Raw genomic sequence first — 72,089 nt, 5'->3', positions numbered from 1 at the left:
AATTCGGATTTTGCAACACATTTAGCTGCTTGTCTAAATGTACCACTTGATCTGTTCTCCTGTACTTATTGCTGGTGTATTCCCGTGGAGAAGTCTTTCCAGAGCCACATGTAAATTCCTCACTCCAGGATTCCCTTGTTCGCTTTGAGATCTCAGGCACCTTGTATTCTTCATGAGCATCACTCTGATTGCCCGCTTCATCCGCATCAGGACCCATCAGAATGGTCTCTAGTTCCTGCAGCTTATGCCTCATGCCCGAGCTGCAACCTACATCAGCGGCACGTGAAAGAAAATTTCCTCCAAAATGACCCTGTAACGTCTCTTGAACGCTTGTTGGTGGCCTCTGAAAGCTGTCTATCTCTAATGATGAATTATAGGAAGGGCTAATGACTGAGAAGTTTTCAGTAGAGCTGTACTGCTCTTGGCTGTTGCTCAAACCATCAAATGGAGCTGAGAGAGTTGAGTCAGGTGAGTTCCCAAAGTTGAGTTTCAGGGACCCAAACGCCCAGTTTGAGAGAGGGCAGGAGATGGGAGAGCTAAATGCATGTCTTATGCCACAAACAGGCACATCATATCTGAAAAGATTATCTGAATCCATGCTAATTGGAAGAGAGATAGATCAGGTATGGGCAACTTAGAATGATCACTTGGGAAAAGAAATCCCTGCAAGCCAATGATTGCAATTTATATTCTAGCGAGACTTTAGATCCGTAGGCAGCCAAAAGAGGATGATTCTGATGGCTATGATATTAGTCACTGCAAATAAAATGGCCATCTAGTTCATTGATAAGGATACTAAAAATCAAATGCCACATTAACACAAAGTTGTCAATCAGATAAAGTTAACTTAGAACAGAGGCAGAACAATATAAGCATGCTGGCTCCGCGAATTACTCGGGCGAAACATCAAAGATCACACGTCATTTTTAAGCAATTGCAATTGACATGTAACGAAACATAAACTAAAAATTTAAGTGTTTCCAACAGAAGTTTCCACAAAGTCAAAGCATAAGACTACTTATATAAAGATGCTTGGATCATGTATTTTTTCCCTACCCATCTTTCTCCATACGGAAGTGTTGTGGGCACATAGGGATGCGGATAAGAGTCTTATCTCCCATAGGGTTCGAACCTGAGACTACTCAGTTATGATAGTGCGACCTAACCATATCAAGCTACCTCAACTCAACTCCAATCAAGACTTAATTTTTGGATAGGCAAGCTGTGGATAAGAGCCAAAGTGGAAGTTGAACCACACAATTGTTTCACAATTAAAGAGACATTAATTTGCGCTTAAGAATGAGCATCAAAACCTCAGATATATAACGTCGCAAGCACAAGTAATCAAATAGCAAGTCTAACACACACATTTAAATAATTTAAAAACAAAAATTATAACAATAATTATGAAAAATTTTCTCCTGATTGATTCCATAAGCATCTAACATCATCTATTCAAAGATTATAAAAAGTACACAGTGACAACAACAATAATTATAACAAAACAACTATTAGTACTGATCATTTCAAAACAGCCACAAAGTTTTAGTCCTAATAAATACATCCACCAAAGATTTCTCATGTTTCAAATGTCTTGTCCCATGGGGTTTGGTGACCTAGTCCCATAGACAGGCAGTAGAGGCTCCAATCCCACGATCGTCACTATCTCGCATTATAGCCAAAAGCAAGGCGGCTCTTCGGGGGCGAGGGTTGCACCACCGTTTTATGCTGCCGGAGAAGTTACCGTAGGTTGGCTGGCAGTCTTTGACCAGTGCGACCAGATCCCTTACTCAAACTGTTTTTTCGTGAAAAAAAAACCAAACTCTCCAAAAAAAAAAAAACTTTTTTTTTTAAATGACGAGGAACCCTCACCAAAGATGAGAAAAACCCTGAGTCAGGCCCCACAACCACCTTGCCTTAATTACTTGGCCACCCATGTGCTATCCGAATTTGAGAGCAATATTTACACATGAAATTCTAAAGGTGGCGAAAGGTTGGGTTCTTTTGAAAAGTGTGAAAATTATGTCAGGTGTCAGTTTTGTGGGCAATTGGAAAAACACCCTCCTAATAATAATAATAATAATAATAGAAGAGTCGGATTTTCTCTGCAAGGGAAAATGCTGCGACTAATTAAGGAATTTTTTTTCTCCGTAAAACCACAGGAAAATATCGGTATATTTATATTTTAAAATACAAAAAAATATAAAAAGTATAAGAGAAACATTAAAAGTATAAGAGAAACATAAAAAAAATAAATATACGTTAATAACGCGATGATATCAGGATAAAACACGATATTTTTAAAATATCTTTTGGAGATATCACGTTTCCCTGAGGATTATAGGGTGTCATAAAATCTCGCGATAAAATCGCGAGCTTTCAAAAAAAATGGCCGATTTTTGTGACTAGATTTCTCGCCTCAAGAGAGCAAAAACAGGGTTCGGCGAATACTCCAAGTCTGCAACCATACAAAATACAAAAACCAAAAAGAAGGGCAGAAAAAAAAACAGAAAACTCACTAAAAATCAGCACAGAAACCACCCAAGTATAAACCCCAACACAGACCCAGGGGCTCCGCTTGTCTGGTAGGAACAGCTAGTGCACGTCACCTTGTGTTGGGACGTTGCAGCTTCAAAACCCAATGGTATAGTGTAACTGGTAGGGGTCTGCCTAACCCCAGCTTGCCTTTTAAAAAAAAAAAAACCAACACAGAAAGGAGAGAAAGCCTAAAATGAAAAATAAAAAACGCAAACAAAAATAATGCAAAAAGAAAAAAACGAAGCTTCCATAGAAAATCAGGAAATTGGATGCAGAACACAACCGAACAAGCGAGAACCGAAAATCGAGAACTTATAAAACACTGACCAGAAATTGGGAGATCTTCTTCTTCTACTACTATTTCTTCTTTTGCAACTTCCTGTTTCCTTTCGCTCTTCTTCTTCTTCGGGGAACCGAAGACGAAGAAACGAAGAGCTCCTGTGCTCCGCTTGCTTATATAGAAAACCGACATCGACGGTCAACTGATGACATCGATAAGTGGGGAAAGACGCCGCCCGCCGATTAAAACCGTATCGGATTTATCACGATCCGGTTCAAAGCACGGGCGGGAGAACCGGGTGGTCCTGTTTGGATCCCGGCCACAATCAGCCAAACTCCGTTTCATACTTTTCTTTTACTTAAAGACTTTACGCTTACTTATATGGTTTCCACGCAGGGCCTGTATGAAATCTCGGCGCTGTGATGGCTATTTTATGCATTTGGTGTTCTCAAGGTAAAATCTTGGTCAAACGCCATGATGATTCAATTTGGAATCTAATCCTTAGGATGGGCATTTATCCAATTGGAATGGAAAATGAGGCTCTTTCTCCTTTGTATTTTATACTAAATCATGGATTTTTGGCAGCTGTCAATTCATCAAAATGCATAAACGCCCATCCCAGCTACCCATCCCAAATAAGACATCTAATACCTGAATTTATTGTTAGATTCAGTACTCGGATTCCGTTTGACTTATGGGTTTCACGTGTGAGACTCAATGATCACTAGATTTATATCAAGATTAAACACCTCTTACTTGGTCATACAAGGCAAACACCGATATTATATCACAATCGGTGCATCATCATGTATCATATACAGTGCTTCATGATAAAACTTGCACCCAATAATAAGTCATGCACTATTCTAAGGATTATATCAATATGTAGGTATGATGTATTTTCACATGTTATGGGTTATTTTTCACATAATCATGTAAGATTTTTATCATTCACATTCAAGTACGAGGTTTTCACGTATATGCTATGAGTTGTTTTTTGCATAGTTATATGAATATTTTTTTTATTTTCAAGTATGATATTTTTTGCATATATATACTATGAGTTATTTCTCACATAGTCATGTGAATTTTTCATCATTATATGAACCATAATACTTTCTATATATAGTATGAGTTTAGTCATTAAAACATCCATTGATGCACTCCTTTCACATAAGTATATGAGTTTCTTATCATGCCAAAATTTTTATCATAATCTTTAACGCGTAATACCACATTCAAATAAATAATCATATTGGGGGTCACACCTAGTAAGTCATTAAGTTCTTATGACTCCTCTATAATCATACCATAAGATATTATGATGTCCACATGCACACTAGCAAAGTAATATGAATTTTATCAACTCATGAATTCATGGTTTGCTAAACATAGCAAATACTCTCATTTTTTAAACTTTCACCATAATTTATACTCTCACTATTCATGTGCATTATCACATGCAAAAAGCTTAAATTCTCATAAGGTTGATTACCACTTCATCATCTTGGATCAGTATATCCAGATTCAAATAGTTATAGATGTGATTTACTAACACAAAGCTGCATTTCAAGCACAAGCTTCTTTATTATGATTATTTATCATCATATATAAATAAATATCTACGCATGCATGTGTAAAATTATAATTCAACTTTCATTATTTTAATGCATTATTTTTAAGTAATATTTGCATTAAATCATGACATCATGAGGCTTTACATACACTAGTTGAATTTTTCCTTCATGATATATTACCATCATGAGGATATTCATATACTAGGTTGATTTTTCACTATAAAATAAAGCATAAATTCTCATATCCAAATTTAATTTTGATATATACGAGATCCATATCCAATGAAAGTTTTCCCATTACCATTTAGATACTCCAAGCATGATAAGCCAATTCTAAGGCTTTAATCACACAATAAAGATAGTTAAACAATAAACATGTTATATATAAATTCAGATCCATTATCAAATATATTAAAAAATATATATTTAAATTCATTGGATTTGTATGAGTTCATATTCAAATCTGACTTGAGATGTTATCCATCAAGTCCAACACGATCCATATTAAAATTCAAATGAATCCACACCATACATCCAATATTATATTTATCTTGATCTATCTATATCAAACTAGAACACATACAAAATATATTATTATTATGTCCAAATATTTACTTTGTCACTATCAAGATCCATTATAAACTCTAGATCAAATCTGGATTCATATCTCATATCTAGTCATTATATTTTTTTGGATCTATCACAAAACCTGGATTAAATCTAGATCCATATAACATATATGCCAATATAATTTCATATTTGTATTTGGATCCATACACCATATATGGGCATTATACTATCCAAATCTAATATAAACTTCGAATCAAATCTAAATACATATCCTATATCAGGGCATTATGCTATCAAGATCCAACATTAGATATGTTTAATAAGATGACCCAATTAAGGAACTAGGATCTATACAAAATTATACATGCATCAAACCATAACTGGGTACATAACCTACTGTGAGCTTTGAGTCCAAACCAATTTTAAATTGGATCTCAATAATTGATCCATGTTGAGTTATTTGCTCAACATCCAAATAACCTAAAAGAACCCATAAAATGACCCATTCAAGTATAATAATAGTTCAAGTATATTTAATTATATTTCTTGGATCCAAACTAATACAACTAAATCTATTCAGATCCAAAATATTTTATCGGATCAAACCAAAGGTCTATATCACCTTACTTGATCCAAACATCTAATCAAATACTGATAAGATCCAATCTTGATCCAAACATTATATCTAATGAAACCCAGTTTAATTAAACTTTATCCATATAAAAAAGCGGAATCAATACTACATCATACCAGATTTAAATTCATATATAATAGGTTTTGAACATGAACAAAATATATAGTATATAAAAAATACTATGCAATTACATACAGTATTTCAGAATCCAAAAAATATATTCATGCTAAACATTCCTCTCCCATTCCAGGGTAATGATCCAAAACATATCATAACTAGGTCCAAAAAAAATATATCAAATCCAACCAAGTTTATAAGAAACTATTTGTACTAACTTGATCTAATACAGATCCAAACCGGCCTGGATAAAGTTTTGTAAGGTATTCCGCAAACCAAAAGCATTTTTTGCAAAATAAAAAAAGTTAAAAGATAGTTTTGGGTAAAATTAAAAATAAAATTTTAAAACTTTCTAAGTTAAACAAAAAATTGTAGGTACTTTTTAATAATTTCAAAAAAGTTTGACAGACTGTTTTGGAAAAAACTAGATCACAAAACCCTTTCTCAAATATTTTCTAAAGAGCATGTTTGTTTCTAGAATTTGTCAGAAATAGAGCCTCCATTCTAAAAATAACATAGGCATTAAAACATAATATTAAAGAAAAAGAAATACTGAATCTAAAAAATTTAAATAAGATATAAAAGATAGGGGTTCTTGATTTTTGGAGAAATCCTAACTTTCTCTTACCTTTTCATTTCATTTTTTTTATGCATTCTCTTCTTTTGTCGTTCCTCTGCAATCACTATCGCAGTTTTCAGCAACCACCGCCTGGTGGGCTGCAACTTTTGCCAGTCTGGTAAAAGGACCTCTGACAGCCTCATTGCCTCTCACGAGGAGTGCCAATAACTCGGAGTCAGCTGCTAGAATTCTCATATCTAAAAAATCCTCAAACAGAGGGGATCGAATGAATCCCTATTTTGTTTGATTCTTTTGCGATAGCGTTGATCTTGTGCCGAGAGTTTTTTTTTTATTCTTCTTCACCATCATAGGTTTAGGCTTAACCTTCTGACCAGTTGAGGGGGTCTCCACCACAGCCACGTAATCCGACAACAAGGGTCTGGTGGAGGAGCGTCCTCCTCAGCCACTGCCTTTCATGACAACATCGTTGCCACTAATGATGAGCACTAATGGAGGTGTTCTTCACCACTTTCTGCAGCTTCTTGTGGTTCCACCGCTTTTCGGCATACTCTTGTGGAATCCCTTGCCTTGTCCTATATGTTTGCCTTCACGTTGTCGATTGTATCCGAGCTGTCCACATCCAGGGTGATTATCTTCCTCACTAACGTCTTGACAAATATTTGCATACCACCTCTAAGACGAAGGATGAGGTGGAGGGTCAATTCCTTTAAACATCTATGCATTCACCTACAAGGACATTGATATCGACATTGACATCAGTGCCAAGCTCATCTGACAGATCACCAAGATGAGCCCTGGAATCGGTGGCTTCGACAGTCTCTTTCCCTAGGGTGATTCCTACATTATGGCTAGTACTAATGGTGTTCCAGTTCGGCAATCGAGGGTGGACCTGTCGCTTCCAACAAGCAACTACCGAATTCTGACGAACACCGCTGGGCTCTTCTACTTCGCCTTTGTCGGCACTATCAGCGATCTCCCAACACGTTGGCAGTGCCACTGCCCTACTAAAGGGCCTCCATCCTCTTCGAGATGTTGACCAACGAGCTTGATTCCCACTTCAGAAACCAAAAATCTCTCTGCTACCACCAGTAACACCGTCACCAACACCGGGAATCTGCCTCCCCACAGCATGACTATCTAGGAGAAGCACCTCCTGATACAGGAGAAGGTGAGTGAGATACTGAGCAACTCGAGCCCCTGTTGTCAGCAACTAGACGACCTTGGACTCACCAATGAGGCTCGCATCCAGCAGTGCATCCTCACAAGCATGCTGAGACGCCCTTGCTTTGAGAGGGACGATGAAAACAACATGGTTCATGTCGACCAAGCTACTGTGGAACGCCTTCGCCACTCCTTCTAGATCTCTAACCAAAGAATCATCTAGAAGCTTGGGTGATCTCCATGAGAACTCGTCACCTGCATAAAGAAACTGGTTGCCCTACCTCACAATTTTTTTCTTCATTTTTATCTGCTTTTTTTTTAATCCTTTGCAAACCCTTTGCCGACAACAGTAGGTCCGCTTGTCTCACATGATTGTCGGGACTCATCCAACGAGACAATCTACTGATGAGGACTCTATCCACCCTGAGTTGTTGTCTAGCCGGATCAAATCTAGTCGCTACCTCTCATTGAAGGCATTGGGTTCCGTCGATCGATGGGATTAACTCTATACAACCGCTACCCTTAGACAACACTGTTGGTTCTTAGATTTTTTAGCGTATGCATCTCCATTGCCCCGCTCAGTACTAAAATATCGGCTTCGCTTCTATCGCAGTCAGGGCAGAAATGACTCCTCATCCTACTTGCATTGGTATACTTGGCTCTGATACTACTGTTGGATTTCAGACCGTGGTGTGCATAGTGAGGGCAAGCTCTAGGTGATAGAGAAGAAGAGAATTGGGTTGTGATTAGCAGTCTACTACATGAGAGATTTTCTTGATGCAATTATCAAATTCTCTTTTTGCAGAGGCAGTGACTAAGTTTACTTATCCTCCCCTGGGTAGTCGTTACCCTGCCAGATCCAACGTGATGTGAACCCCACAATTATTTTAGTCATTCATAACTAGATCCAATACCTGAATCTACTTTGACTTATGGGTTTCCTATGTGAAACCCAATGGCCAGACTGAATCTGTACCAAGATCCAACAAGCAATGTGTAAAATGGCAAAAAATAGTTAAAAACTGGATACATTATTTGAAAGATCTCATATTTAAAAAGATAACTGCTAATCACAAAGAAATTGACAAACCATACGTACGGGTTTAATTGGGTTTTAGTTTTATAAAATGGAGTAAAAAAATGGACATATATATATGAGAAACAAGTTAAGATATAGGAGCAATGATATTCAGATTTAGGAATCCATTATGATATGAATTCAAGATTTGATCCAATTGGATGTGTAATTGAGTTTTGTCAAAAAATATTTTGTTTAAATATAAATTTTCATGTTCTAGACACTTCTATCAAAAGAACACATTTTTTGCCAATTTTTTGATAAAGACAGTTTCAATTTTTTTCCATTTTCAAAGTTTTTATTGAAAGAAACATGTTTTAAACGGAGTTTTGGTAACTATGGGCAAAATCATTGTTGTCACAAATTCCGATTCTCAACTGAATGAGTTGAATCGGCCAATTTTTAACCAGCAGATGGCATGTGTCAAAAATAAAAAAAATAATATTAAAATATTAAAAAAATAATTTTTTAAGAGTTTATTTAAGAAACAAACTTCGTATCAATCTTTTGCCGATACTATACGACACGAATTGACCAATTCAAGTTGATTCACAGCGATATTAACAACAATGGGGCAAAATGGTTGTGTGACATGGGTCCACCAAGGGCATTGTATTGACCGACCCATGCATGGTGAGAAAGACATAAAACATAGGTTTCCCAAACTCAGGTTTTGCCCCGTCATGCAGGCCTTAGAGGGTGTTTGTTTCATGCTCTTTCCTACCCAACAAACTCTCTTTTATATAGGAAGAAAAGCTTATTTCCTACTAAGGGTCAAACAAATTCTCTTTTTATAGGAAGAAAAGCTTATTTCCTACTAAGGGTCAAACAAACTCTCGTTTTATAGGAAGAAAAGCTTATTTCCTACTAAGGGTCAAACAAACATGTCTACGGAACTTTATAATAAATGCCAAAAACAACTTTCTTGAGAAGCACTTTTCTTCCAAAGTGGCTGTTTGAAAAGAAAAAAAAAACTGGACAAAGTAAGAGTGTAATAAATGCCTTAAGGGGCCAAGTTACGACCTGAAGTGCATTTTACCATGAAAGCACCAGAATGAAGGGAAAGTGGTTTTGGAGGATGGTAGGGGTGGGCAACGGATCGAGTAGCCAGTGGGCCAAGCCGATCTGACCCACCATGGGCTGGGTTTGAGTCAAGGTTTTAGGTTCTGACCCGTTTGCTATCGTTACATACATGGGCCGAGCTCATAGGCTACCGAGCCGACTTGATTGTCACAAGTTAGGTAATTAATTTCTTAGTAATATGAAAAATAAAGAAATTAGCTAACTGAATAGTAACTTGGTAACTATTATCTTTTACTCAATTAGTTATATTAATTTTATGAAAATTAGAAACATAATTAGTTGGGTATATAAAAAATTGTTATTTATTACTATTTGCTTCATTAGTTGCATTAATTTCATGAAATATAGAAAGATGATTAACTGGGTGCATGAGACTATTGGTTTATTTAAAAATTATGATTGCTGATATTTGCAAATAACTTACAAATGAATTTGGGTAGGGCTGGTAAACATTGGGCCATTGAAAAGCCGGGTCAAATCCAAGTTCATTAAGAACGAGGCCCAAACCCATCTCCGGTAGGTGTCACATTTAAAACCCAATCGGCAGAGCTCTAAATGAGGAAGGGTTGAGACTAGAATTTTGTATGGCGTTGCGGCCTTCTGCCATTTAATGTGGGGGCTCCAATAGTGTTTGCCGCGGTTTCACACCAAAAGCCACAAACGGACCCACTTTCACCTATAAAAGTGCCTCGTCCCACCATTTTTGGACAAAACAAAATATTTGTTAAAGAAAAATTTAAAAAAAAACTGTCTAACTTTTAAATTATTTACAAAAACTGCGTAATCAACTTTTGAGAATTGCTTTGTTTAAGCGTGTATTCATAATATCTTAAAAGTTAAGCTTGTATTTGTAAATAAGCCAAAAGTTAGGCATGTTTTTGTAAATTTTCTTTAATAGATGAAAGTCTTTTTCAAAATGTTGAAAAAGAAAAAAGCTCATGCTTTTTAGAGAAACTTCTAAGAAATTTTATATTTGTAAAAAACAGCTTTTACAAGACATAGATTTGTATCCTAAATTTATCGAATTTTAGGTTTAACCAATTTCGACCTTTTTAATGACACTGTTAGAAGAAAGAATATATATATATATATATATATATTGGCAATTATTTTTTTAACTTATTTAATTAATTTTCTAATTCATCAAAAAATCTTTTTAATCACGTTTTTTTTATTATATATTTTTAAATAAATAAATAAATATTAATAAAAAATGTCACCCATGGTTATAATACAAAAGGTAGCAGAGGGCAAAAAAAGATAATAAAAAAAAACAAAAACAGCTTGAAGGTGTCATCAATCTTTAAAATTTCTCGCATTCCTAACCTTACTAGCCAAGCTGAGGGAACAATGCCTCGCATTACAAGACCCGAGAGGTAAATGGAATTGGGTCTGGTTTGATTTTTTATTTTTTTTGGATAATAAGAGAAAAATCGCCTCGTTTACAAGAGTTCATTGGCATAAAACCAAGTCCTCTTGGACCATCATGCAAAGAATTTTCCAAATAAAAATTATACTGGACTTCATATTCTCTGTTCAAACCAAGACCTGGATCTGGGATCCCACCTAATCAAGTCTGGCTGAAGTTGGATCCAGAATCACCACCAACAGTCCAACACCTCCGATTGAGAACTTGTTTTGGGACAACCCTACAATTCTATTAAACTTATCTAAAAGGTTGGGACAAGTTGGGATATTGAATTGCAAATCCCATGCAATATCCTAACTCTTCCTACTTTTCTAGATAAGGTCACTACCAAAGCTTAATAAGCAAGAACCGGATAAAATAAGATCTAGCCCGTTCCATATATGAGTTTGGGACGGGGGCCAAGAGATTACGTGGCACCCCACGTCACACAATTCTGGCCAACCAAAAGTCATTTAGTTAGTTCTAGAAATGTTTAGATTTTGACACGGAAGCGTTTTAACTCACGTGGCACAACCAGTGTTGTCACGTATCAGGCCTTGAATCGATTTTCAAACGATTCTGGCGAATCGGGCGATACAGGTGCTGAATCGATCTGTATCACCCAACTTTAAAAAAAATATTTAAATAATATTAAAAAAATATCTTATATTATTTTTCTATTTATTTGAAAATTCGCCAATTCAGGCCTGTCCTTTATCGATTTTCCGATTCAGGCACCGTAGGCATGGCAAGCTGAGCCAGTACAACCGGATCTTCGTGTGCCGGATGCAGTTTCTCTAGGTTATAAACGGAAAAAAGAGGTGATGATTTGTCGTCCATGGATCGGACTTGATCTGATTGAATTGGTGGTTCTGTCTCCAGGTTTGGCTTCAGATGCTAAGAAACCAATGCCAATAAAATCTGGATTATGAAAAACTTTTACATTCAAAAATTTCAAAAGTCAATTGGAGTTTTGCATCAAATTCGGATGTGGTTTATAGCTTCTAAACCATAGTTAGTAGGAAGCAAAATGGATACAACAAGCTATGCGTGAAACCATATATTTTTTTTTAGCAAATGTGAGACTCGTTATGGTGCCTTGCGGGCTGATCAATGTTGCCGGTATCTATATCATTTGGCCAAAGATTCAGGTAAATCAGCAGATACCGATACTAAAGTGAATCATTCTGAATCGGCCAAAAAATATTACATGTCAATCAGAACTGTTAAAAATATTCTAAAATAATTTTAAGTATTTTTTTTACATGTATAGTGAAGCTTGGTGAGCACAAAATACCGGTTTTAAGTTGAGTAAGAGTAAGACAGAATACATAGAATATCAATTTAGTAAGCAACAAAGTAGTGATGGAAGTGTAGTGAAGCTTGGTGAGCACGAACTACCGGTGGATGATTCTTTCAAATATTTGAGATCTATCATTCAAAAGTATATAGAAATTGATGGAGATGTAAATCATAGGATAAAGGTTGGGTGGATAAAATGGAAGAGTGCAACTGAAGTGTTGTGCGATCGTAGAATGCCATTGCGGTTGAAAGAAAAGTTTTATAGGACGACTATTAGGCCCACTTTACTATATAGTACGGAATATTGAGTTGCCAAGAGACATCATATTCAAAAAATGAGTGTAGCTGAGATGCGTATGCTGAGATGAATGTGTGGAAATACAATAAAAAATAAGATTCGGAACGAGGAGATACATAAGAAGGTAGGCGTTGCACCCATTGAAAATAAGATGAGAGAGAATCATTTACGGTGGTTTGGACATATTCGACGAAGGCCTAATGATGCTCTAGTTAGAAGGATGGAGAAATGGGAAAATATATTAGTTAAAAGAGGTCGGGGTAGGCCTAGGAAGACATGGATGGAGGTGATAAGAAAGGATATGAATGCTTTGAACCTCACCGAGGACATGGCATTGGATAGAAATGAATGGAGGAAAAGGATTTATGTGGAAGACCCATAATGATTTTTTTTGTTGGTTCATATCGCCGACCCCAATTGTTTTGGGATGAAGGCGTAGTTGTAGTTGTAGTTGTAGTTGTTGTTGTTGTTTTTTACATGTATTAAAAAAGCATATTTAAGGGTGAAACGTATCTATTTTCTGTGGATATGATAAGTATCGATACTGACAACAACATTGGGGCTGATCACTTTACTGCAGGACCTTTTTGCAGCAAAAACTGTCCCTGTTAATCAAGGCACACCGGCTTTCCCATAAAATAAAGTAGCGTAGTGAAAATGGGTCTATGGGAATTGGATCCTTGATGGTTCTGGTAGTAAGACGGAGGACGTGGATGCCATAAGTGGGGAGGCTGCTCTTTTATTCTGAGACGTGAGTAAAAAGAGAAATGAGAAAAAGCTCACAAGTTACCGTTACTTTAGATCAAGAGACTGAGGTTGGCAAAGTTTCATCATGTAAAAATCATTAATTTGGCCCACACGACAAAACATGGACAAGATAATGTTAAGGCCTCATTTTAAATGACACACAAACCTAGTTTGAAAACTTGGTTTTGAGTGTCAAACAAGATTGTTTTGATGGTTGTTTGGATGCCACCATACGAGTTCAAAACTGAAGGTTTTGAAAAAATCACCCCCACCATCATACAAAACTTGGTTTATCGGGTCGGGTCGTGATGGGTCTGGGGCTCATAATTACAAAGTGCAGCCCCACATGAAATGCTGTCATGTGATTGGTTATGGCACTTAGCCTCTCTTTGGATCCCTGCTCCCAACCGAGAGCGGGATGGCAGTGGATGCCCCGTTTTAAAATCTGAACCTTCATCCCTGCCTCCATCCCTGCACAGGGATGGATTTTAACCTCCAGCCCTATTTCATGTCCTCCATCCCCGGTCCAAACGGAGGTGAGGCGGGGTAGGGCCCGTTTCCCCTTGGTCTATAGTCAATCATTAAAGGATTAGGAATGCGGCGGGGCGGGGAAAGGCGAGGATTAAGACGGGATGGGGCGGGGGGGGGAAAGCGTAAGTCCATCCCTGCACGGGAATAGATTTTAACCTCCATCCCCATTTCATGCCATTCATCCCCGGTCCAAACGGGGCGAGGCGGGGCATGTTGTTCCCAAGTCCACTGCCATCCCTACCTACCATTGATTTGATATGGGAGGGAACCTGATAGCCACAGAATTCAACGGAGAAGTCAATTGTTAGGTCAGATTGAGGAAACCCAAATGACACGTTTACGGGAAGACCAATTATTTGTCATTTTCAGATGACATGTACAGGAAATTACCCATTACAAAATAAATCCCAAAATATGGACTCAATTCCCTTTTATTTGTGGCAGGCAGGTGTTTGTGCTGAATTAATTGATCATGAAGCATAAAATAAAAGTTACTAAAACAGATCGTGGGCGAATGATGCCTTGATTAATTTTAACCATCTAAAAAAAAAAATGAGAGAGATAGAGAGAGATTTGTTTTGCCAAGTATCTTGGATTGTTTTCGCTAGGTATCTTTGAAGATCCCCATGTATTTGCTTCTCTTGGGTGTGTTTGGTTGGGGAGACTTTTCACACAACTTTGTTTCTCGCCTATGGGTCGCAAAAATGACAAACAATTTATTTGTTTGATGTCGCAGTACATGAAACAAACAGGTTCACCAACACGGTATGTTGTGTAACTGGTGCCCACACAAGTCTCATGAAATTCTGTCATGTGAGCTGGTATACAAGCCTAGGGTTCCCATTTGCTCTATGCTTATACCATTTACCACAAAAGTAAGGTACGTTGGCAACTTGCATTGCATTATAAACAAATTCTTAACTTATCCTACTTTGTCTAGATAAATGGCTCCATCCAAACACCTCCTAAATGTGAGTTTGGTAACAAATAAAACTCTATTATAAGAGTGATTTGATCAAGTAGGTCTCAACCCGGTTGATTGGGCTGGTCAACGATCCAAACTAACAGAACAGAGCACATTCGAGCTCAGATTGTTTACCAGTGGACCGAGCTGGATCATGACTCAGCTTATGTTTGTATTTAGCCGAGCCGAGCTCAGCTCATCTCTGAATGCGATCAGCCAAACACGAGCTGGTTCATGTAAAAAAATTATTTGTTACTTATACATGGAATATATATATTTTCTATATATTACATCTAATATAAATATTTTATACATTAAACTTATTAGTTTACATTTTTAAGAATCCTTAATATATATATATATATATATATATATATATATATATATATTATTTTATCTATATGAGCTCACCCGAAATAAGCTGAGATGAACACCCTGTGTTCGGTCTCGACTTGCTTAAGCTAAACGGGCTGCTCGTGAGTCAGATTGCCAGCAATAGGAGCCGATCAAGAATGAGCTTGTGACCAGCCAAACTGAGCTGAGCCACGAGCTGTTCAGTTTATTTACGAGTCCTACTGGTTGACAATGAGTTGAATAATCAAAACTAGATGAATAAGTCTCTATTTTTAACTTACCAACGGGGCCTCTGCTTGTCTGGTAGGAGCAAATAGTGCATGTCACCTTGTCTTGGGAGGTTGCAGGCTCAAAATCCAATGGTATAGTTGTATAACTGGTAAGGGGTCTGCCTAAGCCCAGCTTTCCTTTTAAAAGAAAAAGAAAAAAAGTCTACTTTGAACTTGGTTTTTTTAGGTCACGTTTGGAACATAGAAAATTATACAAGACATGTGAGTGAAAAAAAAAAACATTTGTGGTTCTCCCAGTTCCAAACGAAGAAAAATTTCACGTGATTTTTCTTTTAAAAGTAAGTTTTTCTTCTCGAGGTGCAGAAAAATTTCATATGACAATCTCTCTCTCTCTCCCAAACAAAAGCAATTTTTGATACCAATACATAAATTTCTTTTCATATGAGATTTTTTGTCACATGGAAATTAGTGTCCAAGGCCATGTGCATTTGCATTTATGAGCTTAGAGTGCTGGCAAATTCTCAGTAAGGCTCGTGGGTTGATTGGGAATCATAATGAATGGTGGGGGGCACCATTTTTCAGCCTTTGGAGGATCTGCCAATGCATGGTTCATGAACGTTATCTGACCTTTCGGGCCAGTGAAAAAACCAAAGTGCATGGTTGAAGGCACATCCCTCCAAAAAAAATTATGTTCCTTTACTTCCATGCACGGCCTCCATTTTGTAGACAAGCAATGTGTTTAAATCCTTTGCAAGTTTTACTCGTCCCACTTGAGTGTAAATATGGAGAGGGTGGTGTATGTTCGCCCCCGATGATTCACTGAATCCCACGTCTGTGTTCAGGGCTTTGAATGAGCACCACGTATACAAGCACATGGGGCTCGTATTCCCGTGTATGTTGACATAACTTTGCATCGGACTCTAGTGTTGTTGCAAAGACTTAAGTACCCTTTCTTGCTATTTTTCTCATAAAGTGATGGTTTGAGAAAATGACAAAAATGCCCTTCATTCAAAAAAGAAAAAACAAACAGTTCAAAAAAAGGACAAACATGTCCTCCATCCAGAAAGTCGAGGATGATGTTGATTCTTCAAAGTCTTCTTCTTCTTCTTCTTTCTCCGTTCAAAAAAAGGACAAACATGTCCTCCATCTAGAAAGTCGAGGATGATGTTGACTCTTCAAAGTCTTTTTCTTCTTTCTCCGTAAAACACTGTAAAACCCTCTCTCTCTCTCTAGAGAAGAAATCAAGGGAGGCAAAGAGTTCTCCCTGAAGAAGGCCATGAACATCAACCCTCTCACTCTCTCTCCCTTCTCTCTCTACTTTTGTGCACATCCAACAGACGATCCTACATTGCTCCATCGTCATCTTCTTCTTCTTCTTTCTCCGTAAAACACTGTAAAACCCTCTCTTTCTCTCTAGAGAAGAAATCAGGGGAGGCAAAGAGTTCTCCCTGGAGAAGGCCATGAACATCAACCCTTTCACTCTCTCTCCCTTCTCGCTCTACTTTTGTGCCTGATTTAGAGTTTTTGCCCTTACAGGAGGGGGGTCCGGGGGCTCCCCCCCGGCGCGGATCCCGGGGGGCTCGGGGGACAGGGGGATCCAGGGGGGCCGCCCATGGCGGGGGGCAGCGCCCTCCAGACCAAATTTTTTTTGGGCCTTCCAACAACGATTTGTAGTATTATCGGGCTTTCCTACAGCAATTTGTAGTATTTTCGGGTGATTTGCGGAAGACACTATAAATCGCTATAGCGATTTGCGGAAGACACTACAAATCGCAAATCGCTATAGCGATTTTTAGTGTCTTCCGTAAATCGCTATAGCGATTAGTAGTGTCTTCCGCAAATCGCTATAGCGATTTGTAGATTCTTCCGATTTGTAGTGTCTTCTGCAAATCGCTATAGCGATTTGTAGATTCTTTCGCAAATCGCTATAGCGATTTGTAGTCTCTTCCGCAAATCACTATAGCGATTTGTAGTGTTATTCAGTAAGCAAATCGCTGTAAATCGCTACCCGAATTAGGACAAATTTGTCATGGCTATATCTCCCTAACCGGAGGTCATATTCCAAATCCGTAAAAAGTGGTGTCTTCGTTATTGAGTCTAGTTTATTTTTGTAGATTTTTAGTGATTTCTATTGTCATTTTATTCCTCATTTTAACTAAAAACCAGACCCCTATTATTTTGTGTTATTTAAGTTGTACAACACCATTCTCGCTTGACATCCACATCTTGATTCTGGCATGCTCCTTGTTGGATTTTCCATTGATTTCTTCCAACCTTGCTTGGAACAAAAATATGTCTTTCTCACCAAGACACTCGGGACCCATGCAGGGGGGAGCCCTCGGACCCCCTCCTGTAAGGGCAAAAACTCTAAATCAAGCTCCACAATGAATCAAGTTGAACGATGCTACCCACGCTGGGAGGAGCCCCCAAACCCTCCTCCTATAAGGGCAAAAACTCTAAATCAAGCTCCACAATGAATCAAGTTGAACGATGCTATCCAGGCTGGGAGGAGCCCCCAAACCCTCCTCCTATAAGGGCAAAAACTCTGAATCAAACTCTACAACTCATCAAAATTGAATGATGCTACCCACGTTGGGAGGAGCCCTCAGGCCCCCCTTTCTGTAAGGGTAAAAACTCTGAATCAGACTCCACAACTCTTCAAGTTGAATAATGCTACCCACGTTGGGAGAAGCCCCCAGACCCCTCTCCTGTAAGGGCAAAAACTCTGAATCAGGCTCCACAACGAATCAAGTTGAATGATGCGCCACATTGGTGCTCATTCGGCTTTCATGTACAGAGGAATATCTTGAGATCCGTAATATTCCCCCGTACACACCCGAAGAGCCGAATTAACGCCAACATGGCGCTCATTCTGACCCCAAACACACGGCCCCGTGTTCCAGGGGGAACACACAACCTGCCTAACCCTTCACTTCCCAAATTATAAAAGATATCCTTTAAGATCAAACCATTCCACTGAATTGAGTAGGATTGTATATGTAATAGCATCTATTATGCCAGTTTCTTTCAAAAAATCAAATCAAAATTTAAGAAAAACACCACCCACCCACACAGATACACATTCTTGAGAGTTGAGACCATATAAAGATAATCTCGTGATATTATCTTGATTTCATGGCAAAACTAAGTAAATTTAAGTCTACTAGATTCCAAAACACCGAGAACATTTGTCTATATTAATGCTTTGGCAGTTCTATTCGAAATATATAATGATACTTTTGAAATATTGGTGATATATATATATATATATATATATATATATATATATATATATATATATATATATATATATATATATATATATATATATTCACTGGAATATGAGAACTAATGTGTGAACCATATTTTTTATGATTTTTTTATTCTTTTCTCTTGAATCTGGACGTACAGATGTGATATACATGCTTGGTTTCATAAGAACACACTATTGAATCATCCGATTTTGATGTATAAATTTGATTTTTTTTAAGACTTTAAAATCAATGGCTCATATTCTTTATAAATATTCAAGCATTCAAAAATCATATTTTTTATTGAAAATACACAATCCAATGGTTGATTTCTAGCAAATTCATTATGCCAAGCATATCCACATGGTTGGATTTGCATAAAAAGTGTTGAAAATGCTTATATTTCAAGTTCTAATATTTTGGTTCTCATATTCTCTCTCTCTCTCTCTCTCTCTCTCTCTCTCTCTCTCTCTCTCTCTCTATATATATATATATATATATATATATATATATATATATATATATGAGTGATTGGTAGTTGCTCACACGTTAGATGCTAAATGAGAGCGTGCTAAATGGGTTTTCAGTTTTTTTCATTTAATTTATAAATTTTGACCATACAGATGTGATCTATGTACGTGATTTTATAGGAATCAGCTCTTGAAGCGTTTGATTCCGACACATGAGTGGATTTTTATAAGGCTTCAAAAATCAATGGTCCAAAATCTTTATAAAATTTCAAGGCTCCAAATATCATTTTTTTCATAAAAAACACATGATTCAGGTGTGGATTTCTCTTAAATCAACCATGTCCAACACATTTATGGAGTCTGACCTGCAAAAAAATTACTGAAAGGGCAGGAAAACCCATTTCACATGTATCATTTAGCACCTAACTTGTGAGCACCTAACTTGTGTGTCCCTTGGAGGCAGGCACCTCTCTGTTTTCAGCAATAAAGATAGGATTGCTCTGGGTCCCGTTGAAGATATCTGGTGTCGTCTGTTTGTCCCGTAAGGCAGGTCGTTTGCCGGAGTTCTACTGCTCATATCCTAGAGCGGCCATCAAGAAGCATCCTTCTCAGTCGTCAAGCTGTCACATTCACCCTGACGAGTTAACGCGTATGATTGTTCTCGAGATGGAGTGTGGGTCCACTTGCATTGAGAATTCATCAGGCTCTGTACGTTTATCTGGTTTGCCTCTTCGACTCTTGGGCCACCAGCACGATCTTGCTTTTGGGAGTTGTGTTGTATTTATTGCCCATGATGGATCCTGGGCCAGTTTATTTTTTGACGATCGTGGGATCTTTTATTTTGTCGATTCTACCCTTCATATTCTGACGATATTCCTACCGTGCGAAGGTGTCCTCATATGCATGGGGTTTACCCCAACGTGTTTTTTTGGTTTTACCTGCATGGTCTTGTTTTCACCTTGCATGCAACAACAAACCCAATTTCTCTGTTCGGCGGACTGCTTGCCAGGTCAAAACGGGGGATGTCCCATGGAGGTTCTCGGAGCGTATGTTCAAGAAGCCTCGGAGGTCTCCTACTTGCAACCCATGCATCCACAACCTTGCCCAGATTCATTAGGTTTGGGAGGTGGGTCGCAGGGGGTCGATGACATGTTCGACATATGGAGTATGTCCTTCGTCGAGGCTGCACCAGCACTAGGAGTGCAGATTTCACCTGAGCAACTTTCTTCGATCTAGCAACAGATTATTCCTCAGGCACGATCAACGACCAAGGTTGTAAATAGTATTCGTAGAGCTAAATCATTGGCCCGTTCACAAGCCCAACTTCAAGAAGATGGCTCCAACTCAGTTTGACGCTCAGCCAGGCAAAGGCGTCCTAGGGCGTTGCCTGATTATTTATCATGAAGATGTGTATTTAGAATATTAGGGGCATGAATTACTCCTGTAAGCGCTTATTTTTAGCTAATTAGATTAGATATGAAAGTCCAGACATCGTTGCAATTTGTGAAACCAAAATGAAGGATATTCCGTTATCAGTGGTGTCTTACTTATGAAGAGGTGCGACATATGCTTTTAAACTAGCCGTTGAGTTTGCTGGGGTCATCCTGGTTCTTTGAAAAACTTCTCTTAAGGTGGCGATAGTGGATATTGGTCATTATTTCATCTCTCTTTTTGCAAACTTGTTGTCGTCGCTACAAGATGTCGTCTTCACCTTTGTGTATGGCTCTGTCGTGTTTGCCTTGCAACCAACTTTTTGGGCTGACTTGGACCAATTTTTTGATACATTTGGAGATCTTCAGTGTTTAGGAGGAGATTTCAATTGCATGTTGTCCACGCAAGATTCTAGTCTACCGGTTCTTCTCAACCCCTCCATTAGGGGGTTTCAGGAGTTTGTTCGGCGGAACCAACTTTACTCGGTGCCTCTTAGGGGGAACAATTCTCGTGGTCAAATATGAGGTCTCGCCCTTGCTTGCGGATACTTGATCATGTATTTCTCTCTCTAGAACTATTTCACGTAGTCCCAGATGTCACTGCATGTCTGTTGCTGCGGAACTTGTCCAATCATGGACAACTCATTGTTTCTTGGGGTGCAGGCTTCAAAGTGTGTCGAAGGTTCTTCTTTGATGAGTGGTGACTTCGTGTGCTAGACTTTCATCAGTTGGTTGAACAATCATAGGCTCAACCTGCTACGGGATCTTGGGCGGCCTTCCGCATCCATGCAAAGCTTCTTCATCTTCGGCAACGTATTAAGGAATGACTCAGCTTTAATAACCTGAACAAGTTTAGGTTCATCGGTCAATGCGAAGCTGAGCTCTCCTCTCTGGCCCAATGTCAGGTCGATCTTGATGGTATGCTGGAGGGTCAAGTGCTTCAAATGTAGGAGTGTATCATCGTCCTCTCTACTCTCATTGCAGAATGGAGAGCATAAGATAAACTTAGATGGAAGTTGAAGGCCAGAGTTGCATGGTTGGCTAATAGTGATGATAATACATGATTTTTTCATATGAACACATCAAATAAATACAGTAACTGGTTCCTTTCGATCGAGATCGATGGATGCCAGTTTGGTCAGCAAAATTGTCTGCCAGCTATTACTTCTTATTTGTCCAATATGTATTCGACCGACTTAAGCGTTGGGGGGGTCAAAGACGATATGGGTTATAAGCAGTTGGCGGCAAACCAATCTATTCCTCTGCAGGCTCGATTCACCGAAGTTGAGATCTCTAATGCTATTAGCAGATTCTCGGGATGGAAGGCCTCAGGCCTTGATGGTTTCCATGTCGACATCTTCAAAGCCTTTTGGTCAATTATTAAAAGTGACCAGCTCCACTTGTTCGATGAATTCTATCGTAATGCAAGGCTGCCTAAACCATACCATGTGACAGTCATCTCTTTGATTTTTAAGAGGCAAAGGGCATCAAATATATCCAACTTTAGACCGATTTCGGTGATGGGTGCTCTGTATCGCATTTTATCTAAGGTGTTGGCTAATCAGTTGTGCACTGTCATTGATCAACTTGTCTCTCCAAACCAGGGGCTTTTATTCCAGGTCGAAGTTTGTAAGGGTCTTTTATTTGTGCAATTGAGCTTCTTCACTCTTTACAGTCGACTAAAGCATCGTACTTCTTGCTGAAATTGGATTTTCACAAGGCTTATGATAGTCTGGCATGAAATTTTCTGATTGAATTTCTAACAAATATGGGGTTGGGTAGCCAGTTTATAACATGGGTTAAGGAGTTGGTCATGAAATCTGTGTCATCGGTTTGCATCAACGGACTAAGAGGGAAAGAATTCAAGTTGGCTAGAGGTGTGTGACAGGGTTGTCTCCTAGCCCCTATCCTTTTTAATATCACGGCAGATGGTTTACCTATTCTCATGAAAAGGGCAGAACAAACAGGCTTCTTGGATTCCTTGGTCATTCCTGGTTTTGTTGGTCACACCATTCAATATGCAGACGATACTATAATATTTGGTCATGCGAATGTTAATCAAATGTCCAGGTTGTGCTTCATTATTAAAGTATTTGCTGTAATTTCAGGCATTCGCCTGAACGAGAGTAAGTGCACTTTGGTCTTACTCAATGCTGACACTCTTCTCCAATCGGCTGCTGTAAGGATCTTCAACTGCCTGATATCTGACATTCTAGTCAATTTTTTGGGTCTATAGTTTCACTCACTGCAGCCATCAGGAATTTCGTCTGGGATGTCTACTATAGAGCAGGTGCAAGAGAGATTACACTCTTGGAAGGCCCGATATTTATCTTTTGCGGGCCAATTGATGCTAATACACCATGTTTTGGCCCGATTATCAAAATTTTGCATGAGCATGTCCATTATACCAATGACAGCAGAACAGACGATTAACTATTTGCTCTCGCACTTCCTTTGGTCTGGGAATGCATCTCACGAAAAGACCTCACTTGTTTCTTGGCAACAGATCGTTCTCTCGAAGCAGCGAGGCGGCTTGGGGATTTGTTATCATCGCAAAATTTTTACTTTTGCAAATCAAACTGACCTTTGAAATAGTTTTTGAAAATAACTCGCCTCCGTTTTAAAATGCGGGAAAATTCCGTAGAATGGGACTCGCCTGTCGGTACGAGGTTCGACCATTCCTGCCACCTTTAACAGGGGTAATCGAACCAAGGATCAATCTACTGCTCTGCTCTATTCAACTTATCTAAATCATATTCTAATTTCTAAATGCACATAGAATCAAGCATGTGCTATGAATTTTCTAAAAATGCATATTTGAAAACATGATGTTTGCTATGAATAACTGAAACACTTAGAATAGATATCACATGGAAAATCATGAATTGGGATTTGAAATGTACTTCTGAGAAAAGTAAAAATCGATTTCTGAAGAAATGTAAGGATTTTGTGAAAATCGATTTTGAGAAATGTGAAATAACTTTGGAAAACTTGATTTCTTTGAATTCAAACTTTGAAATTGAATATATAACTTGGAAAATCAAATTTGGAACTTGGGAAATACTTGAAATGTCATTGCCAAATCCATATTTTGAGAAAATCAATTTTTGAATAGGACTTAGAAAATTTTGAGAAAATGAACTTCTTTGAATTGAGATTCGAATTGGAATTGGCAAATGCATGAAATGAATGAATATGGATTTGAGGAATTGAGAAATACTTTTTGTATTTTTGAGAAATGCAGTGCATTTTGGAAGTTAGCCTAAGAGTGTAGGCTGAATGTGGCTAATGTGAAGATCATAAATCTGGATATCATTCATATTCTGACTATGGCCATAAATACAAATTCCACCAAGTTTATAAACTTCATAAAAGCTAGTGTATGTGCCATTAGTCTAGACCATGGTGAATTTATAAAAACATGCATGAATCATCATCCATCACACATTAACATTATTTAAAAAAATAAACTATATGCAATGTTGCCTATGCTAAGCAAGAAATGTAAATTCTTATTCCAAAGTTTAATTTAGTTTACATCACTATTGAAATTTAAATACATGAAAAATAAAGTCTTTAATGTACCTGCAAAACTAAAAAACTTTGTTAGTGATGATATGTTGGCTTTTCTAGATTTATCCAGCAATATCAGAAAATTGCTAAATTTTGCTAGATATAAGCCTTTTTGCCATGATTCCCTTAAATCAAAATGATAAAGTATGAAATAAAATTGAATAAATAAAGAAGATAAGATATGAAATTTCGAAATTGGGGTCAAAATGACCAAAATACCCCTAATAACAAGACTATGGCCTTGAAATTAGGGTTTTCAGAAAGATATTTGGTAAAATGCAAGTTTTGAAGTTCAAATAAAAATAAAACTAAATCAAACTAAATATGCTATGACATGATTAAAAATATGAAAATTAGGGTTAGGAATTTCGAAATTTAGGTCAAATGACCAAATTGCCCCCGATAGCAAGACTATGGCCTTGAAATTTAGGTTTTTAGAAAATATTTTGGTAAAACTTAGGTTTTATGCACTAAATAAAATCAAATGAACATCAAATTTAACCTAAAGTATCCTAATATGATTATGAACATAATTAAACCCTAAAAATATATGCTTATACACGAAAATCCAAGAATATCACAAATTTTGTGATTTTTGCAGTGTTTTAGAATTCTTCGGGTGCCCTGTTTTGCAATTCAAGTCATTCAAGCATCAAATGGATTTTAAAAATCCTCAAAATTGGTACCTGAACTTTTTATAACCCTAATATCAAATTAGAATTATAAAAATATTTTTTTTGGCATTAAATTAATCCGAAATTTTCATTAAACCCTAAAAATATGCTATTTTTGACCTAGCTCACCAACCAGTCTCAGTCCAAGACCCGAACCAGGAGTAAAACCTCTATAAAAATTTCTGATTTTTGACAGAGACCAAATAGACATAAAAACAGAACTTTTTTTTTACAGATCTGAAAAAGCACTTAGGATCAAGGAGATCCACTACCGGCAATCCGGGCCTAAATATATTGATTTTAACTTTGGTCTTAACTGATACTTTCAATTGAAAATTCCGAGATAAATAGCAGCACTCATTCAAAATATCTGATATTTTAACAGTGAACATTTGACAAAAAAATAACAATACTCATTTTTTACGGATCATGAATCAGATTTGTATTTTGGGATTTATAAACAACACAAGTCTGATTAGGGTTTTGGTAAACCCTAACGAGTTTTAAATTGAAAATCAGATTCTCTGAAAGAGGACAAATACTAATCAGTGATCAAAAAATACGAAAATTTCACAGCAGACAGATCTACTCAATGTGAATCCATAGCACTTTACAGATCTAAAATCAGATATAAGATGAGAGAAATATCATAACAGCAAGTTACCTTCTTGATTTTAACCACGATTTTAAAGCTTTAAAAACCCGATTTGATGTCTGATTTTTCTGACAGGGTTCCCGAGATCCAAAACCTCTAATTTTTCTACAGTAACTCAATAACTCATTCATGCATCACATATAAAAAAATCAGAAATAAACAATGAGTACTTCAATCCAAAATAACATTATCTTTACTGTTCTAAACCTAAAACACACAGAAATTTAAGAAACTTGGAAAACCATGCATTAACTAATGTAAATCAATAAAATAAACCATAAAACAGTAAATAAAAATTATTTCTATGCTATAGAACGTAAAACAAACATGAATAAACCATGGAAAAAAAATAAAAACAGGGAATCAATGGCTGGAATTTGATATCACCTTTAAAACATAGATTTAACCCATTAAAAGGGTAAATCATATATTTTATTGGTTAATAATGTAAAGAATCATATTAAAATCAATTCTAATGGATTAAAATCCCTGTAAATCACCCAAAAAAGGGTTAGATCACCTTCTTGGATCGTTCTTGCTGATTCTTGATGGTTCTTGAGGTGAAACCATGGTTGAATCCATGAAATAGGAGGTATTAATGGCTAAAATTGATTTAAAACTATTAAAAACATGAAATAAAAGCTAAAAATTAAACAAAATAATTACCTTGAGGTGGCTGCAATAGAGGAAGGGCTGGAGAGGAGAGAGAAACTCCAAGAATCCCAAGGAGAGCAAGTTGGAAAAATCGACCCCCCTATGGAGACTATTTATAGATTTTTTTTTAGGTTTAAAAATTGGGAATTTTGAATTTTTTGGACTCTAACAAGGGGGGGGGGGATTTTTGGGTGGAAAGACCTAACTACCCCTAGCCTAAATTATCTAAACTAGTGCCTAATTAACCCTTAGACTTTCCTAAAAAATCCCCAAATATAATGCCACTTGGCATTTTCTACATTTGGCTTTTTAAAACACCTTTAAAAACCTTTAAAAACACTAGTTTTAAAAACTAACTTTCAAAAATGAGTTTTTCAAAATGGTTTTGACTCTTCTAAACCTCTAACACTAACCAAGACATCAACTAACCTTAGTCTAGCCCTGACTGACTCGAATATGGCACCACCCCGAGTGGGCCCTACTTGAGTTTTTCAAAAAGCGATTTTAAAACTTGAAATTGAAGGAGTTTTCAAAAGGATTTTCAAAGACAAACTTCAAAGTTATAATTTTTGAAATGGCATAGGGTCCTAACTAGGTTAGAACTCCTCTGGATATGGTGCCAACTGAGTGGGCCCACATCGAATTTTGAAATTTTTTGAAATAAACACTGAAAATGGCTTTGAAAAAGGGTTAAAATCGACATTTGAAATTCAAGATCTTTGAAAATAGGGTCTCAAGCGAACTGGAACTCCGAGTTAGAGTCCTGAACTCTTAGGACTCTGAGATTTTAACTTTTAGAATTCAAATGTAAAAATTTTTGAAAGATTTTACCAAGAAATGATGAAATAAGTCAGAAAACACAGTCACGGTTAGACTCCTAACTCGACCGAACTCTAAAATAGGGTTTTGAACTAACTAGACTCTGTAAAATGACCTAAATTTTGACAATAATCGAAAAAGATTGAAAATGGAATTAAAACAGACTTCAAAACAGACTCCTGACCGGATTAGGACTCTGGGACAGAGTCCTGATCGGACTGAAACTTTCAAAACTTTGAGAAATTTGATGAATAGAGGAATTCAGAAGCGACACCACCTCAATGGGTCTCTTCTGTGAATTGAAATCGATTAAAATTTGAATTTGAAATGAATCCGGATTTGTTTCCTTGAGAAAATATTTCGAAATATAAAGTTCTGGGGTTGGAAAATAACAGAGTATTGAATAAAAACTCAGGTTTTAAAATTGATTTTGAAATAAAAGCTTTAAAATTCAAATCTGGATTGAATGTTTTGAAAACAGGAGTGTTGGATCTCGAAGATGAGATGTAATGACATGCAATGCTATGTTGTGCAATAAAAATGGTATGCCGAATGCATGCAATGATATGCAATGACACATGAAATTCAAGTACTGGATAAGGGTGAAAATTTGGGGTGTTTACAGATGCCCCTCTTTGCTGCTAAGCCGGTTAGAAGTCGAGCTTAGTGGCAAAGAAAACATACCAAATTTGGATTATAAAATGCCCCAGTTAGATGAATCTGACTGGGTATGAAAGAATTAATTCAAAGGATGATGGTAGATATGAAATGAAGAATAAGGAGAAAATTTTACTTCAAAAAGAAATGAGATTCAGGTTTTGCCCTTAACCTGGATGGGACGGGAAATACCTCGTATGGAACGAAGCTCAGGCTTAACCTTTAACTTGATTGGGAAATGAAATACCTCATCACGTGAGGCTCAGGTTTGTACCCTTGACCTGATTGGGCAATGAAAATGGACGGAATCCTCGAAAGAAGAGACCGTGATGGAACCTTCGGATTTCCGCACAATGAATCCGATAGGGGTTTTGCAAAAGAAAGGAAATTGGGGTCCCTAAAGTTTGAAAAGGGATTGATTTTGGGTGTCTCATTGCTGAGACTAATTAACTTTTGAAATTGCCTTTTGCTGGAATTGGTGGCTTAACCTCAAGCCGAAATTGGACTGTCTATGGTGGGACAGTGGGGACACATGGAAGTGTGCGAATCTGAGAACCCGTGCGCTCAGATTATACCAATGAAGGGAAGGAATCTTGAAAACTCCTGTAATCAAGTCCTAAAAGGGATAGTGTCAGGATGCGCCAAAGATGAACCTCAAGCTTTCGCTTCATGCCAGGATAACTAGAAAATATTGTCAAAATGTTGAAAATTGTTGTTGATTCAAAATAATTGAAAATGATGCATTTTGTTTTGAAAGTATTCCCTCTTTTCTACCTGAAGTATTACCTCCGACTGGGCTTAACCTCGTAGAATCAAGATTCGAATTCAAATTGCTTGCGATTGACTTTCTTTCAAGGAAGCTATCAATTCCCTTACTTGAGTTTTTCAAAAAGCGATTTTAAAACTTGAAATTGAAGGAGTTTTCAAAAGGATTTTCAAAGACAAACTTCAAAGTTATAATTTTTGAAATGGCATAGGGTCCTAACTAGGTTAGAACTCCTCTGGATATGGTGCCAACTGAGTGGGCCCACATCGAATTTTGAAATTTTTTGAAATAAACACTGAAAATGGCTTTGAAAAAGGGTTAAAATCGACATTTGAAATTCAAGATATTTGAAAATAGGGTCTCAAGCGAACTGGAACTCCGAGTTAGAGTCCTGAACTCTTAGGACTTTGAGATTTTAACTTTTAGAATTCAAATGTAAAATTTTTTGAAAGATTTTACCAAGAAATGATGAAATAAGTCAGAAAACACAGTCATGGTTAGACTCCTAACTCGATCGAACTCTAAAATAGGGTTTTGAACTAACTAGACTCTGTAAAATGACCTAAATTTTGACAATAATCGAAAAAGATTGAAAATGAAAGTAAAACAGACTTCAAAACATACTCCTGACCGGATTAGGACTCTGGGACAGAGTCCTGATCGGACTGAAACTTTCAAAACTTTGAGAAATTTGATGAATAGAGGAATTTAGAAGCGACACCACCTCAATGGGTCTCATATGTGAATTGAAATCGATTAAAATTTGAATTTGAAATGAATCCAGATTTGTTTCTTTGAGAAAATATTTCGAAATATAAAGTCCTGGGGTTGGAAAATAACAGAGTATTGAATAAAAACCCAGGTTTTAAAATTGATTTTGAAATAAAAGCTTTAAAATTCAAATCTGGATTGAATGTTTTGAAAACAGGAGTGTTGGATCTCGAAGATGAGATGTAATGACATGCAATGCTATGTTGTGCAATGAAATGGTATGCTGAATGCATGCAATGATATGCAATGACACATGAAATTCAAGTACTGGATGAGGGTGAAAATTTGGGGTGTTTACAAGATTCCAACTCTAAGAAAAAGGAATATCGTTTTAGTCTTAAAGTGAGTCTGGGTCGCTTCCATATCTCCATTTCCTTGGGCTACGTTTGTTAGGCAAAAATATGGTAGTCTACCTAACTCCCTTCTTTCGACGCCCAGTTCAGTGTGCTATTTGTCCCTCTGGCTGGAGTGGCAGAACACACTTCGCTCCTTCAGTGGCAGGGATCTTAGGCCTGTCCATGGTCGCTCGTGGCTTCACTAGGCCATTGCGAGCAAAGATAGATTCTCCATTAAGCAAGTTTTCTATTCCTTGTTGCCTTTCGAGATGGACTGGTTTCCCACTGATTATATGTGGGGTAAGGGGCCTGCTCCAAGGGCCAAAGCTTTGGCGTGGCTAGTGGCTTTGGATCGTGTTCAAACCCAAACTAATGTTAGGAAACGGGGGCTTCAATTTCTCAGCATGTGTGTTCTTTGCGAGAAGAGGGCACGACTCACCTATTTTGGTTTTGCTTGGTCGTTCTAGACCTATTTTTTCAAACTTGGGGTGCACCGTCTGTTCAAATTCGTCCGAGTTCCGTTATTCGAGACCTTTTGCTCGGTCCCATGATTTTACGACACAAAAATAAAGGGAGATTATTGTGGCGGGTATGGTTGTTTTCAGCATGGTGGGTGATCTGGACTGAAAGAAACAACATCTTCTTCAGGGGCATCAAATTCGATTTTGGAAGTCTTCGCCAGCAAATTATATAGTAGAGACTTGATCAGCTTGTACTCTGAACTGTGCACAGTCACCATCTAGATTGTGGCTGTCTTACTCCTATGTTCTTCTCTCATCTAATATTTTGTTGGATGTATTTTGGTAATGTTGAATGTTCTCTCTCTCTCTCTCTCTCTCTCTCTCTCTCTCTCTATATATATATATATATATATATATATATATAGTGGTATATGCAAAATTCTTAGGTACTAAATCGGTGGTGAATCGCACTGGCCATCCATCACGTGCGTTGATTGACGATCATGCACAAAAAAAAATTTAGTGTTAAAATAATGAGTTTTTTTTCGCAAAAGGGGAATTAGCAAGAAAAAATTGTCACTGCTAATGCTCAGACGAGCATTAGCGGTAATAAAAATTGCTGCTAAAGGTCATTAGCAGCGATTTTTGTCACTGCTAATGCTCATTTTTCTTTCCAGAGCATTAGCAGTCACTATAAGAAAAATGCTACTTAGCGAAAAAAAAATTGCGACGGATTTTTTCTGTCATAAATTTGCGACGGATTTGCGAGAGAAAACTATCTGTTGCTAACATTCGAAATATTTGCAAAATTAGCGACGGAAAAAAATCCGTCGCGAATTTTCGTCGCTAAGTAGCAAGTTTAGCGACGGATTTGTGATGAAAAATATTTGTCTCAAACTCTCTCGCAACTTAACGATGGATGAGCGGCAAAAAAATTTCGTTGCTAATTTTCGATTTATTACTCATCTAGGGCACAGACTTTTTTCACCTCCTTATTACTTTTCCCCCTTTCACTGTACGCAGTCGCCCCCTTTCACGGTAGGGTTAGGTCGATGGCAGAGAGGACGAGGGCAGGGATGGAAGTGACGACATCGTCGTCGATGTTCTCTACGTCAACGTCGAAGATTGATCGGAGGTACGAAGAAGCGAGGTACCCTGTTCTACGAGGCTTCAGATTCCTAGGCATTCGCCTTCTCCCTTCCCTCACGTAGTGTTGGTGGGTTAGGGTTTACAAGATATGATAGTGAAACGGATGCATGTGTGAGACAAGATGGTGACAAAGATGTGTGATTTCTGCGAGCGTCGTGGTTGGTCGGTGGCTTACATCACCCTCGTTGTGGGTTTCGTGGTTGTTTTCTGTTTTGGTGTATCACTGGCGTTCGCGGCTGCAGCCGATCCCAACGTTTGCTCGACCGCCCAATCGCTCACCAACGTTGTCGTCTTTGAGAGCCAATGCCCCTTTCTTTCCCTTACCACGCCTCTGGAGGTACTGTCTTTCTTTTTTTCTTCCTTCCTTTGTTCTCTCTTCCACTCTCACGATTATCTTCATTTGTTTTCCGTTGTGATTCAATTTGTTGATCCGGATGAGATTAGGCTAATCCCTTTTGTTGTTCCCCCTTGGAATTATGTTTTCTTGCTTAAGCTTAAAGAGCTGGGGGAAATTCGCCTTCCATTTTTAAAAATACACTTTGTTCTTAAGCATGGTGCTGAGAAAACTGGGGCGAGCCATGCATCTTAACCAAAAATAAACAAATTGAAGAAGGTTCTTTTAGCTCTTGAGCATGCAAATTCTATTTCTCTTTTTCACGGTTTGGGGCGAGCCATTTTTTTCTCTAAATATTGGGGTTTTACTTTGTTTTTCTTTTGGGAGGATTGACACACTTTTCTCATCCTTTTTAGCTTGTTCAAATATTAGAATGGTGTGATTTAGAAAATGGTGTTTTATTTTATATAATTCTACTTTCATTTGGCATCGGATAACTTCTTCTCAAAACAAAAAATTGGCATTAGATAACTTGTTAGCTGTTGTTTTCTATAGGTTTCATGTATAACAATCATAGTTATCTCAATTACATTATTATGCTCTGTTGCAGAATCTACATTCTTGCTTGTGTAGCTTTTTTTGCAACTTTATGGTCTTCATGATGGAGGTAGTTCTTTTAATCCTCATTGGTTCAACTGATTTAAGCATCAGCTCAACAAGGTTATTGCTGAAATGGAGTTGCTCCTCATATATATTTAAATTAATAAAAATGGAGGTGTTGATGTAGTTTGGCATAGCTCTGGGATCTTCATTATTGGTTCTGAGCATGCACTAATGCAACTTCTATCTTGCTTTATGATTCTTATTATTTTGATCAATCCTGTTACTATTGTAGATTGCTTGTAAAGGAGTTTCTATACAAAATTTCAAGCTCTATAGTGATTGGTTTTACTGCTTCAAGGTTATACATGCAGATCAATAAGTTTCATGACAACATTTCATGTTAAAAAGATGGGCTTTTGGTAAGTCTTTCAGCCAGCTAGGTGTGTGTGAACCCCATTCCTCTTTGACTTCAGCGAGTTTCAAAAAAAGAACAATCAATTGTTACCTGGTTGCTATTAGCTTACAACGTATTTACTCAGGGCAAATTTTCTATAGGTTGCATTTTGGAGGCCTTGGAAACTATAGGGCACAACAACCTCTCTCTCTTATGATTTAATGAAACAAGTGGAAGACAAAAAGACATGTGCCACTAAGGCCATACATAGCACAATCACTATGTGCACAACCGCAAGTCCTCTAAGAACAATACAAGAAGCCTACAAGGGCTAATACAAGATAACAAAATATAAAAAATAAGGCTTTTATTGATGAAATTCTTAGTAAAAGCATTGAGAACAAAAGGGGGCAAACAACTCCTATATATATGCAAGTGATGGGCATCGCGGAGCTCCCCCAAATAGAGTTGTTAGGATTTGAGGAATTGAGATCAGGTGCAATGTGCTGCAACACCTAATCACCTACCTTCTTTGGTAGCTATGGGGCCCAACATAAATGGTGGGTGATCAGTTGCAGTAAACATGGGCTAGAGGGAATGGAGAAGAGAATGGAGAAGGGACTTTTTCAACTACACCATCACAGGATGTAGTTGACAACTAAAGTCATTCTTTCTAAAAGTACTTCATGGTTACTGCAGACATACATTGCACATACAAAACTCCTGGATTTTAAACCTCTACCTGTAACTGCTGTTGGAAATGAGATTTATGAAGAATTGTTCAAATTCTCATATTTTAACCCCATCCAAACACAGGTGTGCTTGTAGTGCTTTATATTTATCTTTCACTACAGGTTTTGTAAGGCTTGTTATGCTATCTGTACAAGTCTAACCATTTCTGAAGTTGCTAATAAGTTTTGGTATGTAACCTACACGTTTTTCATGTATTGTACCACACAGGTAACAATGTTTTATTAGGAGCTCCTACTGGAAGTGGGAAAACTGTATCAGATTAACTTACAATGCTTCATCTCTTTAATACTCAACCTAATTTGAAGGTCACTAGCACTTCTGTTCATCTACCAAATTTGGTTTGCATTATTAGTTTTCCTACTCTTTTGATCTAAAATCTTCTTTGTTCCTTTGCTTTATTAGTTTCCAAAGCACAACATGGGTGTATTGATTGTCTAGCTTTTATGATACTTGCTGAGCTACAAACTTTAGAATCGACCAATAACTATACCCAAAGCAAGGTCAGTATCATCGAAGAGCCAAGGGAAGATAGAGGTTTGTTCTTCTTCTTTTCTTTCACCTATAGTTAACCAACCGAATTTTAAAAAATATATATATATATATATATATATATAACAATAATAAGACTCGGTCAAAGTTATGCTCATTAGGGGACGCGTGATGAGTTGTGGAGCCTGATTCAGAGTTTTTTTCCTTACAAGAGGGGGTCTGAGGGTTCTCCCAGCGCGGTTCTCGAGGACACGTGATGAGTTGTGGACCAATTTTTTCCTTGAGCTTATGTTTGAGACCCGGTTTCTTATGGATCATAACCAATTTTTTATTAGCAGCTTAGTTAAAACTGCGTAAAAAAACTCTAATTTTTGGTCAAATGAGGACTTTGACCCTCATTTAATTAAAAAATTCAAGGTGTGTACACCTTGCCTTGAGGCGCACCTCGCCTCGAGGCGTGCACCTCAAGGCGTATAAGACGCACGCCTTAGGGCGCTTTTTTTATTTTTATTTTTAAATTTTGCGATGGATTAACGACTGATAATATCCGTCGATAATATTTAGTAATGATTTTTTGATGGTTTGCGATGAATTATATTTTGTCGCTAATTCCATCGCTATTTTAGTGACGGAATATAATTCATCGCAAACCCAAAATAGTGCTTATTTAGCGACAGACTAGTGACAGATCATGTCCGTCGCTAATTCATCACAAATTAGCGACGAAAATAGCATCAGATATATTCTATCACTAATTAACGATCAGGATTATGCGACAGGCGCTATCCGTCGCTAAACTGTCACCAATCTGCCGCTAAACTGTTCAGCGAAGGATTAGCGACGGATAGCGCCCGTCGCTAATCTACGTTTTTCTTGTAGTGAGTGATAATTTTATTGCCACTTTCTTTGATGAAAAAACTCATCAAAATACAATTTTTTGTTTTGTTTTGCGCTGGCCATCCATCAACGCGTGTGATGGACGGTCAATGCATTTGACCACGAATTTAGTACCTATGAATTTTGCAGCTACCAATCACTCTCTCTCTCTCTCTATATATATATATATTATAGAGTAGTGTGTAGGTTCATGATCACTTCCGAACATGACCAAAATTAATGAACTTGCGCTGAGCATTTCAGCATCACTGTTTCCACAAGAAAACTTTTAGTCGCATACTAGTTCATTTTGGTTATGTTCAAAATTAGACATGCATCTACGCATTTTCCATTTTCCTATATATATATATATATATATATTGAGGTCTAGTACTTGGGCCAACTTGGTGTCTTATCTAAACTTTGGTTTAATTTAATGAGGATGATGAGTGCATGTCATCAGCATTGCTAACATCAAATGGGCACGAAGCTTCAAGTTTTTTGCGTGATTTCATGAATGAGGACGATGGAGGTTTGAAAACTTTTCTAAGAAATTGTGTCCCTTTCTTGGAATTAATCCGTGGCCTACTTTTTGTAGACTTTCCTAGCAAGATTTTGTGGTCCCACACGAATGTAAATATGACATCATATTAAAATTTTGGCCACGTCTATGAACTCAGGCCTTTTCTTATTAGTAGGAACTATGGGATCTATGAAATTGCAAAAACATCTAAATTCATGAACTTGGTGGTCCTTTTCATGATACAAAACTATACCTTCATGTGATTTCTTATCAAAGGCTTGATCTTCGATGAAACATCTTGGGCCTGAGTCTAGTCTATTCCAAGCTATTCCTTGGACTTGACTTGTTTTGAGATTACGTATCTTGCAAACTGGTCCTATTTTGTAATATATTGTGATACTTTTGAAATATTGGTGGCGTTGGCGATAGAGATCTTGTGGTGCCATTGAGATCTAAGTACTTGGGCCCACTTGGTGTCTTATTCATTCATAGTTTAAAAACTCTCTGGGTTGACCCGGTGACTCAGTTGACTCGGCCTGATTGCCTAGTTACCGGGTCAAAAAACATGTGTAACTCAGTTTTTACAAAAACTCGGCCGAGTCATATATATATATATATATATATATATATATATATATATATATATATATATATAAACAATAGAATATGAGAACTAATGTGTGAACAGCTATTTTCATGAATTTTTTTCTTTTCAATTGAATCTAACCATACGAATGTGATCTACATGTTTGGATTTATAATAACATTCTCTTGAATCATCCGATTTTGATGCTTAAACAGGATTTTTTTAAGCTTTTAAAATCAATGGCTCATAATCTTCATAAATATTCAAGCATTCAAAATTCACATTTTCTCATGAAAAATACAAGATCCAATGGTTGATTCCTAGCAAATTCACCATGCCCAAACACATCCACATGGTTGGATTTGCAAAAAAAAGTGTTGGAAATAACCATATTTTTAGTTACTATATATATATATATATATATATATTGGTGCATCAAATCATATATATTCTTAGGTTAAATGACCTGGTTTTTTTCTCTAAAATGATAAACTATTACCATGATTTTCAATCATAAGATATTTCAAGAAATGGCAGATCTTTTTTTATTTATGATTAAGAACCCTTGCCGATAATTAACCCCGGTCACTTAATGGACCTGCCCTCCTGCAAGGTAAATCCCAGGTGGGGTCACTACACCCAAGCCCTTACAGAATCCATCAGTTCTAATATAGTGTCAAGAGAATTGTCATTTTTATTGAGTCGCATGGATTGGATTTTAAAAAAAATAAAATAAAATAAAAAATCTCCACGTCACTTATTCACGAGCGTATTGGTGTAAAAAAACTAGGTCTTCCTTGCTTACTAATGACTTTCAAATTCGGAAGTGCAAGGAACTGAAGACTAAGACAGCCCTGCATAGTCCACTTTTCATGGTCATTAAAGATTCCTTTTGTCCCAAGACTAAAGACAATGCAAATCTTTGAAAAAGAAAAAGTGACCCTCAGTAAAGGCACACCTGCCAAGTGAAAGGAGCAGGGATATCTCCATCTTGGCTATGACTTACAACTCACAGGCCACGTGTAGAACATGAAAAACATGTGATGAAACATTGGACAGATTTCTTCATTCCGTGTTCACACCGTTAGGTATTTTTGGAAGGACCATCTCTCTCTCTCTCTCTTACCGTATGTCCAATCTAGGTGAAAAATCACGCAATCCCTTTCATTCCTTGTCCACATCGTACGGTGTTTGTACCCATCTCTCTCATCTCGCTATACGTTCAATTTAGTCTTGAAATCATGGAGGTGTTGACACGTTTTTATTTTTATTTTTGGCTAGGGTATCTTAGAATACATATTTTGGAGACAAAATAATTATTTTGGGACATGATTTTTGCTTTTGATAGGCAAGCTGGGGTTAGGTATCCCCTACATGTTACATAAGAAGACAGTTACAATGATCATGTATTGGTATGGAGGGAGGGAACCAATCGGAGACTTATCCTTCCATATCCTATCTATTGAGAATATTGGTTTAGAAAAGGATCCGTATCCAAATCCAGTTCAGCATGTTTCTAAATTCTAATTGTGTTATGATTTGTCAGGAAACTGCAAAATTCAGTTAAGGGTTCTAAGTTTTCAACGTTGGAGACAGTCCAAGGGAAGAAAGATTATCAAAGAAGCAATGAAAATGGGAAGCTAGATAAGGTTTGGAGAGAAAGTTAGTGTTGATAGAAATTCTTTACTTTTGGCAACCTGTAATTAGCAACTTTCATGTATCCTCTTATAATTGAGAATCATTATAATAAAAACCTCTCTCTCATGTTGGTAGTGAGAGAGAAAGAGAGAAGTATTGTCTTTGTCATGGATGTAGGCTGGATTATAGTTGAACCACGTTAAATCCACCGTCCCAATGTGACGAGATGCCCATGTCATAACTGGCATTGGGTGACAATGCCCGATGTTTTGGCTAGGGCGATGATGTTCGACGCGTCAATCGAGAGACATGTGTAGGATCCAGTTAATAAAATACAATTGTGTGTGATTAAGATACGCTTGAGAACTACCATAGTCTTTGGAGTTTCATTGTGACAGTACCCACGATGGGGTCAAGAGTAAACCTAAATAAATTGTGAGTGAAATGTTCATGCATGCGAAAGTGAGTGTCAATAATAGAGATAAAAGTTATCTCATGCATTATGCATTGGTTCATGTTGCATATGTGCAATTGGTTTATTTATCATGTATGTATACGTGCATATATGAGGTAAGGTGACATGCATATTCGAATTGATATGCATATGTTTCTATATCATGTGAGACTGCTATCGTACTATAATTGTTATGCAATGGTTCATGCATCGTATATGCAGTGGTACATTCACCGTATACGCATTGATTTTTATATCATGTGAAAATACATATATGTTGAAATTCGTTTGTGTGTAAGCATATCTGAATTGTTATGTAAGCATAAACATTTTCTAAAATATATGTTTGGACATTGACTTATGCTTTATTCTTTACTATTGAATAATGTGAGATTTTGTACAACAACTATGAGTTCTCACCCGCTATATTTTATATTTTTTAGATGATCAGGCTCAGGCTTAACTGAGCAGTGTAATGGCAGAACTGGCTTGCTGGGAGTGGCAATGTTTATAAATTAGTGGCTAGGTTCTAAACATTTGGGATGGATTTAAACTTGTGAACTTAAAGTTAGAGTTGATCAAGTTTAATTATGATTTGAATCATTTTATTTTAAATTATAGTTTAAAATGGATGGTTATTATGTTGGTAAGTAAATCTGTGATGAACTCCAGATCCTCAGGTTATATTCTATATTTGAAAATAAAATAAAATAAAATTTTAATTTTTGACAAAAAGCCTTGTCTTTTATAATTTTGTATTGGACCAGATATTAGGAGGGTAAGACACGCTCGTGTTTGCACTCAGGCAGGTCGTGTAGTGCTTGCTACTGTTAAAATATGACCGTAGATTAGTCCTAGAGTGAACTTGGGGTTGTTACATTCAGAGATTTGATCTTATTGTATTTTGTCAAGATCAATATTGCATGTTACCACTTATCTTATTATAAACTATTATCCAAGGATTATCTCCTGTTGATTCTAAACTAGAAAAAAGCAAGATCACCAACTAGTGGAACTCTGATTAAGAAAAAAAATTGTTTGTCAACTTTCACCTTGTATTTTCCCCGTAAATGCATGTTTATTGTTTAGATGTTAACCTTATCTAATTGTTTGTTACTTAAATATATTATTAAAGTTTTAAATGGTTTCGTTGGTGTATGGTCTTAATCATTTAGGTTCTTGACTTATGATGGTTTTCGTTTGCAAGAATTTATATGGAGTAGAAGACAGAACCAGAGAAGTACTTCTCATGCATAGAGATGAAAGGTGTATCATGGGGATTGATAATTGGGATCTCCATAGGAGTTATAATTGGAGTGTTTTTTGTTGTATTTGATTTCATTTGTATTCACTTTTGCAGGAGACAGGCAAAAATTGGTAGCAACATTTCACAAAGGATTTCCAACATCTCGATTCGTGGCAATGACATGGATGCTAGTACAATATTGCCTGATTCAATCATCAGTCAGGATTCACCAAAACATTCAGAAGCAAATGGCATGTCCTGTTGGTTTGATGGACCTAGAAGAAAGAGTATAGCTTCGATGTCTGGAATACCTAAATATTCTTACAAGTACACACTCAAACTGTTATTTTTGTATAACTTACTTTACCTCAAAAACAAGTTATACAACTTACTTACATCTAAAAACTATAAGAGTTTAATTTACTATTTTTTTATTTATTTGCATTACCTAGTGCACTAGGACTTGAAACTATGCATTTGATTCTCTTCACACATCCATTTAGATATTCTTTGTATTAGAAAGCTTTCATATATTTTGATTGTTCATTTCATTTCTTTAATTGATCCTATCTGGGTAACATATTTATAGGGATCTTCAAAAACCCACTAATAATTTCACAGTGCTAATAGGATAAAGGGCTTTTGGTCCTGTTTACAAAGCACAAATGCCAACAAGTGCAACAATTGTTGTTAAAGTACTTGCAGGGGAATAGTCCAAGCAGGGAAAAAGGAGTTCCTAATAGAGGTAAGTTGGTTAAAATTTTCTGAATTTGAGACTCATGTTTTAGCAATAATTGTAACGTGATGATGCGCCAAATTATGGCACCTCATCCTCCCTTTTGTGGATCCCTATTCTAAATGTGTGATCCAACTATTCAAGTTTACTAGTCTTTCCTAAATGTCAGTTTTTGTCCATGAGTTCATTATCTGGCCCCACATTTTTTATAGCTAAGTTGGGGAATAGTCACTTTGGGATTCAGACCTTGGACTCATCTGTTAAGATAGCGATCATACCTAGCCCATATTTATTCACCCATTCTTCTCTTTACCCATTCTGTAACACCCCAAATTTATATCGGGAAATTTCAAGATTCTTTTTTAAAACAACGAAAGTGATATCTAAACCATATACAAACCTGATTAAACTTGGGCAGGTTACAATCAGATCATAAACACACCCCCGATCGAAATAAAGATTTAATCAAATCCCTTTAATTAGATGAAAAACATTCAATTGTATATCAAATTAGAGTTTTAATCATAATGAAAATGTTTCAATGTCCAAGAGCCAAAACAAGAGCCAATATTCGAGAATAGAGCTATGACGTTTGTCTTGGCACCACTTCAAGCATATTGCATCATCCAGCTCACTCATTGCCTGAAAAATGATAAAAGTAAGGGGTCAAATTGTGCCCTAATAGGTAACACTCTACCATATAAACAAGAAAAACTATTCCAAGAATACAAAGTAATTGACATATCAAACAAGCATATATCACAGATCCAGATTACATTCACAAAAATATGGGCATACAGGTAAATATACACACGAACTCTTTAGCATTGTATATGCATCCAAACTCGTTTGTGATCAAGATCATGCACAATTGGATATATTCATTTCATGCACTTCATTATGAAACATGTGAACCTCATTCTCTAATGCATTGCTTATCTTTTCTCTCCCTTTAGGGGTACACTCTCAGAGACTTCAACTTTGATTCAACTAATCCAATAAGGTGTTCATTATACCCTATATTTTATTATCCCTAAGGATTTAGAAGAACCTATAAACACCCACTGAGTCAGTCCACAATCGAAAGACACACCAGTGGTCCAGAGAATCAATTTCTACTCTTTAGAATCGTGGAGCTATCTACCTAAGCCTCACCAGGTAGTTCTGGTTTCCTATGCCAAAAATGAGGATTCAGAGAGATGCCTCACTCTTCAATATAACCATCTATTTTCTCAATCATGTGTACTACCTACCCTCTCTAAGGTAGATAATAATTTGAATGAGTTACTTAATGTTGATTAAATTAGATTCACAAGTCAACTCAAGTGCTTCAGCACCACAAGCACCCCAACTCAAGCTTCTCTCATGATTCTCTCATAAACAACACAAGATAAACCTCAACCCATTCAAAACCAAGCTCTTGAAAATATATTTCTACTTCAGGATACCCACCGACTCGCGGTAACATTCTCCCCTCGGGAGTACCCTTAAGCCATACCTTCCTTAAGGTTTAAGTGTATATGAGCATGCATTACAACCATTCATTATATGGTTTACACGACCGCAATGGTTTCATAAAATCCAGGCTCACTCCCAAGGCATGTGCACATAGGGTCTCTCATGGCCTAAAACATATCCAATGTACTATGCATGCACCACTCAACACAATGCATGATGCCCAAACCATAACCTAAATCATTAATGCATCACTCATGCAATTTGCCATCACATATGGTTCATCTCATTATGTTACGTCACATCAAGTAAACATGGCATTCATCAAAATCATTATGCATAAAAAATTATCATGCTAGCATACATCAATCGCATACAATTTTCATGTTACACACTGATTTACAAATTCATATCTTTCATGTAAGTATGATAGGTATCACATAGCATAGGTTCACAATCAATGTACAAAAGACAACATATAGTAGAAAACAACATATAGTAGAAAACACACTGGCTATGCCATGTTGCACATAAAGCTCCATTGGACTGCCAAAAATTCCAGGTGACACCTACATATGTCTCAGTTGCTGAAAATTCCAGAGCTCCATTGGACTATTTTTAAAACTTGCTTGTTTTCATTAGTTTCCTTTTTTGTTTTTTTCCTTTTCTTTCTTCTTTTTCTTTTCCTTTGTTTGTTATTTTCTTTCTCCTTCATTTCTAGGTAGGTAGGGACGTCCCATATGGAGTCTCATGCTTGCCTTAGTTACCAAAGAAATACAAATTGGAGTCAAGGCTTCCTTACCAAAGCCTTGATTCTATTTTGGTAAGTTTTGACTTTTCTTTCTTTCTTTTCTTTTTTACTTGAGATTCCAAGTAGATTCAAAATTTTAGAAGATGAATTTTCAGCCAAGAGGTGTGGGCCCACCTAGGGCGACGTACCACCCTCTTGGGTTGCTTTACCTTATTAAATAATTAATATACTTTATTTAATTTACTTAATCTCATAATTTTCAATTTGGATTTTAGATGCATTTTAAATCTTAGATTTCATACCTAATCCAAATCCAATTAGTTTCCAAACCTAATTTAGATCCAAATCCACATACCAAACCCAAATTTACTCGTAATTAAATTCAAGTCCGAATTCATGCTTAATTCAATTTAAATTCAAAATTTATTTTAACTTTTATTTAAAATTCCAATTCACTTGGGATTAAATTTTGAATTAATATACACAATTAATTCTAACTCACAAGCATATTTAAATAAATTTAAAATCTATAATTATGACATAAAATTCATCTTTATTTATTTAAATAATTACCAAAAAATTTGCAGGCATTACACATTCTTCTCTACACAACAAATTTAATTCCTAGGAATTTAATGGCATGAAAATATTTCAACTGATTGAAGTATCAAAATAGTGTCATGTTATTGTTGTGATAATGTTAGAATATACTCGATTAGGTGATATTTGAAATATCAGAATATTTTCAGGTATTTGTTTTTTGTGTGGAAAAGTCTTTTAGAAAATATAAAAATATTTATATAGAGGGATCATACACTACAAGAAAAACGTGAATTAGCGACGGACGCTATCCGTTGCTAATCCATCGCTAAACAGTTTAGCGACGGATTAACGATGGATAGCGTCTGTCACATAATCTTGGTCGCTAATTAGTGGTAGAACTTATCAGTCGCTACTTCTGTCGCTAAGTTGCGACAGATTAGCGACGAACATGATCCGTCGTGAGTACATCACTATTTTAAATTAGCGACGGATAATATCCGTCGCGAGTCCATCACTATTTTAAAGTAGCGACATATATTATCCGTCGCTAATCTGTCACTAAATTTTAAAAAAAAAATTAAAAAAAAAATTGCTCCCTATCGGGCGGTATTCCGACAGCAATAGGCCGGACTTGTACCGCACCACACATGCGTTGCACCCGAGCGGCCCGGCCCGCCACTGCGGGGTCTTTTGCACAGAACCGGCATGCTCTTCAGTGCACTCTCCAGCGTGCTCTCTGGCGCACTCTCCAGTGTGCTTTGAACCGGTGCGCTCTCCGATTCTGCACAACGCAGTGGCTGGTAAGTCAGGAGCTCGTCCTCCTCAACGACACCATCCATGCCAACATCACCTACGGCAATCACGACTCTGTTTCTGAAGACGAGATTGTCGCCACCGTGGAGGCGGCGAATGCTTACCAGTTGATCTCGATGCTCCCACGGAGCTATGACACCCGCGTGGGCAAGCGCGGCATCCAGCTCTTCGGCGGGCAGAAGCAGAGGATCGCCATCATCAAGGACCCCAAGATCCTCCTCCTCGACGAGGCCACCTCCACGCTCGACGCAGAGTCAGAGCGCGTAGTCCAAGAGGCACTGGACAGAGTGATGGTGAGCAGGGTCGACCGTCGCCATCGCCCACCACCTCTCCATGATCAGAGGCGCCGATGTGGTCGCCGTGGTGAAGAACGGATCGCGATTGCTGAGGAGGGTATCCATGAGACGCTCGGAAAAGAAAATGACTTACCGGACTGGAGAGGTCGGGCCGGCCTGGTCCTCTAGTGCCGGCGGGCGACTCCGACTCCTCTTCTTCCTCGCGTTCCTCTGCCACAAAGTCGTCATCATTCAAGAAGTCGTCAGTTTAAATTTCGAATGGGGAGAGAAGGAAAATTTCGTGCCTTAGATGAGACAGTTTAAATCGAAACTTAGCGACAGAATTAGCGAGGGAAAAATTATCTCGCTAATCCGTCGCTAATTAGCGACAAATTAGCTACGGAATAATTCCCTCGCTAATTAGCAGTTTTCTTGTTGTGTTTGGGGACGGAAAAATGTCGTCGCTAATCCGTCGCTCATTAGCGACAGAATTACAAAGGAGATATTTATGTCGCTAATTTTGCAAAATATTTTGAATGTTAGAGACAAATAGTTTTCTCTCACTAATCCGTCGCACATTTGCGACAGAAAAAGTCTGTCGCAAATGCCTATCGCTAATCCACATTTTTCTTGTAGTGATATGCGAAAGATGATTTTTTATTGTTTTTATTTGTTTGATTTATTGCATTGGTATGCAACATTCGTTAGGATTTAATTCCAACTTCCAACTACTTTCAAGGAAAATAGTCTTGGGAGATGATCTTAATGAGTTAAGCACACATTTATCTATTTTTTCTTTATCTTGTTCATTACATGAGTACAATGGTTTGGTAAGAGAGGTCATTGAACCTTCTATTTCCAGATTAGGTTCCTTGGGAAATTGCGTCATAGGAACCTTGTAAATTTGGTGGAATCTTGTACTGAGAAGGGCCAGAACATGCTTGTATATGGCTACATGAGTAACGGCAGTCTTGCTTCTCATTCGTATGGTGAGTAGATCTATTCAGCTGTAGATGTAGAATTATGAGAAATCTGGTCTCATCCTCATCATGAAATCTACCTCTAGAACTTCTCTCTGGTCTCAATCATCTCATTATGAAATCTCTCTCCATGAGGACTGAACTTCTGAAAGCAGAATGCTGCAATTTTACAGCCTTTCCATCATCATACAACAAACTTACATATTGGTTTTATGTTCAGAGTTTGCATGAACACTTTCAGGCTTGTCTTTTCACTATTATTTGCCATTGTTTTGTCAACCAGGATACTTGATTCTAGTTCTTTTGCATCCTTGTGGATTAGTCCATTCTATGAATGGTGGAACACCATGAACTAGTTCAGACATTGGATGCCTATGGTACCTGGACACTCCTTTTTTCCCTCAGTAACCCAGACACACTATTTTACCCTCCGTACATACAAGTTTGTATTTAATTTATAATTATATTTTCATTTTATAACTTTATATTTTCAGTATATAATATATATTTTAGATATAGTATATATATTTAGATTATATTCAGTTTATTTTGTATTTATGTGATATTTAATATATGTAGTCGTGTTCCCGTACCAACATTTTTTGGAATTGCCGTATCGTACCCATACCTGTACCGGTACCCGTACCCGTACCCAGGTGACATATCTGGATGCCAATTTTTTCATCTTAATTTACATTTCCCCTTTTATTTGTCTTTCTTTATCAGTTCATATATTGTTGTTTTCTTAATTCTGATTGTAGCGTTTGCCGTTTGGGTACCTGCACGATATGGAACGTTAATTTGAGAAGGCCCTTTTAAACACTTGGCAAACAATCCCAGTGATCCTCAGTGAATAAGATAACAGCAAGATCACTTTTTTCCCATCTGTAGGGTGTTCTAAGAAATTTTGAACCAGTGACACATTTTAAGTAAATTGCTGGGTGATTTTAAAATGTCACCTCATTGTCATGATGGCTCATTTACTTCTCGATAATAATTCTACTTTCTGGCTACTGTTGCACATGCAGATGAAAAACACAAACCCTTGAACTGGGAAGTGAGGCTACTCATAACACAGGATGTTGCAAGGGGTTTGGAGTATCTTCATGATGGGGTGAGTGTGGCTTTATCAGTGACTGAAGTCATACCAGGGTTTTAAGTTTGTTCATTTCTTTTATTTCTTTCATTTTTGTACAGGCTGTTTCTCCAATTCGGAATCGAGATATAAAGTCTGCCAGAGTACGAAGCATCTCCTAATCCTAATGGACTTTCTCATTTTGTACTCTTTATTGAGGTTGTGGATTGGCATTGTAAATGTTTGACAAAGATCAAGATTGTTGCAGATTTCAAGCTGGTCCATAAACTGGGATGTAGCTAAGGATCATTTCAATATTATCTAACTCAGTGTTTTTATGCAAATGATCTACTATTGCTTGGTCACTGATGCGTGTTGATAACATTGGTCATTTTAGGAGAATTTAAGGGTGGTTTTGGTTGAGAAAATCTTGGGGATTTCTTAAAATAAATAATACAACTGTCAAACATGCTAGAATTAATAGAACAAACGTCAAAAAGAAAAAAAAAAGAAAATAACTGAATTTCTCAGGAAATATTACAAACATAATATTTTCAGTTTTAGTGAATTCTTTTTCATTGTACAATTATACAGTAAAACAATCTCGATCTCCAGGGACTACCAAATATTCTCTGCTAAAGGAATTTGCTTCTACTTCATCCTAAATGAATAACAACTTGTTGAAATTTAAATAGTGTCACTCTAATCATTCCTTAGTGATCCTCCTTACTGCCTATGCCTACAGCTTGTGAATCGGTTTAAAGTTTGGATTCTGGAGATTTGATTTTTCATTTGTTTAAGTAGTCTTGACGTGTTAACTTTGCACTCTTGATCTGGTGGCTGATTTCGGGCTTTCAAGGGAGGAAGTGGCCAGTCAATATGGCTCTAATATCCGTGGAAGTTTTGGGTATCTTGACCCTGATTACGTATCAACAAGGTCCTTCACCAAGAGTGTTGTTTACAGTTTTGGAGTGTTGCTCTTTGAATTGATCACTGGCAAAAACCCCAAACAAGGCCTCCTCGAATTAGTAGACCTTGTAATGCAGATTTCATCTTCATTGCATCCTTTTTAGTGTTATCTCATGCATGGCACTCATTTAAAACTTAAATCGTAATTTATATTTGAAGCCAAAGATTAATTTTGTCATCTCATAATCGTCAGTTGGCCTCTCAGATTAACCTTGGCAAGCCTTACTTTCATTCTGCTTGAGGTCCATTCAATTATAGAACTTTGTTTGCTTCAGGCCTAGTCGACTTCAATCAATTGATTTGAGGCCAAGTTTCTGAAAAATACACTTCACAATGAAGAATGAGCCACTCCACCATGTATTGAGATACTGATGCAACAAATTCCACATGCTATTGGGAAAAATCACTCGTCCTAGCTGCATCATTTAGTTATCTTATATTTTACTTTAATTCTTCATTTATTCTGTCAGAAGCATCCTGGAGCATATTGCAATTGCTTTGTGGTTCAATCAGTTGGATTTGTAATCGCTGGTGATAGTCTTAATCAACTGTTTGTATAATTTCTTGATGATGAATTTTTCCATGCACAGGCTGCGTTAAATACTGAACGTAAAGGTGGTTGGGAGGAAATTGTTGATCCTCTGACCTTACGGTGATTATGATCTCGAAGAGTTGAATGGCATGGCAATGATTGCATACAAATGTGTGAACCCGTCACCAAGGAAGCAACCATTTATGAGGGACGTAGTTCTGGCTCTACCACGGAACTACAAATCGACTTGCGGCAATAGGCATAGACCAACATTGTCTCTTACAATGGAACAAGCTGCTGTAGATACGTTCAAACTAGAATCACAGCCCCCTGCAACGGAACTGCACAGAGAAAGACTTATTGATGAATCTTCTGTTGATCTGAGCCGGTTAGAATCTCAGACCCCTGACATGGAACTGCATAGAGACGAATCTATGGACTGTTGGAGTAAAACAAAGACACACGCAGCAACACTACAAAATCATTAACTTAACAACGGAGAAATAAATACTAACAACCTTAACACAAGGTGAGAAACTATACTAGGCCACAAAACCCACTATTTATAGATAAAAACTTATAACTCCTTCCTAATTAATAGGCACTACCCCATTATTCCTATTGCTAATGCATGACTCTAATAACTCACAAAATTTATTCCTTAGTTTTGGAACCACACACATACAACGTGGAATCCAAACCGTTTCACACACCCACTAACTCATGACCTACGGTTACCATTTGTAACCTCTCTTTTGCATCATACACTATCATGGACAGCACAGCAGACCCCGCAGAAGTTTGAGACCTCAGCATGTTATAGCATATGCATGTGGGACCTTGTGCAAAGTAGAAGAAAATCTGAAGCTAACTTGTGCCTTCAAGCGTTTCCAGGTCTATTATCTATACTCTCAATTGTCACAGTCATTTTTGGGTTTTCATTTTTTATTTCTTTATTAAATTTCTGGGATATGTTCATGTTTTGGAACTATTACCAGTAGTTTGACTTTGACCCACAAATCTGTAAAAAATAGTTTTGGTCATCCTGGTCTGTTACTCAAAACTGTGTTTGTTGTACTTCATGTTTTGAAATTGATAGAGAAATTGCATCAACTTTCTTTGGGTGATTCTGATACAGCACAACCATGTCTTCTTCTTTTGGAATTGTTGAATGCTAGGAAGAGCATATGCCCTAGCCTAGATGGCAAGAGCTGACAGAAGAATCATCTTTTTTGGGGCATGTGGTCTTTCTTCTTATGTTAACTACAAGGGCAATGTCTACCTATGCCTAGGGCTGGTAAATGAGCAGAACGAACCAAACAGGTCATGTTTGGGCTGATTGAACTCCTTTCTGGGCTCATGTAAAAACATTTCATGTCATTTATGCATGGAATATATATATTTTATATATGACACTTAAAATATATATATTTTATATACTACACTTAATAGTTCATAGTTTATGTATATATTTTATATGCATCATTCTCCTTATACATATATTTTATGCATTCTTCTTTTTATATATTAAAATATTTTATGCATTCTTCTTTTTATATATTAATATATATATATATATATATATATATATTTATCTATACCTGCTCTCCTGGCCCAGCCGAACTCGTTTAAGCTAAACAAGCTGCTCATGACTGGGCTCACCAGCTATATGAACCGATTACGAACTAGATGAGCTGCTGCTCGGTTCTTTTAGCAGCCCCACCTATGTTACAAAGATACAGGTGCAACCCATGTGACCTGGGTCTAGTGGGCTAGTTTGAAAAATGGGACATTGAGAATGCCTTTTTTTTAATCATTAAAAAAATTTCTTTGATATTTTAGTAATAAAAATATTTTATTGAAATATAATTAACATTATTAAAATAATATCCGTACGTATCAGCGTGTCATAGTGTATCTCGTGTCACCAGGAACATACTGCCAAAATAGCATGTTGGTGTGACAGAATGATAGTAGTATTGTAGAATATTACTAAAAAGTTAGGTGCTCTTTTATAAACACATTTTAAAAAATAAAGTGGTAATTTTAGGATACATTTAAATAGCAATCTTGATAGAAGGAAACTCTAGACCATTATAACTAACCATGAACATATTCCGGTGCCTTTTTCTTGATAGCCAAAATTTAGTTGCATTTTTTATTATCACTAAAATTTTCAGTACGTTGTTAGAAATTCCTCTTGTTCTTCATAATACTTCAATAAAATATATTTTATATATAGTAAAATATCAAAAAAATTGCATTGAAAGAATAAAAAAATTGTATCCTATTTCAAAAGCTTCGCGAACTTGAATCCCACCCTCCTATCTAGTCACAGTTTGTGCCTGTCATTGTGACATAGCAGCACAGTTTTATTTTGCATGCATAAGCACTTGATTCAGTGCTCTTTGTGTGCCTAGTGCAACTGCTGCAACAATCTCCTAGTTTGGGCTGGGCTTGCTGATTGATTGGTTCACTTGGTCTTGGTGTGAGTTTGGACTGAGCCAAACCAAACCATGACTAAGAAAGCCTAGGTTTGGGCCAATCCATCTCCATCACGTACCTGTCTAGAGCTAGAGAAATCCTAAGGGGGCTTTCTCTACAACAAACTTGCAAAAATCTGCCAAAAACTCAACCACGGGATCTCTGCTCATCTGGTAGGGGCGACTTGTAAATATCACCAAGTTGACTGGATGTCACAAGTTTGAAATCCATGGGTGGCATCCCTTGCTGCAAGGTTGAAGCTGGATGTACTCCCTGATAGACAGGGGAGACCTCAAGGGTTTTACCAACCAGAAGCCTGCCAATGTGTGATTGGTGATGGGGAGTTTTGGCCTTAGATTATCCAAAAAAAAAAAACTCAATGCTTCTACAAATCAATCATACACCAAACTTGGCGAGGTAATTTCACAAGAAAAGCTCATGCTTTATATATATAGTGGATAACCAAAAAAAACCGGTGTTACACTAAGTAGCTTCAACAGATTTCTTCTATGCTGATTGCAAAGAGTTGACCTGGAAATACTTGGACATGCCACACCCTGATCCAACTGCAAATATCTTGTCTAAAGAGTAGAATTTATTTTAGCGGATATCTTCTTCAAAAGAGGCCGTCTTTTTCAGGTGAGGGAATCAGCAACCCAGCAGACTTGAGATATTCCACGGATTCATCAAATAAACTTTCAATACCATGCTTGAAGCTGAACCCTGCTCCAACTAGCTTCTTTGAGGATATACTAAGCTTGGCTTTTGTAGGAAAGTCACCAAAGCTGCAGTCACAAATATTTATTAAAGATCAGCAATTCATTTAGAAAATTGTATGGATGCAAACATAGCACCCAGAACCTGAAGAAGATGTTAGTACCATCGTAGTCACGAACTTGGTGAAATCAGGCATTAGATATCCAAGTAATCACAGAACTGCTTTTTGAGTTCGAATATATATAAGCAGAGGTCCTTTCTCTGCAAAAATTTCCCTAATTCCTTCGATGAATTGAAAGTGCTTTTTCTTTTTTCTTTTGGAAATATCTCTAATGTATGAAATTAGAAGCAGAACATAGAGAAAGGAGAAATTAAAAAAAAGAAAAGGTAAACTTTGCAAGCTTGCCACTATGATAATGGAAAAATTCATGATATGTCATTATGATATAACCACTAAAGGGAAGTTTACAAACCAACTTTTCCCCTGCATTAATATGTAACTGATAAATGGCAAGTTCATTATCCTCCTATATGACTGAAGTGCAGACCAAGATACAAAAAAATGCAAACCTTATATGTTACCAGATCAGTTCAAGCACTTACTCTGTAGGGATTTTATACTCTGGGTATCGTTTCAACAGAAAATTTGCAAGCTCAACAACACTTGTATTGTGAGCACAACAAATATATCTTCCTGAAACTGATTCTTCCTCTGCTACGAATATATGAGCACTGCATACATCATCTACATGAACAAGCGAAATCGAGCCCGAAAGCAGTTGCATGCCCTTTAAGCTATTTATCAGGAAGTCATTTCCTACAAAGCCAAACATTGTAGTTTAGTAAGACTGACATCTTTTTATACACATCAATCAGATCAGTCATGACTCATGAATAACTGTACAAGTCATGGTGATTATAGACTTGATTGTGAAGGCTTGAACATGCTCTTTTACATATATATTTCCAGTAATTTATGTAATCATACAAATGAAAAGACAATATATACACTGGATAGGTCCATGATCATATGTCCACACACACACACTTGCCAGATAATTTTCTTGAGAAAAATTAAATTTCTTGAAACATGTAACGAAGAGTTTTGCAAGTTCACCTGTAATTAAGGCAGTAGCAAGTTTGACACTGCTGGGGACTTCCGGGGTAAGAGAAGGGCCCGTCATTAAAACAGGAATGATTGAGACAAGGTTAATGTTGTTCTCTTCAGCAAAGTTCCATGCTGCTTGTTCTGCTAATGTCTTAGAAACAGGGTATCCCTGCCAGTTCATTAACTTGAAAATGAGCATTCTGCTGCTGATGGGTGATATTTAAGTAGAATATAGTTTTCCATAGGCAAATGAAAACCAAATCAGCTGTCATTAGGTTTGAGTTACTGTATGACTTTGCTGGACTCAGCATGAACTTGGTTCATGCCAGATCGTGTCATTCAAAGGTCTTTTTGAAGATGAATCTGTATCCACAAGAGGCAGTTAGCTATTCAATCTCCTTCATGGCTAAAGCATCCGGTTCCTTGGTTATGTTATCAGGCCTTTGTACAGTTGCCAAGACTTTGGTAATTCCCTGATTTTCCTTGGATTTATGATATTATTGAACAAACAAAATTGAGACAAGTCCATGAGGTATATATTGTCTAGTGCTGGGAAAAGCGACAACGACATGCCTCTTGCAGTTCAGTTTGTGCTTGGCTCGTAAATTGCTTGTCCACACTCGAAAAATAGGCTCGGTGAGCCAAACATGAATTCGGACCGATTCAGCTCTTATAGGCTCATTAAGCATTAATAAATATACTTTATATCATATAACATAGTATAGAGTAAATAGTCAAAGTGTTTGTCTTGCAAGTGCTAAATTTAAAGTTCAAATCCTATTGTTTCTAGTTTTTTAAACAATGTAGTATTTCTGTAAACAAGTTAGATTGAGCTTTGATCAATAGATCTAGAATTCAAATCTATTGTTTCCAGCTTTAAAACAATATATATATATATATATATATATATATATATATATATATATATATATATATATATATATATAGTGTATGTGGCAGCTCGAGCTCAACTCATTAGCTCAGGCTAATGGGCTTGAGCTTGTCTCAACTTGCCCCAAAAAAATGAGCTGAGCTTGAACACCACAAACTCAGCTCGTTTCATTTTTCAGCCCTAGCGTTTACTAGTTTTGAGAAAGAGGAGTTCTACCCAAGTTGGTGGCTTCTCAGAGTACAGGAAATCAAGATCAGTCCAGCATGTTTCATCCATGACCATGCTTAGTTCCTCGTACCGGTTGAGTGATACAGTAGAAGCAGAAGAAGTGATCACCACACGCTTCACTGATTTCACCTTTAAGCATGCCTTCAGAATGTTCAACGTTCCTTGAACTGCAGGTTCAATCATGTCCTTCTGCAAAGTTGCAAGAGAATTAGAACAGTGTGTTCAGCCCTATATATGATTTTGGTGACCAGTACATGCCCCATGCATTTTTCAAAGACCAATGGACCATCTTGGTTGGTGAGACCTATCAATCATGTCTGGTTGTTGGTCCCACTGTCTGGCCATAAGTTTTTCACAACTGATCACCTAGATTGCAGCAGCCTTATGTGAACCAGAAATAGGCTGTCCCATGCTAACTTGCATGATGATATGATCTAGACTGTTTGTTCTTAGAAATTAGTGATGATTCCTCAAAGTATTATTGTTGCTAGTCTTTAATATAATAGGATATTAGATACAATAGAATCTGGATTTTACAATGGATCTTCCACCAGAAGAAGAAGTATGAAATACCCAACAAATTTCTAGTTGGTTTGTGCTTGTTCCATGGAATGCTGCATGCCATTTTGTATGGAAGCTCCAGAAGGTTGCTTCCAACTAACCAGCAGTGCATGGATTGATTAAATGCACTGTTGGATTAGGAAATTTGGTAAGCTATATTTAATTAGGAAATTTGGTAAACTATATTTGATTAGGAAATTCGATTAGATACAATTTGGTTAACTAAATCATGATAGGGATGTATTTGGATTTTTGGCATTTGGCCTACGTCACATGGAGTCATGGATATGGCTGAGGATACAGAGACATGGCTAGTTTTATGAAGTTCCCAACATGAGTTGTATATAAGGATATACGAATGGGATCCAAAATGGAGTATCCATGTGACAACATTTGGCAGAGTTGAGAACTTATTCCACAGCCTTGTAAATCACTTGTTTGACTTGTGGGAAATTGGACACCTATGAGTCAAACTTTTGGCAACAGTTTCAGGCAAAGTTGATGTTGTTTTTACCATCTATGGCTTTCAGATATTGATGGCAAACGTTTATAATGCAGAATATGTGTATAGGTGAACAGTTTTGTGTCATGGTTTCACACTGTTTTGGCTGTACTCTTTGCACGGTTCATGCATACAGGAAAATCATCAACAGAGATTTACAGATCATGGAAGCCGATTTTCTTTGTTACCTCCGGGTTTGTAGAATCAAATCGCACCGGTGTGGCAGTGTGGAAGACAATGTCACAGCCTGAAACAGCATCATCAAAACTACCTTCTTCTGTAATGTCTGCTGAGAAAAGCCTGAGTTTCTCTTTAGCACCCGGTAGTCCTAACAGATGAGCGACCTTGGCTTGATTTTCTGCAAATGTAAAACAATGAGAAAGTGATTTTTCAATAATAATAAGTATAAATTCATAATTTTGCAACAAGAAAAAGATATTTACTCTGTGATGTGTTTGCACGTGTGTTTCCATGCATAGCCAACTTATTTTTGTTTTTGGATAATAGAGAAAAACCGCCTCGCTCACTGTGCTCATGGTATAAAATCCCAGGTTTCCCTAGTGCACCACAGAGTACACCCAGCTTGGGCATGTGGGTTTTGAACTTGATACATCCCATCAACACATTCACAACTTTCCCTTACCAGATGAGCAGAGCCCTCTGTGGTGACATTCACAAGTTGCCCTTACCAGATGAGCAGATCCCTCTGTGGGCTATGTGTGGTGAACTGAGGGCTAGGCCAATTGACACTCAATATGTCCAGGGTTTGCATTCCTCACACAGCTCCATAATCAATATGTCCATCTCAAGGTTCCATTTGAAAAAAAAAATAGCAAAACAAAAACACACAAAGAAAGTCCACCTCAAGGGCACGGAAGTTGGGCTAAAAAATGTGCAACCATAATCAATCCATGTCGAGAAGGATGTTTGATTATGCACTGTTATATACACCACCTTTCCGCGCATGGAGCATAACTTATGAAACCTCTCATTGGATTCAGGTCACTAGCAGCGTTAAAAAGATCACAACTAAGAAGCTTATAGAAAGAAATTTTATTTAACAGTTTTAAGCTTTTGAACAAGTGTAAGCCCTTCTATGGGCACCACTCTGATAGAAAAAAAAATGACTATCATCATATTGCAGTTTATGAACTACCAAGCAGGACACAGTAGTAGCTTCGATAATTGGTAGTAGCTCCATCACTACCAATGGATCTGAAACAGCATCCAAAATTAGTGGCTAGAAGCCTAGAACAGTAAGCATCACATGGCTTCTCTGCATCTTACTGCTTTTGCCGAACCAATGAAGTACAAATTTCACCGAACCGGTATCTCAGTGACGGAAGGACACAAAAAGCTACTAGAAGGACAAGGTACCGCTTGCCAAGATGCAGACCAGGGAAAAGTTCACCCTATTAACCAGGTGACAGCTTCAAGTTCATGATCTTGATCAAGAAATGGGTTTTTCATAATTAAGGTAACATTTGGATGGTGTACTTGAAAGCCCTCTAACCCTCCACAATTCCATAAAACAATATTTTCAGGAAAAGGAAGCATCATGAGTTCAAATGAATTGAGTGAAATGGGACAGCCGTAGAGAAATGCAGACGATGCTTGGCCCTGTCTGCTGGCAGTTGGTTAGGTAACAAATAAAGCATCACATTTCTGATGTCCTCAGAGAAACGCACAGCACTGTTCATGTGTTTCAACTTTTGAGATTTTATCTTTACTTTTCTAATGTGGGGAGGGCTTAAAATCTTTGAGAAAAAAAAAGAACTGAAAAATGTACCAGAGTCTCTAACGGTTGCATGGACGGAGTATCCTTTCTCCAGTAATTGCCTAACAAGGGTTGAGGCCATGTAACCAGCTGCTCCAGTGACGCATGCCCCCTTGTTGGGGATGGCCCCATTGGGTGTTGCTGTCATCTTCAATGGAAATGGTGGGCTGGAAATTGAGCACTCTAGCCCTTTGAAGCTCTTTGATGGGTCTTAGTCCCTTTCTCTTGGGGGTGTGGTGGTGGTGGGGGGGAGGGGGGCTTAATAAAGGAGCCTCGATAGGGAGGGCAGGTGAGAATGTGATTTTGACGGTTTGGAGTAGTTGGTGTCCGAGGGAGTAGATCAGCACGTTTGTTCCCTTGAAAGGTTTTTGTACTTTTTCTCTCTCTCGGTAGGCCATGTTTTCATGTGAAAAAGTGGGTCCCCCTTCCACAAAGGTTTCAAATTAAAGGGTACCTGAGATAACGGCTTTCAATGCTTCCTTTATTTAAATCATAGGCTACGTCACAAAGACACGTGGGCACGAAGACGCATGGTGCAGGTTCGGCTTGCAAGTTTCAATTTTTCTTGGAAAATAGATTACGAGGGCACGATTTTTTTTTAAATTTTAATCAAGAAAAAACTGTTTTTGATATTTTAATATTAAAAATGAAATTTTAATAAAGTAAATTTTTTAAATAATATTAAAATATTCTCTATGCGTATCAGTTTCCGTGTCAGATCATATTCGCTCATTATGGACACGCCATCTGGCCTCTCTATGTTGTAGCTGAGATAGCGGTTTCATTTATTTTGAAGTCTCTCTCTCTAGTTGTAGCTGAGATAGCGGCTTCATTTATTTTCAATCTCTCTCTCTCTCTCTCTCTCTCTCTCTCTCTCTCTCTCTCTCTCTCTCACACACACACACACACACACACACACGCACACACACACACACAGGTGTTACTTGAGCTTCCATAGTTTCTTTTCAAATTAAAATTAGAGTTTGAGCATCATAATAAGTCAAGCTCAAACGAACTTTTTAACAAGTGAATTCTGAGTTGGCTCAAGTAGCATGCAATGGTAACTGTTTGCAAGTATACAGGTAATTTACATATATGCGCCTAACATATGGCAGATTTACCTATAGCCACCTCAAGTTTCAATGTTCAAGATAGATGCCTAACATTTCAGAGGATTTGCTCATGTGACTGCTCAAGTTGTTTTCTCTAAAATTACTTATTTACCCTTATGTGTAGCTGCAACATTAGAAGTCTACAAACTGACATTCAATAATATAAAAAGAGGTTAAAATTATCATTTCTAAAAGTTAACTATAATTTGGTGGATAAAAAAGTAACTCAAGCAGATCAATTTTTTTAATGGTTAAGTGTCTATCACAAATATTTGAAACCAGATGTGGATAAACATAAATTTTCTATACTTTAACCTCCGTAAAAAAAATGACGAGAAACATTTTAAATTTTTCTAAAGTATGTATTTTACCCACATTCATTAAAATATAGGATTTTTTGCAAATTGACCCCTGCCTTATCATTAATTTGCAAAATAGTCTCTGCCTTATGTTTTTTTGCAAATTGGTCCCTGCCTTTTCATTAACCCATGCAAATAAGTCCTAGAGTTTAAAAGCTGTTAACTTTCCCAACGGTAACTGTTAAAGGACAGACAATTTGATGGTTCTACCCTTACAAGAGAACCAATTGGCAAAATGTGAATAAGGTAGGGACTAATTTGCAAAATATTAATACACCAACAACTATTTGATGAAGGGCATTTTGGTGACCAGTTAACCATGGTCAGTGACACGGACTATTTTGCAGATTAACTATAAGGGCAGGGACCAATTTGAGAAAAAACCTAAAATATATTATTGTGCTTCTAAAACACAAAGAAATACTTGATTACCCTCAAATATGTTTCAAACTTAAGTCGACCTGACTTGATGCTATGATTTTACAATTGACCGAAATGGATTGAAATTCTGATGCAGGTTCGAAACTCATCCTGCCCATATTTTCTGTTTTGGATAAGCATATATCCGAATTTGGATAAAATCCAAGATAAATAGTTGGTTTGAGTCAAAAGCAAGCTAACCCAAACCTGTTTTTCACATGGAAGCAGACCAACTATTCCCCTTATAAAAAGGGAGAGTCCCCCTATTAAAGAGGAGGTAGCAGATCCCCTATCACAGGTCTCATTTTCTAACTGAATTTGAAAGATATTGGTGTCTAAAACTGGAACCAAACTTCCAAAGTCAAATCCAGAACCTGATTTAACTCAATATTTGACTAAAGTTAAAAAGATAGAACTCAAAATTTTAAAATACATAACTTAGGTTAGCCAAGTGAGGACAATGGAAGGTTACACCAGATCCTTATCCGACGATTGTGAAAAAAATTTGAGTGTGTCAGGAATTCAGAAAAAGGTGATACCAACATAAAATTTCAGGTGAGAGGTGGGATTCTATCAGGAAATTACCAAAGCCAAGTGCGTGAAGATCATGTCTTTTAAGGAAAGAGCAGCTGAAGAGATTTATTGTGTTGTGCACTTGGAGAGATTTATTGTATTCTTGTGAGTATAATACAAAATGAAAGAGAAGTTGTTATGTTGCTGCCACTTTTAATCTATAACAATAACAAGAAGTAGATATGATATACCTGACTTTCTTAAACATGATCAACAGATTTTCCGCCATGCTTTTAATTCTGTTGTAGATATCTTCACAATTGCCATGATTAAGGATGTCAATTGTTCGGGTTTGTATGGGGCTACCTAAATACCTGGATATGCACATAAAAAAATGCATAAAAAGTAACAATTCCAGTATTATTCAATGTTGTCAAGTATCAGCCTGTATCGGCCAATACTTATCGCGAAAATCGATATGATACTAACCTGAATTGGCTATTTTTTTAATAAGTATAAAAAATGTTTAAAATTAAAATTTAATATTATTTTAATATTAGTTTAATGGTTTTAACACGTCACGTTTTGATTGACACAATATTTTTTTATTACTTTTAGCCTATTCAAAATGATTCACTTGAGAATCGGTATCGGTCGATTCACCTAAATCATTGGCCAAACGAGTTAGGGCCGATATGAATACTGACAACATTGGTAGTATTCAGATTAAACCAAACCAACCCAAGTAACATGCCAAAATTTTAATCCAAGAATACATGAGTTTTTTTTAAAACAATGATTCTAATACGTAATGATAAAATGGGTTTACCAATGGCTACGCTTCAACTATACCAAGTACTAGAGGGTCCACCTAAGCATAAGTGTAAGCATGTCTTACCTTGCTAGTACCAGGTCCAGTTCAGAACCACCAAAGATAAAAACCGATTTGACTATATTACATAAAGAAAAATCTTTAATAAGCAGTAAAAACATCATTTTACTCTTGATTAAAATTTTAAACGAGTTATAGGTCATTCACTTAACACAAAACTGAATCAAAGGATCATAAAATTCATCATTTAAATTAATTCAATCCTCAAACAAATAATAAATTCATCAGAGTAGATATTGAAAATATCTGGCTCCTGACACCTCCCGCAGCATCTCGCCGTCACTTCAACTTTTCAATCTATACCTACATACTTAATAATTGGTGTCAGACTCATCCATTCTGAGTATAAACATAATAACAATACATGTATTTATGGTATCAAGTATGTATAAGCGTACATCTTTCAAAACACATACGATACAGTTCAATATGATACCTTGATGCATTTCAGTGGACAATTATAATAATTTAAAGTCATGCAACATTACTCCAAAACATGAATGTATCCATACTAGCACAGGTATATCTCGGTAACATCAAAACATTCAATAATTAAAAACACATGGCATGTCATATTTATGCATGAGCAGTTAATAAATGTGTGAGCTTACCAGAATAATTGGAGCACCACTTTTATGCATGTGTAACTTTTTATCTTTATTATTATATTTTTTACTTAGATGATGTATGTAATTTCTTAACTACATGCATAATCTATAATTGTTTAAATATCACAAACTTCTATGAGTGCCAACACAGACCTCACCGGATCAGAGGTAATGACCCAAGGTGTATTTTTAGACAAATTATGGCTTATTAAACCTAGTCTTACACATCATCATCTGTCCTGGGGTGTAGGGTGATCCAATGTCGAGAGAGCCCCCAACCCTCCAACCTGATATATTAGAATTCCCTTTAGTTGATATTCATACATACCACTCTGCGATTATAGTGGTAGCCTAATTCCCTCTCTCTATAGCTAGAGAAAAGCAATTTTTTGTGCTAAAACTAAATAAAAATATTTAAACAATTAAAACTCGATCCTAGATCGGCATGGAAAATGTGGTCTTCACGACTTCAGCCAAAGCATCTCACAACAGCTCCCACTCAATCATCTTGACATGTAAAATATTAATATCGAGGGTCAAACTTCATATGCAAGTAAATTGCCAAGCATATAAGAGCATATTGAAATTCGGCAAATAGATAACATACTTAATCAAAACAAAGTATATCTAGCACAAGCATAACATAAATCACATTCAAGCATGTATGTACATCTAAGTGCATAAAGTAAAGTTGTACAAATAAAATTATGTTTTACTTGATTAATTCTCTGCAATTATGCATAGTTTGAATACATTGAGACAAATGAGATCAACCGAGAGTCTATTATTCTTAGGTAATTTAATACCCCAGTTGACGATCTGAATCAGATTTTTAAAAGGGTAGTGTAAGGATCGAGAGATAACTCTTAAAGACCGAGATAACAAGATACATTCAACTTCTACAGAAGTTATAGGACCTACCCACTTAGGATAAAGTTTGGTAGTTCAGGTTCCCTAATTTTGTGGGTGAAGGACCATCGAATCATTGTCACTCATAGCATAATAATAAACATTGTGTGTTTCAACACTCAACAAAGTTTGTACTGTTTATCTTTTTTAAGATAGCCTAATGCTGAATGAGTATCTATTTCTTTTCTTTTTAATTTGATTCATTTAGGTTATCAATACATGTCTCTCTTGGAAAAACCAAGGTTTCAAGTACCCAAGTACCACTTTGGGGCACACAATAAACCTGACTGTAAGGCAAGAATGCAGACTATACGAAAAGAGGTAGCCAAGAATATTTACATTTTTATTTGGTACGTTCAGATCACTCATTCTGTGAACTTGTAATGCATTTAAACCAATGAGTGTCAGAATCAAGCCTTGGTACATTTAAACCAACTGAGCATTTTATTAAGTTTGTGTCATGTAACTTATCAAATTAATGTATTAGGTGTACTTATGGTACCCCATAGGCCAGTGTCGACCACATGCCTAGTTTGGGGCAATCACACAGGTGTATCTGCTACACTAGTGAATAATTGTATAGAGTTTGCATGTCACACATAGAATATCTTAAGTTCTCGAGTGGCACCATAAGGGTTTTGCAGAACACATTCAACCTCTGGTCCTCTCTTCTGCAAATGTATGAATTCTAACAACAAACACTCTCTTAAGTAAGCTCATAACACCAATTATGTACATCGTTGCTTTTGATAGGACCCACACTCAACTTTTGTGGGGCCCATGCGATGCTGCCATGTGATTAGTGGTTATCATATTGCTGACAATTGGATTGATCCAGTCACATGATATAGCACCATAAGGCTATGTTTGATGGCTTGTACAGGGTTGGACGAAATAAACAAAAAGAACGGAACAAAACATTGGTTATGTTTGTTCCTTAACAACTATTTCAAGTCCAACGTTTGTTTGGACCATACTCAAATGCTATGTTTCAAATGTCTATTGTTTGATGACGATGTGCAAACAACTTGGTCAGTCATGGATAATGGGTCGAATTCTTTCATTTTGGATCGTATGACCCGATCCGTCCACCATTTTACATGTTTTAACAAGTTTTTTATGGTTTTTTACAAGTTTTTTATGGTTTTTTGCCCGGATATGGATCTAATTATGAAATTATATCTAAAATCATGAATGTTTGCCCTGAATATGGATTTGAAATTTGATTTTTGCCCCAAATATGGATCTCAAATTGAATTTTTCATATTCTTAAATTCTCATAAAGCAAACAAAATTCACACCAAACTGCCAAGATTTCAATTTTAACCATTATCATATTTTGGGAAAGGAACCCAGTGAGAGAGAAGGGAAAGCGGGTATGGATTCGTACCATTGTCGATAGAGATGGAACAAAGAGCATGACAGGTATAGTTTGGAGCCTCAACAATAAACTCAAAGGTGTAGTATGATCTCAAATCAACAATATGCTGCATAAGAAAAAAATATGCTGCATAAGAAAAAACATGTAGTAACCTCTACATACAAAGGCCCATGATGAAGCATACACCACCATAGCAGAAACTCTGAGTCAATCAAGTTCTTATTTTTATTAGAATTCTTGCTTGATGTCATTTGAGAAAAGATGCAGCAAGACCTAGAATATTACTTTGCATAAAGTCTACCTATAAGCAAGGAAATATTACTCTTAAATTAGTAACTACACAAGAGCACTAGCGTGTCAAATATCTAATCTGAATGAGCTTAGGAAATAGCTCCCAAAAAAGTGCAGAATGCTAAAATCACAAAAAGTCTTTTACTGAACTCAGATAACTCAGGCAGCATCTAGCTAGAATATGGATATATATACAGAAACATCCATGCTTGCAGGAAATAATCATATCTAAGGACTACTGAAATAGCAAATAGTAACCAAGATCAGCATATGGGAGAGTAAATTGATTGCAAGTTAAAAAATGAAGACCATCAGTCATCATATTCAATCTTCAGCACTTTTTACTGGCACAATTTTTGTGCCACTAAAAACTTTATATATTTTTTTTAATTATGAGACCAAAAAACAACACCACATGTTGGGGAATGATGCAGCAGAATCAAACTTAAGAAAGGATAAAGAAGTTTATTAATCAATTCCAACATGTCCTATAGGTTACTTTTACAGAAAAGAGGTGATTAATTTGCATCAAGTAATCACCAATTAATAGCAAGAGCCTAACATACACAAACAGATGGACAAACAAAGCTCTGAAAAGCAATAGCACACACACAGTTTGGTTTTGAAGGTCAAAGCAGATCTTAAGACAATTGATCATACAAAATTATAGCGTGTCTAAAAGAACCTTCCTTTGAATCTACATATGAATCAACAAAGAATTTATCTGTTGTGTTGCTCACAAGGTAGAATTCACTTCTGCAGTACTAGTTTCATGAAATACCCATAACTTCTTGGCCATCCCATGGTATAACTTTTCTCCTCAAGAACGGGTCTTCTATATTAACTAGTATTGTAGAGAGAAGATGAATTTTAAAAAATACATAAATGTTTGCAAAGCATAACAGTATTCATACCAAACTCAGGACACCACTCCGTGGTTTCAGCTCTAGTTTAATTTAACCACTAAACATGACAAACACCTGATCTTCAATGATTGGCAACATCAAAAAAACTAAAAATGTGTTTTCATAAGCCCAAAAAAAATACAAAGAAATACTAGACTAGTTTTGTGTTACAAATAAGATTTCAATGTGTTTCCAATATTGCAAAAAACAAGGCAAAACACTTACAACATTACATTTTGCCCTTAAACCCACATGTGGATGGAAGATAAAGAAGTCACTTCCTCAATGACAACCAACTGAAAAAATGTAAATCTTTTGATCATAAGAGATCTCTGACATAATCAAGCCACTAATACAGTATAGATACAAATAAAATGTCACATGTACTTCAAATAAATGCATGATAAAACTGATGTTAAAACAGCCAGCAGAGAAATCACTAGAAATAAGATGCATGAATCTAGTAGCATTTTCATCAAACGGTCATCAAAAATATAGTTTAATTGAAATTGGACTCTTCAGGATTTAAGCAATAGTAAAGCTAAAACAAGGACCGAACTCAAAGAACCAGTTCTCTTGCAGAACTTGTCAATAGTAGAACAATTTTTTTTGTTGCATTCATGTGGGACAAAGACCCTTTTGAACAATGGTTGAAGAATGGCAAGGGACAGATCCAATCATGTAGCCAAATGAGGACAGCCATGGTATGTAAAAAAACTATCACCTAATAATTTTTCATCCCACCATCATCTACTTTAAGAACCTCATGCAAATGGGCTCTTTGAATTCCTCCAAATAAGTTGGCCATTTTCTAACAACATCAAACCGATTGATGGCCAATTTAACATAAACAACAAAGAGGAATTTTATCTCAACATAAGGAATGCATGTTCAAAGAAAAAAAATAGAAGAAAAATGCAATTCTAAGTAATATAGAAGACAAGCAAACAAGTAAAAAAACATTAGAATGTTCCATATTTTTCATATATAACGAAACTAATTAAGTGTTCACATAGAACACTGAAGAAAAGCAAACAACTAAGAAAAAGAAAAAGCAATTAAAACGTATCATTTTTTCATATACAACAAAACTAACTAAAACTTCATATAGAGAGGCACGAGAGAAAGAGATATGAACTTATATAAAAATCTGAAACAAAAATGCAAACTCAACCTAATCTTTTCACCTCTCAACCCCCCTAGATAAAATTCTCGGGGTTGATACTACCAAAGTAACATAAAAAAAAGAAAGGAAACATTAAAATCAGTACAAAATCTCTCAAAAATCAAACAAAACAAGAAGAAAATGCTGGTGATTCCTTGAACAATTGGTGGTCGTAGAGCGCCCCGACCGATGGCCATATGCCCATCGAAAGCCTCCACTCTCGATTGGCACCCGTCGGCTTTGCTCCTGAGAACCCTCAAATCCTTCAAAAAGACAGCGTATTCCGGCCCGCACTCCTCCCAGAACACCCTTTTCATGCCACCACTCTCCGACTCCGACTCCAATTCCCTCGACCAACCAGGGTCTGACAACATATCCCCCACATTTTCTCCCTTGATTTTGCCGTCCTTCATCTGCTTCACCTTCAACCTCTTGATAATGATCTCCAAATGATCGATGATCTTTCAGGTATCATTAAAGGCGATGCCGTGGTTCGGCGACGAATCCCAGGCGGTGATGCCCTGTTTCCGGTGGGTCACCGAGCCTGCTGCCTCCCCGGCAGCCCGCTTGTTGACGATGGAGGAGGAGGAGGCGGCGGAGATGATGCACTGGGAGGAGCTGAGCTCGAGGTTGAGAGCGTCGAAATCTCGGTCGACGTCGCTATCGTCCCCTTCCATGTTATATTAGATCCTCTCATAATTTTTTCTCATAACCCCATTCCCTGTCTTTCAAGCTTCTTCTCTTGGTAAAGCAACCTGCCTCCATGATACCTCCCTCATGATTTAGCAGCACCAAGAACCATAGGGACACTGTTTCAGTACTTTTGGAGTACCAGACATTTAGGTTATGTTTGGGAGTCATTGTTGAGAATGGCAACAGTGGATTCACAGAATCATAGTCATCTCCATCCTCCTGAGGATGTTACCAAATCCACCAATTTGATCACCGCTGACAATGATGCCTCCCAAACATAGCTTTAGTAATCTCATGTTATGGTACCAAACATTTGAGAGTATATCAGATTAGAGGCATCTCTGACGGTAACCATTATGAGGTAGCTCTGACGGTAACCATTCATATATATATATATATATATATATATATATATATATATATATATATATATATATATATATATATATATATATATGAGAGTAATGCAACCCCTTTTTTTACTTAGGTCTCGTTAGGCCCCTTCAAAAAATTATAGTTTTAAGTATTTTTCTTACATCTAATACAATATTTGTTTAGTGAGAACTGGCTTTTGGATTGCCAGGTTTTTTTGGTGATCCAAAATCAATGGTTATGAAGGTACCAGTTTTTTTTTGCTCATAAAAATATATTTTTTCATCAAAAAAATATGATTCAAGAGTAGATTCTGGCTAAATCGGGCATGCTAAACACATCTAACGGTTCAAATCTATCATAAGTACTTAAAACCTATGAGTCATAATGAGAAATGAAGCGTAATATGTTCAGTTCTATATATATAGAGAGAGAGAAAGAGATAGTAGAGTGTAGGTGCTTGAACATTAGGTGCTTGCCATAAGCCCTTGATGGCTTTTCGGCTCTTTCGGTGTTTTTTTTGGCAGTTCCGACCCCATAAATGTATTAGGCATGGTTAATTTATGAGGAATTCACACATGGATCATGTGTTTTCAATGAAAAAAAAATGATATTTGGAACTTCAAAAATTTATAAAGATTTTGTTGATTTTTTTACCTTATGAAAACCCACTCATGTGTCAGAATCGAACCCTTCAAGAGCTGATTCCTATAAAATCTACATGGATCAGAATTTAAAAATAAATGAAAAAACCTGAAAAACCCATCAAGCACTTATCGCAAAGACTTAATGTTCAAGTACCTACGCAAACAGATTCAGGTTCGGATGATGAAAAATTCATATCAAATCCAATATTTTATATGTAATGGAATTTAGATATCCATCGGATTTGGTAGCAAAAACCAAACCATATCAGCATTTGATTATAATAAGATACGGTTTTGTCTTTACCAAATCCGACTAAATAGAGTCAGGTTCAGTCCGATATCAGATAAAATTCAATCTGTTGACATCACTAGTTCTCTATTCAGCAATAAGAATTCATTTATTGTTACTGAATCTGACTAAAGGACAATTCTTTGGTAAGATATCCAATCTAAAACCGATCCATTGACGCCTAAAATGATCATGTTCGGATATATAGATTAGCCTATTGAGGGTGTATGCTCCCTTATATGCCTCTCCTCTGAGTTCAGTTTGGACTCACGAGAACCTTGTATAAAATTACAAGTCCATAATCAGAAATAAAATCACAGGGAATATGTCCAATCAAAATGAGTAAGTCTATTTTACACCCAATTCTATCCAACCATAATAGACCCTAGTATAGATCCAGATCCAATCGCACAATGCCTGCACTCTGATTTGTTCCTAAGTCTGGTGACACACCTGTGTCCAACTTGAGTCTCGATTAAGATCTGTAATTTTTTATGTAAAAATATAAGAATTTATTATTTTACTGTATTTGATTTATGTTATCCTTACAGGACCTAAGTATGGTTTTGCCTATGGTAGGTCTGGTCAGATTCAGACCTAGTATCAACGCCTCAGAATTTCGACCCCTTGACACCCTAGGGTCTCAGGTTCGAAACATATGGGTTTATCTTCAGGATTCCTAATTTCTTTTTTTTTTTTGAAAAAGTGGTATTTTCGGACCTTAAATAAAATATACTAAAAATCCCTTTTTTGCATTTGACATAAAAATACCATACCCGAAAACTGGTTCCACCTGGGTCCAAACCAAACCCGACCCGTTGACACCAAAATGCCATCTGTATGCATTGGGCCATCTAGCCATGCAGCCTGACGCCAACCATGGTCATAAAATATGGTCAAGATTTTGAAATTCTTTTGATGTTATTGCAATATTTTCAAGTCATAAAATTCCTGATATTATTGCCAGATTTCAAAAAACTCTGCTTGGGTAATCTTTTCATTTTAGAGTAATTTGCAAAAGGCTGCTTAATTTATCGGCCATTTACAAAAAACCAGGCTGCCTGCTTTTTTTCTTTATTTGTGTTTCAAATACAAGCTTGGTCAACAAAGTGACTAAAATGCCCTCATTATCCATATATTTAATAAACTATAATGATGCAAGATTATTTTTCCTCTCAAAAAAATAACATAAGATGAATTGTATTTTAAGGGAAGAACAAAAACTCCATTTTATACATCAGGTAGGTGGTTGAATGTAATAATGCAGATAGGTGGAGCTTTTTGTAAAGAGCTGGGTAATTAGGTGCTTTTTGTAAATATCTGATAAATTAGGTGGTTTTTTGTAAATTACCCTCATTTAAAATATTTACATGTTTTTTTATTACTTTTAAAAAACACGTGCTCTTCTGGATTTTATTTTATTTTTTTGTGGATTTTATTATGTAAATGATGTGCACCATATTTTCTTTAAAAAACAGCATTTTTTACTTTACCGCAAGATTTGTGGTGTATAGATTCACAAAGTTTACTTTTTCGAAACTGGATATGGACTCGTTTTGCATCTCCCATGCCACCAAACTTTTAGCTCTAATTCATATGTCCACCAAACTTTTGTTGGTTTTCAATTAGGCACCAAAGGTTTCTCACTGTTAATCAAATGCCCTCATTCTTAAACTGCCGGTTAGCTTGCCCCTGAGTTAGCAAGAGTTACTATTTTGCCCTTGCAGCAACTGAACTGCACGTCTGGGCTTTTCTTACCAACCCAAACCTGATTTATATTCAAACTGATTTTATGCAACGGCCCGGCCATAAAGTAATTAAGACATAAAATTCAGTATACATTTTAAAATAAGATGCTGGTTTGAAATAAGTGCATAAGAAAATACAACTACCTAAACTATAAACCAAATCTAATGGCAAAAGAAAAATGCTTACTATTAACTATGTCAATGGGCCAGATCTAACCCGACATCCAACCCGAATCCAGATCCCATTAGTCAGATTCACTACCAAATCCTTTTTTTAAGTTGGATTGAGTTAGCACAAGCATGAAATTGAAAAAACCAGACGTACAGTTCAATTGCTCCAAGGGCAAAATAGTAACTTTAAAACAGTAGTTAGTGCTAACTCAAGGGCAAGCTAACCGGCAGTTTAAGAATGGGGGCATTTGATTAACAGTGAGAAAAATCAAAAAACAGGTGCAGCTTTATTTTTTTTATAAATATATAGCACCATAGTTGTCAAAATTGAGTAAACTTGTGCCAGGTACTAGTACTTATATGTGGAAACTTAAACAGTTTCAGGTACTTATTTATTTGAAACACATATGAATACGAGTCTAAAAAATAGCTACACCACTTTCTAATAAACATCGATACAGTCTCTAAAAAAATTGGTCCGGGCTTTTTAAAAACTTGATACTAATTAAATATTTTCATAAAGGTACCTACACATTAAAATAGTTAACCATACATATGCATTGATCATTATTATATAATGTTTTTTTATAAATTATAATATTTTAAAGTCTTAATAAAAACAACATCTTCCTAAAATGAAATTGTTGTTTGTATGCAGAAATGTAAACAAAAATGAGTCTCATACATGATACACATTTCTCAAGTAATTGAGAGGAGTTTCTTCAACATTTTAATACATTCAATTATGGTTTCTGAGATGGGTTTTGTGCAGGTATCTGGTATTGATACATATGACACGCCATCTGTTAGCTAGGGTGTATGGAGTACCAATTCAATCATGTTTAGGACATAAACTATTTACAAGTTGCCGTCACATCTTATTGCTCAAATGGAGATCAAATCCTCTCTGTAAATCATTTGCATTTCGTTTTTGTTATCTCGCTTGACCGATCAAACTGAAGGGATAGAAGCTGACCCCTTTATCGTCAATGGTTGGCCTGCATAATTCTACACAAAAAATACAATATAAGTTCCAAATTTGCTACAAAATTATTAAGCTAGGTCTGAGAGTCACATATCAATATTGGCTTTCACTTAACAGTTCCATTGACAGCAACTGTAATTGGATATACAAAATTTTGTTTGAAAAACTTGCCTAATCTATAGCCTTAATTTGCAGGAGACAAGGACTTGTATCCAATACTAACTGCAGTGCATTCAAGATTGGGGTCCATCCCTCATGGTTCACATTGAAGATATATGCAGTGCTCATATTTTCTTGGAGGAAAAAGAGGGAAAGGGGCGCTATATTTGTTCTGCCCATAGCTGTCGTCTTGATCAGTATCCTTTGTCTCCCAAACACAAGTAATCCTCCATAATTTCTTACTTTTTTATGAAGAATAAATCACAGTTATCAAAAACACTTGATAAGAATCACAGTTCTTGCAAAATAGGAACTGGAAGCAATCAGGAATCTCAATTTTCTTGAGTCCCCATTCTTAAACATGGGAATCCGACTCTTTGTCATGTACACTCTGATTCTCATAAGAGTTGCAATTCCCATGATTGAGAATCCTGATCTTTATAACCATGTTTTGCTCATAAACCTCAATTCTTATGTCTTCACATGATTTTACATATTGCTTTTTAAACAATTTTCCATATATTATCTAAATCTTCTAAAAGGCTTATAACTGTTTTCAGATTCCGATTCCGTATTGCATCCCCATCTCACTATGACAACTATGGAATAAACAACATTGTCTCTCTTAGAGCAATGAGCTAATCATGCCTATCCTGCTCTAAGCCAAGTGCATGTTCGGGTGTTGCATGAAACATAATGTTTATTCACTCTCAACATTAACTAGTGCATAACATGAAACTTGGCCAAGTGACTCTAATGATGCTTCCAATAGGAGAAATGTAGAGTTCAGATACTTTGTCAAGATTCACATGACATCCAATATTCTTGATGTGGATGGTCACCATGAAATATACATGTCCAAACCTTGGGATTTGTTTGGCTAAAAATGAAACCTTCCATGTTCATGAAATTTAAGAATTTTATGTTGCATCCTTGCATATATAGTCATAATTGTGCCCCACATTTTGAATTTATTAATTGACCTTTTCTTAGAGAAAAGGATCTAAAGTATTGCAATGAACTAAAATATTCCAAAATGCAATTTTTAGAGGAAAACTCGGCATTCAATTTTCTTTTTTTTTTATCTCTCATATTTTTATTGTTAAAATTTCAATTGAAAAAAAGGCACCACCTATTTTTAAACTCTCTTGAGAAAAACACTGATGGCAATACGAATATTTATGGCTATGCATCCGAGGCAAAGTCTAACCTTCTGTGATCGGTGGTGTCTGACAGTCTCATGAATATAGGATGGCTCCTTGATTATCTACAACACCTAAAGGCGTGTCTGACACCTGTAAAGATGTGAACATGTCATGAATTCCATGATTCCAAACATTAATGGTTGCAGAAACAGTTTGGAATTGAACATTGCCATGTTCCCCATGATCCGGCACCAATCTTGTTACTACAGAAGGTTCAAATTAAGGGTGGACATCGGCCCCGGTACCCATCAGGCAAGACAAGAGTTGGGCCGGACCAGCCTGACTAGTAAACGGGCCGGACCTGGCCCTCGCCCAAAGCAGAAATGCAATGGAGACCAGCCTGTCCAGGCCCATTTAACAGTTGGGCTTAAAGGGCCCGGCCCACAACCAATTTGAGAACAAAAGGCTCTCGAACACACCCTTGTCTTTTGTACCTGGGTTTTTTTTTTTCACGAGGAACAGGGAAACCACCACTGGAATCAGAGACCTAGTCATGCTGGCTATGCCTGCCACACTTAGGTTGTCCCAGTGGTGTAAACCCGTGGTGCAACCCCTCACCCCCAAGGAGTTACTTTGCTTGGGCTTATTGCAAGGGTGTTACGCCCGTAGGAATAGAACCTTGACCGCCTGCCTAGCAGCCAAGGCTCCCCCCACTGCGCTAAACCCCTTGGGCTACCTTGTACATGGTTTACTGTGTAATATTTGAACAAGCCACTGGGTCTGAGTTGGCCCAACCAGTCTTCATTGCTGATATCACAGGCCTCATTTATGGGTTTTTTGGTTATGCAGATTGACTGATGAGCCCAATGGATGGGATCCTACCACAGTCTCCTCTGAAAGACTGAAGCAGTTGGGTTTTGAATTCAAGCATGGGATGAAAGAGATACTCAAGGAGAGCATTGATTTCTGTGTGGAGTGTGGGTTCCTGAACACCCCAGTACTGAAGTTATTAGGGACTCTGGTTGTGTGGTAACATGATGCCTTGTATAGGAGGAAGCAGGTGTGGTTGACATGAACTAGTCTGCCAGTAATAAATCCTCTAGTGGTTAATTTTCTAATGTCAGAACTGCTGCCTATGTGAAAGTAAATATCAACTTATTAATGGAAATGTCAGGCCTGCACACTGCACTTGAAAGAGAGAGGTCTGTGAATGTCTGTAGTGGGATCTTTTAAATTTGAAATTTGAAGGTAGGATAGTCCTCATGGATGACCATTAATGTGTTGGAACCCAGTCACAAGATATCATTCTCCTGAGAATAATCTCACAATATTTTGAAAAAAAAAAAGAATTTTGGGGAAACTATATATATATATATATATATATATATATACATAAAATATAAATAATTAAAATCATTTTGCAAAATAACATGGTAATCTCTGGTTAAAAAAATTACCAAAACAAGGGATATTTTGAAAATATCATGTTTGTTTGTTATAACATCGGCATTTTACAATATCACGATAAAATCACGATATGTTCTAAATATCAGGTATAGCTGTGGCAATGGTTGGAAACTTGGAACAAGGTGAGTCCAGGTCTGGACGTACAACTGGCCTCCATAACACTGTCCATGACAAGATGTGGCAATGGCAGACCAGACCAGGAACATACAAGTAAATGAGTTACCTGTGTATTTGGATATTCACAAGGTCCATGGATCATATTTGGCCTGACCCAGTGCATCCACTAGACCTACTGGTGGAGTCAAGGCATGTTATGAACGGGTTATGCACTGGTCATGGTTCTTATATGAAGCAACTGTAGTGGCGACTTGTAAAAATCACCAAGTTGACAAAACGTCACAAGTTCGAAACCTACAAGGAGCATCCCCCCCCCCCCCCTTGCTGCAA

At 36.9% G+C, this 72,089-nt stretch overlaps 2 protein-coding genes and 1 pseudogene across 2 annotated transcripts in view; 1 reads left to right on the top strand and 2 right to left on the bottom strand.

The window, feature by feature from the left end:
• Nucleotides 1–2,949, bottom strand: part of LOC149830825 (scarecrow-like protein 21) — a 4,257-nt gene extending 1,308 nt beyond the window's left edge. Inside the window, exons 1-2 of the mRNA XM_090013511.1 lie at nt 2,866–2,949; nt 1–663 (exon numbers count right to left, since the gene is read on the bottom strand). The exon at nt 1–663 is cut by the window's left edge and continues 1,308 nt beyond it. Coding sequence (XP_089869637.1) covers nt 1–598 — 598 coding nt within the window. The 5' untranslated portion in view covers nt 599–663; nt 2,866–2,949. The remainder of the gene's footprint in view (nt 664–2,865) is intronic.
• A 36,077-nt stretch (nt 2,950–39,026) lies between these two features.
• On the top strand, nt 39,027–47,630 carry LOC149830824 (calcium/calmodulin-regulated receptor-like kinase 1; annotated as a pseudogene).
• A 2,612-nt stretch (nt 47,631–50,242) lies between these two features.
• LOC149830823 (anthocyanidin reductase ((2S)-flavan-3-ol-forming)-like) lies at nt 50,243–55,559 on the bottom strand. Its single transcript, XM_090011834.1, has 6 exons — nt 55,424–55,559; nt 53,823–53,992; nt 52,560–52,760; nt 51,461–51,620; nt 50,947–51,160; nt 50,243–50,411 (listed from the first exon to the last, which is right to left on the bottom strand). The coding sequence occupies exons 1-6, from the start codon at nt 55,557–55,559 to the stop codon at nt 50,243–50,245; spliced, it is 1,050 nt and encodes a 349-aa protein (XP_089867960.1).
• Nucleotides 55,560–72,089: the final 16,530 nt, after the last annotated feature.

The sequence above is a fragment of the Nuphar pumila genome, chromosome 7 (genome assembly GCF_984573655.1).
Source record: "Nuphar pumila chromosome 7, dmNupPumi1.hap1.1, whole genome shotgun sequence".
Taxonomy (NCBI): Eukaryota; Viridiplantae; Streptophyta; class Magnoliopsida; order Nymphaeales; family Nymphaeaceae; genus Nuphar; species Nuphar pumila.
The sequence above is the reverse complement of the archived record's forward strand: the minus strand, read 5'-3'. Positions and strand labels throughout refer to the sequence as shown.

Excerpts from the sequence above, each read along its gene's own strand:
- LOC149830823 (XM_090011834.1), bottom strand. The coding sequence starts at position 55,559 with ATGACAGCAACACCCAATGGGGCCATCCCCAACAAGGGGGCATGCGTC. Across the intron at positions 52,761-53,822 it reads TTGATTCTACAAACCCGGAG|AAGGACATGATTGAACCTGC; the intron begins GTAACAAAGAAA and ends GCAACTTTGCAG. Across the intron at positions 50,412-50,946 it reads GAGTATAAAATCCCTACAGA|CTTTGGTGACTTTCCTACAA; the intron begins GTAAGTGCTTGA and ends TTGTGACTGCAG.